This window comes from Gymnoscopelus braueri (assembly GCF_963280865.1).
Source record: "Gymnoscopelus braueri genome assembly, chromosome: 24".
Classification (NCBI taxonomy): domain Eukaryota; kingdom Metazoa; phylum Chordata; class Actinopteri; order Myctophiformes; family Myctophidae; genus Gymnoscopelus; species Gymnoscopelus braueri.
Window position 1 is genome coordinate 13,449,927 of NC_137626.1, and position 60,948 is coordinate 13,510,874.

Sequence of the window (60,948 nt, forward strand, 5' to 3'; positions counted from 1 at the left end):
ACTAAAAAGAATAAAGCTAAAATTATATTTTTTTCCTCCAGGCTTGTCCCAGATACAGCCTCACTACTAGCACAACGCTCTTTAGGCAAGCCCACAGTTTCTTGTCTGACAGTATCATGCTTTCTGCTAATGGTGCAGACATTGGTGGCAGTTGTTCTCTACTTCCACTTGTACAAACTGCTGTTTGTACACGTGAGAAGAAGAAGCTATCGTGTTTAATGTAAAAAATAAATACACAATACACTATGTTTACACTATGTGAATTGTATTATCTTTGCATGATGGTGCAGAGGCCTTCAAATAGACACCCTCTGCATTAATATGGTGCTTCAAGGTAAAAAGAAATTGCGTGCATGTGTGTATATGCATGTTGCTTGTTCCTTTCTTCTTCTCTGACAGCGTCTGAGGTGCTGCTGGAGGACTTCCTGTGTGAGGTGCGCTGTGGGGACGGAGAGTGGCCGGAGGAGGAGGTGGACGGCTGTGTGTCTGTGGGGGTCCTGGCAGCCAGCAGAGACCCCGAGTCTGGCATCGTATCGCTCAACCTTAACCTGGTCTACACTCCCCACACACCACACAGGTAGGCTATACTGTCCCAGTGGCGGAATAAGTACTCACAGTTTTTACTTGAGTAAAAGTATCAATACCGCAATGTAGAAATGCTCTGTTACAAGTGAAAGTCTGGTATTCAGAATTTGCTTGAGTAAAAAGTACAAAAGTATTGGCATCAAAATATACCTACCGGTAATGTACCAAAATTAAAATGACTCATTATGCAGAATGTCCCATTTCAAGGTTTTAAAATGTATACAAATCTTTTGAAAATAGCAGATCTACAAGCTCACAATGCGTCGCGATGCGACGCATTGTGAGCTTGTAGATCGGCTATTTTCAAATAGCCGAAATATATAGAGAGCTTAAGCGGTTAATGTATGCTTATAGCCTAGTAATACATTGTGAGTACTTTTTCCACCACTGATACATACACGTACACGTATGCGCACGCACACAAATTTTTTTGACCTCTAAATGAGGTCCCAATCATTTTAACCACTTTATCCATTTATGCGTTGGTTATTCAAAAATAGCAGATGTACAAGCTCACAGCGCCGCAAGCTTGCACACCTGCTATTTTTGAAAAATGTTTTGACACAAATCTTCTCTTCTGGGGCTCCCTGGCACAAAGCATTTTCAGATGGGGGTCCGCGGCCAAATAAATATCAATTTGGGGGTCCTTGGCACGAACAAGTTGTACAGTATGTACACCAGGGGTGGGCAACTTTGATGATGTAGAGGGCCACTATATTTCCACACTCACTCCAGAGGGCCACCTTGCATATACTGTCGAGCAGACACCTCTTAACTCCATATTTTAACTTTTTTTGTAAAGTAATGCCGTACTTCGCCATTCTAGGTCACAAAAAAGTAGCAAAAATAGCAAAAACACGTCGCAGTGCGAGCTTGTAGATCTGCAATTTTTGATATTTATTTTATTTGAATCCAGATTTGTTTGTGCTATTTTTTTTATTTGAATCCTGAAAAGTTATTTTTTTTTTTTTACTTCCAAATGCATTTAGTTATACTTATGTTAACTTTATGAACTTAAATACAAATACATTGAAGTCATTAAGCTACTAATATAGACTGAAGTAATTAAAGTGGGTCATGTTTGCATGTTTGGAATTGTGACAGCTGAAATCAATAATATATCAGCATTCTGAAATTAACCTGCGGGCCGCGTTAAGTGAAGCCAGTTGCCCATGTATGATGTACAACAAAAGACCATTACACCCACGCCGCGTTAGCAGCAGTGCGACCTGAGCTTCTCAGCGCAGACAATAAGTATAGGAAACCTTGAGCACAGACTCTAAGGCAGAGAATCAATCACACACACACACACACACACACACACACACACACACACACACACACACACACACACACACACACACACACACACACACACACACACACACACACACACACACACACACACACACACACACACACAGGGAAACTATATGGTCACAGAGACATCAAATCAAACAATAAGAGCACAGATCTCTCTCTCTCTGTCTCTCTCTCTCTCTCTCTACTGTGTTTGTACACATTGTCTCGACTGGATGGTTACAGAGTGAACACTGCACTCATTTGTCTTGATTTACCTTCTAGACCGCTGTCTTTATTCCCTCTGTCTCTGTTTGTCTCTCTCTCTCTCTTTCTGTCTGTCTGTCTGTCTGTCTGTCTGTCTGTCTGTCTGTCTGTCTGTCTACACCACTGTCGTTATTCCCTCTCTCTCTCTCTCTCTCTCTCTCTCTCTCTCTCTCTTTCTCTTTCTCTCTCTCTCTCTCTCTTTCTCTCTCTCTCTCTCTTTATATTTATATTCTCTCTATTCCAATTCCCAGTTCTCCATTTCTCTCACTTTCTCTCTCTTCCCTCTCTCTCTCTGTCTGTCTGTCTGTCTGTCTGCACCACTGTCTTTATTCCCTCCCTTTCTTTCAGTTTCTCTCTTTCTCTCTCTCTCTCTCTCTCTCTCTCTCTCTCTCTCTCTCTCTCTCTCTCTCTCTCTCTCTCTCTCTCTCTCTCTCTCGGAGTGGGCGTGGCTGGTGCATTCATTTCTCAGCAGCCTGTGTGTGAGCTGTGATGGTGTCTACATGGTTGTTCCTCAATCAGAAACATCTGCCCGTCGTTCTGGCAGTGTTTCGAAAAACAAACAAAACTAAACAAACCGAGGCAATCAGTATTCAAAACCGGGAACGCATCTGTGTAACCACTTTAACCATTATTTTATACTTTGGCTATTCAAAAATAGCAGATCTACAAGCTCATAGGGTTAGGGTTAGAGCTCTGCTATTTTAAAAAAATCGTGAAAATGTGTGCAAATCTTTGAATATATATATATATATATATATATTTTTTTTTTAAAGCGAACATTTTAACTCAAATCTTTGCTTCTGGGGGGTCCCTGGAACAACATATTTTGAGATGGGGGGACTGCGGCCAAATACATATAATTTTGGGGGTCCTTGACATGGAAAAAGTTTGCGAACCACTGACATGGCAACAATAGTTTTTCAGAAAAAAAATGAAGACATTTGCTGAGACATTTGACAGTTACAAATGTGCTTAAAAAAAAAGTTTTTGGATGGCGTCAGATCATGTTTTTTCAAAAGAACCAGGGTAGGGGCCTCATGCCGCCCCTCTACCCAGCCCAAGGCACCCCAATCCTGGGTACGGGGCTGGGTGGAGGGCACCCCCTCCGCAGGGACCTGGTGGTACTTTGTACTTAGAAAGATTTTCGGAATTTTCAAAAAGAACCAGGCGACACGCCCCTCCACCGTACCCAAGGCACCCCGATCCTGGGTACGGTGGAGGGGACCCCCCAGTCGGCCCTCCACGCACGGGGGAGACCCCCTCCGCAGGGACCTGGTGGTACTTTGTACTTAGAAAAAAAATATCAGAATTTTCAAAAAGAACCAGGCGACATACCGCCCGCCTTTACCCAGACAAAGGCACCAATTGTAAAATTGTAAAAAATGTACATTTTGAATAGCCAAAGTATAAACTAGTGGTTATAGCTCAAATCTAAAATGACACTGATGCGTTTCCGGTCTTAATGGGCTAAACATAAACAGCTTGAGATGCACAACAGGTCCAGCTCACATGCGGGTGGCTACATACTGTATTTTACATTATACAGTATGAAGCATATTTTATAATACATACTGTACTGCTGTTCTCTGCAGCCTTTAGCCAGACTTTAGACGGTCAAACTGCAGTTTTAAGTTTTAACACTAATCCTCTCCCCTAAACCAGTGGTTGACCCCCCCAACATTATCCTATTTGAACTGAGGACCCCCCACTCCCCACTCTGACAAGCACTTGGAATCAGGTGTGTGTGTGTGTGTGTGTGTGTGTGTGTGTGTGTGTGTGTGTGTGTGTGTGTGTGTGTGTGTGTGTGTGTGTGTGTGTGTGTGTGTGTGTGTGTGTGTGTGTGTGTGTGTGTGTGTGTGTGTGTGTGTGTGTGTGTGTGAATATATATATATATATATTTTTTTTTAAAGCGAACATTTTAACTCAAATCTTTGCTTCTGGGGGGTCCCTGGAACAACATATTTTGAGATGGGGGGACTGCGGCCAAATACATATAATTTTGGGGGTCCTTGACATGGAAAAAGTTTGAGAACCACTGACATGGCAACAATAGTTTTTCAGAAAAAAAATGAAGACATTTGCTGAGACATTTGACAGTTACAAATGTGCTTAAAAAAAAAGTTTTTGGATGGCGTCAGATCATGTTTTTTCAAAAGAACCAGGGTAGGGGCCTCACGCCGCCCCTCTACCCAGCCCAAGGCACCCCAATCCTGGGTACGGGGCTGGGTGGAGGGCACCCCCTCCGCAGGGACCTGGTGGTACTTTGTACTTAGAAAGATTTTCGGAATTTTCAAAAAGAACCAGGCGACACGCCCCTCCACCGTACCCAAGGCACCCCGATCCTGGGTACGGTGGAGGGGACCCCCCAGTCGGCCCTCCACGCACGGGGGGGACCCCCTCCGCAGGGACCTGGTGGTACTTTGTACTTAGAAAAAAAAAATCAGAATTTTCAAAAAGAACCAGGCGACATACCGCCCGCCTTTACCCAGACAAAGGCACCAATTGTAAAATTGTAAAAAATGTACATTTTGAATAGCCAAAGTATAAACTAGTGGTTATAGCTCAAATCTAAAATGACACTGATGCGTTTCCGGTCTTAATGGGCTAAACATAAACAGCTTGAGATGCACAACAGGTCCAGCTCACATGCGGGTGGCTACATACTGTATTTTACATTATACAGTATGAAGCATATTTTGTGTGTGTGTGTGTGTGTGTGTGTGTGCGTGCTTTTGTTGCTCATTCTATAGCTCTAAAAACACACAGCAGTATAATCATTGTCATTACTAATCAGATTAGCGTATTATCCAGTTCCCCGCACTATCCGTCACAATGCGGTTGGTCCTGAGTAAACAGCGCTGTCTCATTCACCGGGCAGCCGGCTTCATCTTGAGGGAGGCCATTAATGAGGCGTGCCCCCGGCACAATCGATACCACAGAGAAACCATGACTCCACCGTGAGGAAATGAAGAGGGGCGGGGAAGTTAATGGCTTCCTCCATTATCTGGACCCCCTCCTACCACGCACGCACGCCCGCACATACACACACACACACACACACACACACACATGCATGCACGCGCACGTGCGCACACAGACAGGGAGATTACAGTTTGGCATCATGTTTTCAAGATGAACTGGAACCTAGTTCCGAACGACGTGACAAAGATAAATGAGGCCGATGGGAAACGATCGCTCCTCGGGATATATTAGAACATCTGAATGATATCAGCAAGATAGATCTGAAACGGATAAGTGGATAGCCTTGAAATTAAGAGTGCCTGTTTCTGTGCAGTTAATTTTTTTTTTTTTTTTTTTTTCCTCACCCGCCGGCCTTGTTTTTGTCACCGGTACATGTTATGAAAAGCTTGAATGGTAATGGCTCCCATAAACAAGGGATGATATCCCTGCATATTTCCCCACTTTTAGGATGTTTTTGTTTTTTTATAGATGAACTAGGATGATGTAAAGAATCAGACTGATTGATGCTTTAATCTTCCTCCGTCGGCCATGTTTTTGTTACTTGTCAACCGTCTGGCTCAATAGTTCACTCATTTTGTAAGAGATTATTCAAATCTATAAACATGAACCCAGCCGGTGTGTTGTCTATGGTTCAGTCATTGGCCGGTGGTGCAAATTAGCCTACATTTAATCAAGTACTGTACTTAAGTACAATTTTACTGTAGTTACTTTGTAGATCTGCTATTTTCAAAAGATCTTTATACATTTGAAAACTTGTGAAATGGGACATTCTGCATAATGAGTCATTTCTACATTTAGTACTTTAAGTACATTTTGATACCAATACTTTTACTCAAGTACATTTTGAATTCCGGACTTTTATTTTGTAACAGAGTATTTCTACATTGTGGTATTGATACTTGTACTTAAGTAAAAAGTGTGAGTACTTTTTTCCAGAGGTCCAGATGAACCCACACTGCATGCGTGCCAACTCGCTGTGTGTGTGTGTGTGTGTGTGTGTGTGTGTGTGTGTGTGTGTGTGTGTGTGTGTGTGTGTGTGTGTGTGTGTGTGTGTGTGTGTGTGTGTGTGTGTGTGTGTGCTTGTAGATCTGCCATTTTTGCTATTTTCTTATTGGAATCCAGAAAAGTTACATTTTATTTCATTTCAAATGCATTTAGTTATACTCATGTTAACTTTATGAACTTAAATACATTGGACATAAAAAAAGACAATCAAATTCGAATACTAGTCATTAAGCTACTAATATAGACTGAAGTAATTAAAGCGGGTCATGTTTGGAATTGTTATAGCCGAAATCAATAATATATCAGTATTCTGATATTAACCTGCGGGCCGCATTAAGTGAAGGTGAGGCCGCATGTGGCAACAGTTTTTTGAAAAAAGAAATTAAATAAAAAATAATAACAAAAAATACCTAAAAAATATTTTGTTCCAGGGACCCCCAGAAGCAAAGATTTGAGTTACAAATGTTTGCTTAAAAAAAAAGCATTCAAAGATTTGCACCAAAAATTGTTAAAATTATGATTCTTTATTAACTAATTTTGCTGGGGACCCCCTGGTACGCCCCCCCCCCCCCCAAGGACCCCTGGGGCTCCAAGATCTACAAGCTCATAGCACGGCACAGAGTGCCGCACTATGAGCTTGTAGATCTGCTATTTTAGAAAAATCGTGAAAATCTTTGAATATATATATTTGTAGTGAACATTTGTAACTCAAATCTTTGCTTCTGGGGGGGTTCCTGGAACAAAATACTTTGAGATGGGGGTCCGCGGCCAAATTCATATCATTTTGGGGGTCCTTGACATGAAAAAGTTTGAAAACCACTGATATAGAAACATGCGTTTTTCAGAAAACCATTAGGATTTAAAAGACATTTTGCAGAATCGGAACCTCAGGCCTCAATGGGTTAAAATGGGAATGTTTCGGCGTTTGCTCCAGGTCTGCAGAGAGCTTCGAGGCCACATTCCTCCCAGACAGCAGCGCTGCGTTCCGGGTGACGCCGTCCTCCGGCACGCTTCCTCCTCTGGGCTCCACCGGAGCCCTGATCACCCTGTCCTTCACCCCCACCATGTACAGCAAGAAGCACGCGGCCATACTGCTGGTTCAGGTACCACACAAACACACACACACACACCCACCAAGCATGATTAAAATACTATAATGCACAGAGTAGAGGTTCCCAACCTTTTCAGGCTGTGACCCCAAAAATATCTGTAGGCATTACATTTAGTTTGCTCAGATAAATGGGCGGCAGTGGCTCAGGGGCAGTGTTGGAAAGTAACTAAGTACATTTACTTAAGTACTGTACTTAAGTACAATTTTGAGGTATTTGTACTTTACTTGAGTATTTCCAATTTCCAATACTTTTACTTCTACTCCACTACATCTCAGAGGCAAATATTGTACTTTTACTCCACTACATTTACTTGAAAACTTTAGTTACTGGTTACTTTTCAGATATAAATTATGATATAATGAAACATACATTAACCACTTTAAACCTATTTTAAACCTAGGCTATTTGAAAATAGCAGATCTACAAGCTCACAACGCGTCGCATCGCGACGCGTTGTGAGCTTGTAGATCGGCTATTTTCAAATATTTAGTACTTTTACTTTTGGTACTTTAAGTACATTTTGATGCCAATAATTTTGTACTTTTACTCAAGTAAATTTCTAATTCTGGACTTTTACTTGTAACAGAGTATTTTTATATTGCAGTATTGGTACTTTTACTTAAGTAAAGAATTTGAGTACTTTTTCCACCACTGCTCAGGGGTAGAGTGGCCGGTAGAGCGGCCGGATGGGAACTGCGAGGTCCCCAGTTCGATCCCGGGCTCCCCCAGAGTTAGTGTCGAAGTGTCCTTGAGCAAGCAACGCTGAACCCCTAATTGCTCCCGACGAGCAGGTTGGTGCCTTGCATGGTTTCCTCCGCCATCGGTGTATGAATGTGTGTGTGTGTGTGTGTATTTGACAATTTGGCCAATGTTTGATTTTTTTTTTAATTGTATAGTTTGTTGGTTACTTTTGACATTTTAGAGGTATTAAGAAGATCTTAAAAGTCCTTAAATTGTCACTTTAGAAATGTGCAGATACCCTGTATACACTTATGCTGTATGTTGGTTTGTTTACTGTTGAGTTTCACACTCATTGACTGTTAAAACATTGTCTATAGCTGCCCTTGCCAGCGATTCCGAGCGTTTTCACTAACCTTTGAAAAATCATAGAATATTATTCTTCACAACGATCCCCCCCGCCGATCGCTTTAAAAGACGTAGGGGGGTCTCGGAGAATCATGTGTGCCCCCCCCCACGATAATCCATTCCATAGTTATGGGCAGTTGAATGTGGATAAATTTTTTTTCACCAAAAAGCAACAGAAATATACCTGAGAACCACTGGCATAGAGGACACACACACAAACAAGGGGCTGAACACAGCACCAAAGTTCTTACCTGAGGGCATTCGTAGTTAAACAGTAAAGCATTCGTTTCGGTGTTTTTTATCAATTAAATGTAATGATGCAAGAGGGAAATTAAGAATCCTCTCAAATAAAAATTATTCATCGAAGAATTTAACCCTATACTATGTCTGGGGTCCCTCAGGGGTCTGTAATTGGACCCCTACACCAAATCTCTTTGCTGGAAATAGCCGGATATACAAGCTTGATGTTGTAGATCTGCTATTTTCACCAAATATACACCTTTTAGGACATGGCCAGAATATGGGATGCAAGGTGGTATATTTAAAGCAGCATTCTGTAACTTTTCTTTTAATGAATAAAATGTAAGTTTGTCCATTCTGTATGGTAGAGCATGTTAATACAATATAACTTATACCGTTGGGGTGGTTGTGTTTGGTCTCCCTGCTCTTCTATTGAGACATTTAGATTGTGTCAAAGGTCACGTCTCACCTAGACACATGATCTGACACAAATTTGTACCTGATGGTCAAGATTACATTTATCCCCTGAGCAAGCAGGCAGGCTCTATTAGCTCAATGGTTAAAAAGTCAGCACATTGTCAGGAAACCAGGTTCAAATCCAGGGTAGAAGAGGAAAGTTACATAGTGAAATCTGTTCCAAATAAGCCTACCAAGTGCTTTTCATTCAAAGAGAAAGAAATATGTCAGATATGGAGTTAGACATCTATTATAATGAAGTTTCAGAGTCTTGTGTTGTTGATTGTCATTACAGTGTCATAAATAATAATGATAGTAATATCTCAAATTTATATAGCACTTTTCTAAGTACCCGCTTTACACGGGGGGGGAGGAGAAAATAACAAAACAAGCACAGCCTCAGTACAGTTGTTAAACAGCCCAATAGTTAAACAGTTTGCTGCTCAACTAACAATAAAGTTAAAGAGTAAATAAAGTTAATAGCTGTGCTACGATGTGCTTGTCCTTAACCCTTTAAGACCTGGAACGCATGTGTCATTTTTTTATTTGAGCGAAAAAGCATTATTTTACACTTTGGCTATTCAAAAATAGCAGATATACAAGCTCATAGCGCGGCACCGAGTGCCGCGCTACGAGCTTGTAGATCTGCTATTTTTGAAAAATCGTGAAAATGTGTGCACATCTTTGAATATATATATTCTTTTAAAGCAAACATTTTAACTCAAATCTTTGCTTCTGGGGGTCCCTGAAACAACATATTTTGAGATGGGGGTCGGCGGCCAAATACATATAATTTTGGGGTTCCTTGTCATTTAAAGGTTTGAGCACCACTGATGGGACAACTGTTGGGATTTAGAAGACATTTGTAGAATCGGCTTCAGGTCTTAATGGGTTAATTGGAAACTAGAATTTGACCTGCAGTATTTCCAGTCACACAAACAATAGAGGAACACAGGTTGTACCTGGAGTTGGATCTAAGCTGGTTATTTTCATGGTACATCTGATGGGTATGTCGCTTGAGAGCGAAACGTCTGAGGCTGCAGGACAGCACTGATCTGTTTGTACATCATTCTTTGTTCTGCACACAAAAAGGCGCGTGTAACCAAATAAATTGCACACAATCTATAGCTGTGGCTTCGTGTTTTTGGCTAGACGGCGAACATGCAGTGGACCTACGCGGTGAGAGGGATCGCCCCGCTTTTCTCCCCGCCCAGTGCCAGGTCCTTCGTCGGGAGCGCCTCCGCGCACAAGCCGCCCGTCGCCAGCTCACGACGGAGGAGGCGGGACTTTGTGGCGCGGAACCTCAGGGTTCTCGCCCTGGCCAGCTCCTCACCTCTCAAGGCCACAGATAAAAGAAACCCTACGTGTCATCCTACTTGAAGTGATGACTTGACATTTTGAGACTTAACCCGTTAAGACCGTGAACGCATCTGTGTGTGTCATTTTAAGATGTATTTGGCTATTCAAAAATAGCAGATATACAAGCTCATAGCGCGGTACTCGGTGCCGCGCTATGAGCTTGTAGATCTGCAATTTTTTGAAAAATTGTGTATCGAGTATATATATATATATTTTAAAGCAAATATGCTGTGTAACTTAAATCGTTGCTTTTGGGGGATTCTTAATGTCTTCTAAATCCTAACAGTTTTTTGAAAAGCGTATGTTTCTATTAGCCTGGTAAACCCTCCCTCCGGAAATCTAATTTCCATTTGATTTCAGGAGTGAGTCTGGCCTGATCGCCCATTCTGCAATATTGGCTGTTAGTAGGGGGTACTAAGTGAAAAATCGTTACGCGGCGGATAAAAGCATGAAATTTGATACAGATGTCCCTTGGGTCATCCTAAAACATCCTAGAAGGGGTGCCCAAAAAAATCTTAAACAGGAAGTGAGTTATGGACAAAATCCAAAATGGCCACCTAAACTGTTGACCGTTGACTCAAAAGACACCAAAATAATCTCCAAAAAGCATAAAATGTGGCACACATGTCCTTTGGGTCATCCTAAGACATCCTAGAAGGGGAGCCCAAAAAAATCTGAAACAGGAAGTGAGTTATTGACCAAATTGAAAATGGCCGCCTAGTGTTGTCGATTGACTCAAAAGACAACTAAAGAATCTCCAAAAAGTATAAAATGTGTCACACATGTCCCTTGGGTCATCCTAAGACATCCTAGAAGGGGTGCCCAAAAAAGTCTTCAACAGGAAGTGAGTTATTGACTAAATTGAAAATGGCCGCCTACAGTGTTGGCGATTGACTCAAAAAGCCTATAGAATCTCCAAAAAGTATACAATTTGGCACATATGTCCCTTGGGTCATCCTAACACATCCTAGAAGGGGTGCCAAAAATAATCTGAAACAGGAAGTGAGTTATTGACTAAATTGAAAATGGCCGCCTACAGTGTTGAAAGATGATGCAAGATACCTACAGAATCTCATAAAAGCATGAAATGTGGTACAAATGTCCCTTGGGTGATCTGAACGCATCCTACAAGGGGTGCCCAAAAAGGTTTTAAACAGGAAGTGACCGCCTAAAGGCAGTTGACACAAAAGAAAACATAAGGGGACGTCATAAAAGTGTATAATTTGGTACGTACATTGAGTGCTTCTTAATATATCCTAGAAGGGGTTATTTATCTGTTTGCTTGTTTATTAAACTTTTTAGGAAGGGACCATGTTGAAGAAATTCTAAATGGCTGTTTAAACAGTTGACCATGGCAGTCTGCATATTATGCAGACTCAATACGACAGGTTATGCAGTGCATAACTTGCCGTATTTTGTAGTCTACCTTCTGTTTTTATTTCTACATCACTTATTTATTTTACTTTCTGCATAATTTTTTTTATTGTACTCTTTGAATCTTCTTTATTTATCTAACTCTCTGCATATTCTCATTTATTTTACTCTGCATCTTATCTTACTCTGCATATTCTTATTTTACTCTCTGCATCTTATTTATTTTGCACTCTACATCTTCTTGCTTGTTTTACACTCTATCTTCTCATGTATTTTCTTCTTGATCATTACTGTTTTTTTGTGATTAGTGTTTAGTAACTACATGTATTCATGTGTGCCATTTCGCAATTACCAGCACATTGGCATAATGCTCTGCAAGGTAACCCAGCATCCCGGCATCTACACTTTCTCGAACAGAAGGGCTCAGCTTTGCAGCCACACTTGAGTTCTCTACAAACTTAAGCAGCCTCTGGCAAGAGTGTCCATAAAGGTGTCCACGAATCAGCGACTTTAATTTATTTGTCAGGAGATGGTAGAGATTGCATAGCTTTCAGGCTTCTGGACCAAATGCTAGATTGGCTGCTCGATTTGAATATTGTAGCAGTGCAGCCCGTGTGGGAGGAGTGTTTTACATTGAGAGACTATTCAAACTTGTTTTGGCACCCCTTAGGATGCATTCAGATCACCCAAGGGACATTTGTACCAAATTTCATGCTTTTATGAGATTATTTTTTTATGAGTGTCTTTTGCATCATCTGTCAAGACTGTACACAGCCATTTTCAATTTAGTCAATAACTCACTTCCTGTTTCAGATCATTTCAGGCACCCCTTCTAGGATGTCTTAGGATGACCCAAAGGGACATGTATGCCATTATGAGATTCTTTAGTTGTCTTTTGAGTCAATCGACAACACTGTAGGCGGTCATTTTCAATTTTGTCAATGACTCACTTCCTGTTTAAGATTTTTTTGGGCACCCCTTCTGGGATGTCTTGGGATGACCCAAGGGACATGTCTGCCAAATTGTATGCTTTTATGAGATTCTTTAGTTGTCTTTTGAGTCAATAGATAACACTGTAGGCGGCCATTTTCAATTTTGTCAATAACTCAGTTCCTGCTTAAGATTTCTTTGGGCACCCCTTCTAGGATGTCTTAGGATGACCAAAAAGACATGTGTGCCAAATTGTAGGGTTTTATGAGATTCTTTAGTTGTCTTTTGAGTCAATCGACAACACTAGGCGGCCATTTTCAATTTAGTCAATAACTCACTTCCTGTTTCAGATTCCTTTGGGCACCCCTTCTAGGATGTCTTAGGATGACCCAAGGGACATATGTGCCAAATTTTATGCTTTTTGGAGATTATTTTGGTGTCTTTTGAGTCAACGGTCAACAGTTTAGGTGGCCATTTTGAATTTTGTCCATAAGTCACTTCCTGTTTAAGATTTTTTTGGGCACCCCTTCTAGGATGTTTTAGGATGACCCAAGGGACATCTGTATCAAATTTCATGCTTTTATCCGCCGCGTAACGATTTGGCCATTTTTTGTGCTTAGTACCCCCTACTATGTGTACACCAAATGGACGAGCCTATCAGCGTCGTCGCACATCGTTCTGTGATTGACAGCGACAGTTGGCCAATCAGGTGGTGAGTTCGAGTGAGCCCGAATGGCACTGAGTGCAGCCTGAATGCAGCCGACAAAACACGAACGGCAGCCATCTTTTCTGTCCGCTATTTTCTCCGCTGTTTTTTTACTTCAAAAAGCTCTCAAACTTCTATTTTGAGGCACGGAATTATATATATATATAATTTAGTTGTTTAACTTCATATATGTGGTCAATTAATCATGACGGAGCCTATTTAAAAATAAAAATGTAGAGAACCGGTAGGGGCGGGCAGTGACACGCATGTATCCGAATGAGGCAACCCATTTTGGGCATGGCCGTCTCAAAAGTCCTGTTGCGTCACATTAGTCTGGTGAACTACTGATTGGCTGAAGGGGAAAAACGATCATTGGCTGAAGGGGTTGTCAGTCAACGGTATTACTCCCGCCCAACTCCAGCCCACAGCCAATATTGCAGAATGGGCGATCAGGCCAGACTCACTCCTGAAATCAAATGGAAATGAGACCCCCAAAATGATATGTATTTTGCCGCGGACCCCTATCTCAAAATATGTTGTTCTAGGGACCCCCAGAAGCAAAGATTTGAGTTACAAATGTTCGCTTTAAAAACATCTACAGTATATATTAACACATTGCATGCCAGTCGCGTAGATCTACGCGAACCTATTTAAAGCCGCAGCGTGCCAGTCGCGTAGATCTACGCGAACCGCCGATTCCCATTGAAATTGCCCCAGGTGCACTTTCCGAATTTCTTTGATCCATTTCCGTTTCCGGTTTCCGGTCGGAAACAGAATTATTCGGGTTCCGTTTTTTTCGATCGTATCCGCTTCCTGTCTGGGATCCTGTTTAAAACTCGATTTTCTCGGTTGTTGTTTTTCTCCTCGCTGATCACTGTTTAGCGTTGATCGGCTGTATCTTCAAGATGGCGGCTCGCATTTGGAAACTGTTTTCGCTGGCCGTTTCTCACAGATCCGCTGTGTGTTTAGAACCAAATGAACGCGCACTTTTAACTTATTTAGCGAGGTCTGTGGCGACATGAAAAAAACAAAAAAACAACAATAAAACGCTGGCACTGGTGAGTACATTATGAGATTAAACTCTGCATGGAATGTGTTAAAGGATTTGCACAAAATAGCAGATATACAAATGTTGTATATCTGCTATATTTTTAATAGCCAAAGAAATCTTAAAATGACGAGATGCGTTCCCGGTCTTAAAGGGTTAAGGTCCTTACACACCGGCGAATGTGGCGAATATACGCAAAATTCGGACTCGTTCCGAATAATTAAAAGACGCTTTTTCGCTTCGCTTTTCCGCTTTTTCGCGCCATGTACGCTTGCATTGACTTTATAAGGTTTTAAAAAAAAGCGTATTATTCGCACGAAAAAATCGCCCCGGTGTGTAAGGACCTTTAGTGTTAGTTGTTTTGTTTTTGAACTGTCGTTTTTTTTCCTGTTTTTTTTTCAGAGGCACTTTCCACTTTATGGAAAATAAGTGTCCTGAAGTTTCCTGAGAAATAGCATGGAATCGAAGTCGATGAATAAAATATAACATGTCATGTACAGTATGGTGATTTTGGAAGACACATTTTTTATTCCAGTCAAGTCACTTTTATTACTTTTTAGCACATCCTGGGTTTGGTGTAAGCAGTGGTGTAAAGTAACTAAGTACATTTACTCAAGTACTGTATTGTTTTTACTTTACTGGAGTATTTCCAATTGTCTATACTTTTACTTCTACGTCACTACATCTCAGAGGCAAATATTCTACTTTTACTCCACTACAGTTATTTTAAAACTTTAGTTACTTTGTAGCGTGTAGGTGTAACAGGTCTAAATGGGGCTAAACTTGGTTGCTCCCCGGTGGGGCGCTACAAAAATAGGTCATCTGCAAGCTCACAGTGCGCTGAGAGCTTGTAGATCGTCTTTTTTTGGTTTCGTTCAATTTCGACCCCTCTGTCACATGGTACTAATGTTTGTGTCCAGAATCACTGCGCCGCGGCAGCCTACTCACGCACAAAATATATGACACAAAAAATAGTACCATGTGACAGAGGGGTCGAAAATGAACGAAACCTGCTCTATATGGTAGAAATAGGTCAACAATACAAATTACGCTAGTTTTTTTAATTAATTTATTTTTAATGAGCGGCCCCCACCAAATCTACTAATCTACCGGAACTACTTACATATTTATCAGAACCGGACCATAACTCTGACCACGGGACTCGGGCAATCAATTAATACCTTTGCAACCACTACATTAATGGTAAGTATTTCCTACAGAAAATACTAAAAAAATCTGAACTAACGCTTTAACCCCCGGGTTTGAATGCCTACCAGGATGATGCTATACTTTGTGTGTGTGTGTGCGCGTGTGTGTGTGTTGTGCGGTTGTCCTGTGGCTCACCTCGGCGCTACGGAATTATTCAGGAGACAGTTATCCTGCTATTAACCGCCATCCTCAACCCACTGAGCCAAGGCACCAAGGACACAGAGAGAGAGAGAGAGAGAGAGAGAGAGAGAGAGAACGCAAGGAGAGGAGGATGAGTGGAGGTGAGGAAGGAAAGGAAAGAAGCGAGGGAAGAGGGGGAGTGTAGGTGGGGTGAGGAGGTGCAGATGGAGTGAGTGGGGAGGTGTACATCAGAGAATGAATGGAGGAGAATTCTCTTTGCATGTATTTTGCATTGAATGTTGGTGAAAGATTAATGTGTGTGTGTGTGTGTGTGTGTGTGTGTGTGTGTGTGTGTGTGTGTGTGTGTGTGTGTGTGTGTGTCGCAGTGGTGGAAAAAGTACTCAATTTTTTTTTTAGTAAAAGTATCAATACTGCAATGTAGAAATACGTGTAAAATTCCGGAATAAAAGTAAGTACAAAAGTAAAAGTAGCTCATTATGCAGAATGTGCCATTTCACAAGTTCAAAATATATACAAAATCTTTTGAAAATAGCAGATACAAGCTATTCGTGCGTGCGTGTACGTGTGTGCGGTTGTGCGCGTGTGTGTGAGAGAGCGAAAGAGAGAGGGGTAGAGAGAGCCTCACTGTATGTCGTGCATATGTATATTATGCATGTGCGACGTTGTTGATTTCCGAACACAGATTACCTGCGGAAATGAGATTCCACATCGCCTAGCCTCAGTGGGCCCCCGTCGCCCCGGTAACAGATGAGCCCACACAGCCAACGCGGTAATTGGATGAGGCTCTGTAGTGTCGCCGGCGGCAACGGGGGAGATCACAGCCAAAGTCAGGATGATGAAAATGAAATGCTGACGACGAGACGCGATGACATGATCCCCATCGTGACAAAACCCGCACCCAACATGACCAACCCATCATGTCTGAATGCACACGTCTGAAGTGATCGCCTGCAATTAACACAATCAGTGCCGGAGGTTTTTTAAATCGGCATTTCTTACCGTTGACGGCGATGTTTTTAGAGCTGTGGAAGCCTCCACGAAGACCCGGATGTAAACAAAGGGTGTCTGGGCGATGGCAGAGGGTCCCGTCTAACGCCTGGAACAATAATATTTCTGTAAAAGTATCGATACTGCAATGCACTCTGTTGCAAGTAAAAGTCCGGAATTCAAAATTTACTTGAGTAAAAGTACCAAAGTATTGGTAGCAAAATGTACTTAAGTAACCAAAAGTCAAAGTGCTAAAACTTTTGAAAATAGCCGATCTACAAGCTCACAACAGCTTGTAGATCTGCTATTTTCAAATAGCCTAAGTATAAAATAGGGCTAAAGTGGTTAATGTATGTTTTATAATATCATGATTTATATCTGCAAAGTAACTAGTAACTAAAGTTTTCAAATAACTGTAGTGGAGTAAAAGTACAATATTTGCCTCTGAAATGTAGAAGTAAAAGTAAAAATTGGAAATACTCCAGTAAAGTAAAAGAAATACCTCAACATTGTACTTAAGTACAGTACTTGAGTAAATGTACTTAGTTACTTTACACCACTGATCTTAAATAACTCCAATGAATACTAATAGTGGCAAACCTTAAACTAATCAATTAAGACTCATCAAATCACGTCTAAACCTAGTCACACTTAACAGTGCATAACCTGCACCAGCTTCTAGTTAAAAGGACATGTGATTGCACCCGACCAATTAAATGGTGTGGGTCGCAACGCAGAGGGTCTGAACATTGAATATCAACTACTTTAAAGTTAAACTATTCCTTGAGCAAAGGTCAGTTCAAGTCCACCTTCCGAGCATCTTCCAGTGGGTGTGCGTTCGACAGGCATGCTTATGGCACGTCTATATTAAGCTCTCACTGAATTGTCTCTTAATCCAGGCACAGTCGACTGACAACACATCCTAATTTAGCTCATTCTAATTTGTAAAGGGTTTGCGTTTGCTTTCAGTTCATCTGCGAACTTTCCAAGTTTAACCCTTTAAGACCGGGAACGCATCTGTGTCTTTGGCTATTCAAAAATAGCAGATATACATCTGCTTGTAGATCTGCTATTTATTTATTTTATCGTGAAAATGTGTGCAAATCTTTGAATATATTTTTCTTAAAGCCAACATTTTTTAACTCAAATCTTTGCTTCGGGGGATTCTACAAATGTCTTCTAAATCCTAACAGTTTTTTGAAAAAACTTATGTTGCTATAAAACGCAAATGATATGTATTTGGCCGCGGACCCCCATCTCAAAATATTTTGTTCCAGGGACCCCCCAGAAGCAAAGATTGAGTTAAAAATGTATATATATATATTCAAAGCTTTGCACACATTTTCACGATTTTTTCCAAAAATAGCAGATCTACAAGCTCATATGAGCTTATATATCTGCTATTTTTGAATAGCCAAAGAAATCTTAAAATGACACAGATGCGTTCCCGGTCTTAAAGGGTTAAAGACAACATTTTTGATATCTCAGATGACTCATCCGACAGTCTTGCCATATGGCGCGTGCGTTCGCTAATCCTGTTCATTTCCCAGACATTCCTAAATGGATTATCTCTGCGGCTGCTTAATACTATTTCATTTTCTTTCTGTCACATGCACGCCCCTACCCCCATACATCACTCGCACTGGGATTCAATTAGTATGGCAGTAATTAAGCAGGGGCTGTGTTTCTCCCTGAAATATATGCACAAGATTGTTTGACAGCCTGATACCACGAGGGAAATGCAGTGAGTGAGTGAGTGAGTGAGTGGAAAAATGTGCCCATTAAACAGAATCAAGAAGGTTTATTTGTCACTACTCGTACAGGTACAAGCAGCAGCGAAATGTGGTTATAATAACACAAATGCAACATAACACAACAGTGAAGATAAATATAAAGAAATATGAATAAGATAGAGATAGAAAAAAAAAAGATGAAGCCCCATGAGAAGAATGCCATCACCAAGTCATACTTTCGTGGTTGCACATCACTTCAGAATAGACCTTTTTCACGGCAGCCATATATATATTGACATGAAATAGAAGGCTTAAACACAGGTGTTACCAACTAATTATGGTTTTGTTCCATTTAGTGTAGCAGAGTCTGTCCACTGATCCAACATGCACAGCAGCAGCACCCTGACAGGACTGTCTGACCTGAATGGAATGGAACCTTAACAGCTGTACCCTTACCCTATGTTATGCCAATATGGCTGCTGTGAAAAATATCTATGATTCGAACAGCCATTCCAAACAGTCAGCTTAGTTTTTGTAAATAATTAAGTAAATAAATTGGGACACCCTGGTGTCTCAACTGCTGAGCCTATATCATAGGCTACTGTAAATAAGGCCAAAGTACTTCCCGCGACTGACCTAGGCTAGAATGTGACCGGAGGGTTTTGCTGAATGTTATCCCCCCTCTCTCTCCATGCCTTTCCTCTGTATCACAATAAAGTGGAAATGAGGAAACAAGTTAAGACTAGTAATTAAGCCGGTAAAATAACATTTTATTCCAACTTTGGAGACTATTATTTGACCGATGTCAAACTCATCACCGCGAATATTGGAGGAGGGTTCATGAGCAGTGTTGCCAGATTCTGTGAGAGAAACAAGCAACCAGGTCTAGGAAAACCGGCCCAAAAGAAGCGACTATGGGCCACATGAGCACTTTAACATGTATCTATTTGAAAATAGCAGATCTACAAGCTCACAACGCGCCGCGATGCGACACGTGAGCTTGTAGATCGGCTATTTTCAAATACAATCTTGCGGGGAAATTATAATAAGCAGTTCTGGCAACCCTGTTCATGAGATTACCGCATTTCCCCGGAAATTGCCTTTGGTTTGCTTTTCCATGTGTAATGCACGGGATTCGAACCCTGGTCTCTCCCGCGTGGGATGGGACACTGAAGCCAAACATCTTAACCACTATAGCAAAGAGGGAATTGGCCCGGGGAGATATCGGCTTTGTGTCTTCGAGCAGTGGCTCTGAGCCACTGTGCACCCCCCCGGATCTCACGCGTGGGAAGGGACAGCCACAGATTTGTACCACTACTAGCCTAAGAGGCAATCCCCCCTTGGCCAGGGCAGATATTAGGCTTTGGGTCTTTAGGGAGAGGCTCGTAGCCACTCTGCTATATATGCATGCAACAAAATCTTGTTCCGTACAAACTCTATGGAACCTTTCTGCAGGTCCAGAGCATGTTATCATCAAGCTTTCACGGTGTGGCATGCCAAGGTTAGTATACAGCAATGGAAAGCACACACTGCTGTAAACATTGACAGTCCTGGCCAAAAAGACGTTTAGTTTCTTGAAACTGTGGTTCGATACAAACACATTACCACTTAATAAAAATAAAAACAAATATATTTATATATATATATATATATATATATATATATATATATATATAATGTGTTACAGGGAAATTGGAAAACCAGTGAAATTGAAAAAGGAGCGCTCGTTTTAACCCCCCTCGCTTCCACCCCCCCCCCCCCCCGCTTCCCCCTTTGTTATCGATTCACTTTGATTGTGACTGGTGACGTTAATCTGTCTTATGTAATCAACACACCTGTTACGTAGAGCTCCCCCACACACACACACACACACAGACACACACACACACACACACACACACACACACACACACACACACACACACACACACACACACACACACACACACACACACACACACACACACACACACACACACACTATGTGCACGGGCAGAAAGCCCACCGCTAATTAGAGAGTGTCGTGGATAGTATCCCATGAAAAGATCTATTCTCCCCCTATCGGTTTACAACTTGGACGACGCTGTCTATTCTCCCCCTATTGGTTTACAACTTGGACGACGCTGATTCGACTAGCAGACCATCGGCCGGTCGGCACGGGCACTCGCGCCGCGCGCCCCCTCGGCCTCAAGGTCTGCTGAGTGGGCGCGCCTCTTGGCTAACCGCTTCATTATCCAACCTGTCATTTTATTTTCAGCGCTCCTCAGCGTTCCCCTAGCGTACCTTACGTGTCCATTTGGTTCCATTTGTACACTCTCAGAGTTATGGGGGGTCCGTCCTAAGCCAAGGCAGCGGTTCTCAAACCTTTTGGGCTCAGGGCACCCCTATAGAGAATTGGTTCATCCAAACAGCACCCCTAAATTACATGGTTACTTTTCACTCGATACCACCTTATACAGTACACGGTGGCAGGTGGAAGGTCCTGGGTTCAATTCCTGCCGTGGGTGCTGTGTTCTCCTCCAGGTCAAAAGTGCCCATACCCTAGGTGGGGTTGGCGAAAGGGCCTTTCTGTGCGGAGTTTGCATTTTCTCCCCGTGTCCCCTAGGGTAGGTAGGCTACCTTCACAAAAACACAACGTGTTCCTTCCACGTGCTACGTCCTGCCGGGGGAAACTCCCCCCTGTCAGGTGATAAGAAGCGGCCTGCTCACTCCTCATGCGTTGAAGGAAGCGTGAGCTCAGTTCGGGGCTCTCCCCAGGCTGGCAGAGGGAGAGTAGCGCCCAGGATTACAAGCTTAGGCATTGGCACTGAGTGAAAAAGGGGTTACAAAAATTGTGGGATACATTTTTAATTACTTGTTTAAACTCAACTTAAAAATAAGTTTTAAAGTCATGTTGGTCAATTCTCCAAATATTAGTATTCTGCGGCACCCCTGGACTGGCCTCACGGCATCCACTTTGACTGGACGGCCTGAAGGCATATCGAACCGGGGGTCCTGGAAATTAAAAAAGTTTGAGAACCTCTGGACTTGGTATATAGCGATATCACAGCCTCTGCGAATGATGAGCAATTTAGCAGTGTCGCGTGCCAATCACCCAGCGCAGGGGCGTCGTCGAGTGGTCGTTTTCGCTGCCGAAGGGGCGGGGGGGGGGGGGGGGGGGTCGTTCTGCTGCGCTGCCCGGGGGCGTCCAGTCCAGAACCCTTCTCGCGGAAAGGGCCATTAGACTGAACCCAGAATCCTTCACCTGCTTTAGTGTGTGTAGTCGATCGCTTCGGGGCCGGTCTCCCCATCGAAACAACTGTCGGCCTGCTTTGAAGTAAAATCTAATTAACGGTGCTGCAGTATTTCTGTGAGGAGTGCGCGCCTGTGTGTGCGTGTGTGCGCGCGCGCGCGTGTGTGCGTTAAAACTCCCTTGCTGAACATGTCAAGAGGAGACAGGCAGAAAGAACAAGCAGCTCAACTCTGCTTTCATCCTTTCTCTCCCCTGCTGATGTGTTGAAACCCTCTCTCTCTTTTTATACCTGACATGCTGGAAATCATCTCTCGTGTGGTGTGTGTGTGTGTGTGTGTGTGCGTGTGCGTGTGCGTGTGCGTGTGTGTGTGTGTGTGCATGCGCGTGTGTGCGCGCGCGCGCGCATGTGTGTGAAACTCATATTAAAACAGCAACTGATCGCTGGTCATAATATCGTGAATGTGCTTATCTGAACGTCAGACAAACCGTTGTGTGTGTGTGCGTGCGTGCGTGATTGCGTGCGTGGGTGTGTACTTGCATTGCTATACTTGCGAGGGCCAAGTGTCCCCTCATGTATAGCAGAATTTGAGAACTATAGACATTGTGAGGACCATTTTCCTGGTCCTCCTCACAAGAGAAATGGTAGATTTATGATCTGGGGAGTTACAATTGTAAGCCTAAGGAAAAGATTCGGATGGATTTTCACTAGGTTAGGATTGGATATTTAGAGGTTAGGTTTAGGGTGTAGGATCGGAGTTAAGCCTGATTTATAGCCTACTAGATCTGCTACTTTCGGGTTAAAAATGGCGATAAAAAAATGACATTCATAAAATCAACATCCTAAAATGTTGGCGTCCTCACAAGTAAACAGTTGTAATACAAACGTGTGTGTGTGTGTGTGTGTGTGTGTGTGTGTGTGTGTGTGTGTGTGTGTGTGTGTGTGTGTGTGTGTGTGTGTGTGTGTGTGTGTGTGTGTGTGTGTGTGTACGTATACCTCACTTATGAGTCTCTGCAAAGCATTTTGCACCTGTGTCTGGTCTCTGGCATCGATGGAGACAGATAGAAAGCTGGAAGTCCTCAGCAGCAGGATATGAAATATGCTAATGAACCAACATAATAACCCATTAAGACCTGGAGCTGTCCTAACAGTTTTCTGAAAAACGTATGTTGCTATAATATCAGCGGTGCTCAAACCTTTTCATGTCAAGGACCGCCAAAATTATATGCATTTGGCCGCGGACCCCCATCTCAAAATATTTTGTTCCAGGGACCCCCCAAGAAGCAAAGATTTGAGTTAAAAATGTTCACCTTGAAATACACATATTCAAAGATTTGCAGTTGCACACATTTTGACGATAAAAAAAAAATAGCAGATCTACAAGCTCATAGTGTGGCACTCTGTGCCGTGCTATGAGCTTGTAGATCTGCTATTTTTGAATAGCCAAAGTATTATGGATAAAGGGGTTAAAATGATTTGTCGCACATTTTCAAGATTTTTCAAAAATAGCAGATCTACGAAGTGACGCGCTGTGAGCTTGTTTATCTGCTATTTTTTAATATAAATATCTATCTAAAATGACAGGGATGCTTCCCCGGTTTTAATGGGATAACCCACCATCGCAAGCGCTGCAAAAAAAAAAAATGACACGGATATCTTTTATTCAGACCTATCAGGCTTTCCCTTACACACCTAAAGGCACAGTCATCCTCCGCAACAGACTGATCTCAAGAAATTGCACCTTGTTCATGATAATGAACTGCTGCATCCATTCTGAATTCAGAGAAACTGCCCTCAGTTGAATTTCTCTATGTTACACATTGTTACACCTACTACATACAACTTATTTAATTGCTTGTGTCCTAATAAAGTTGATTTGTTTTTTGTTCTCTCCTTCAGTACTTCAAAAAGCGCAATAGAAATTTGAGATATTGTTTTTTACCATTCAAACGCTCTCGCCTGTAATAATGATGAACTTTATTCATCAAGCACTTTTTTCAAAAGCAGTGTTACAAAGTGCTTCACAACAAAGGGCCCAGCGATTAAAATACACAAAACAATCATAAAACATAAATGAAACCTGGGGAGAACGAGATTGTGATAAGTGATTGTGAAAACATACTGAGCAAAGAAATGACACTCTGTAAACCAAATGTATGATTACATATCTAAAGTTCTATAATAGTTCAGAAGCTGTTTAAAACATGACACTGACTTTAATGATGCATGGGCCACTGTTGCCAGATGATCTGAATGCAAGTCTTTTAGGTGAGGATAGCCAGTGGTGGAAAAAGTACTACATTTTTTTTTACTTAAGTAAAAGTATCAATACTGCAATGCAGAAATACTCTGTTACAAGTAAAAGTCCGGGAATAAAACATTTACTTGAGTACGAGTAGAAAAGTATTGGCATCAAAATATACTTCAAGTACCAAAAGTTAAAGTACTCAAATGTTTGAAAATAGCAGATCTACAAGCTCACAACGTGTCGCGATGCGACGCGTTGTGAGCTTGTAGATTGGCTATTTTCAAATAGCCTATGTATGATGTATACAATAGAGCATCGCAGTTCCCGCCCACTTCCTGGTTTTTCGTGGTGCCGGAAGGAACAACTCAATGCATTTTTCCCATTGACATTTCCAAAAATATTTATATCAATTAATTTAAGCCTAGAATCAAGCCATCCAGGGTCCTGGTGAATCATGACCATAAAACGTTTTTTTCTGTGATTTTTTTTATTTTATATTTAATTATATGATATACTATATTTAATAAATACCCTTTGTTTTGCCGTTTTCAATTTTTTTTTTCACAGAATCAAACGTTTTATGGTCATGATTCACCAGGACCCTGGATGGCTTGATTCTAGGCTTAAATTAATTGATATAAATATTTTTGGAAATGTCAATGGGAAAAATGCATTGAGTATTTTGCGGTGGAACCCGGAAGGGGCGGGAACTGCGATGCTCTATAGGGCTGAAGTGGTTTTAAATAATTTATATCTGCAAAGTAACTAGTAACTGAAGTTTTCAAATAATTCTAGTGGAATAAAAGTAAAATATTTGCCTCTGCGATGTAGTGTAGTAGAAGTAAAAGTACTGAAAACTGGAAATACTCCAGTAAAGTAAAAAATACCTCAAAATTGTACTTAAGTACACCACTTGAGTACATGTACTTAGTTGCTTTCCACCACTGAGATAGCTTTGATGAGTTGAAACACATAATATCCTTGCTTAGCCAGAACATTTCTGGGCACGGTCCACTCACACAATCAACTATAACTATATCTATATCGTTCACCGCTGTTGTCCTTAGTCCCAAAGTTGTGGTTTCGAATCCCAAGTTACAACTATTTTTAAAACAATTGGTTATCGTGCTTGGTTTGGACGGCCTTAAAGGAATAGTTCACCCAAAAAATTCATGGAGATGTTTTAGTTTTTGTAGCATTCCTGAGCCAATAATTTGATGACCGGGTGTATTTTCGGAAGGAGACTCAAAGGGACTCCTTTGGGTCTCCTACCGGAGACTCAATGAGCATCTTTCCACCGGTAATCAAATTATTGGCTCAGGAATGCGACAAAAACTAAAAAAAATCGGTAGCACTTTATAATAACTATACACTATAAAGCATTAGTTAATAATTCCTCATGAACTCATCATTAGTAAAGCATTATTCATACATTACTAAGCATTAGTAAACACAGTTATAAATGTTGCAACTATACACTATTAAGTATTAGTTAAGCACTAGTAAAACACTTAATCTATCATTAATTCATCATTTGTATAGCATTATTCATACATTACTAAGCATTAGTAAACACAGTTATAAACCTTTCAACTAAACACAATTTACAATTAGTTAAGCATTAAGTATTTACTTCATCATGAATTCCTCATTTATATACCAAGTAAGTACTTTATTCATCATGAATTCATCATTTATATAGCATTAATAATACATTAATAAGCGTTTGTAAACACAGTTATAAGCGTATTTTTGCCCATTGATAACCTCATCTTTAATGTGCTTAATGATTGTATTCTCATACTTTGTAGATGATAGATTCAACATTTATAAATAGGTATTGTATCAATTTACAAACCAGTTATTTATGAGTTGTTAATGGTTCATACGATTATTTAGAAAGTCTAAGTAAACACCATATACAAACCACTTGGTTGTATATTTATGCGGACATTTGTACATGGTTAGTGAGTGTGTTAATAAATGTCTTATAAACACTTATTCATACTCAATGAATGATTTATTAAGGTAGTTACTAATTGTTAGTTAATTATTTTGCGTGAGCCCATCTAAAGTGAGGACTATCTATGCCTTATAAAGCATTTATAAATGAGATAGCGTGAGCCCATCTAAAGTGAGGACTATCTATGCCTTATAAAGCATTTATAAATGAGATAGAAGCAGTGATATAGAAAGTGCCAATATTTATTGCAACAATTGAGACAGAACATGGCCCGTGCAGTGTAAAAATAAAATTAACATTCTTGTGCTGTATGAAAATAAACAAACAATATGCAATGCTATAAACGTGTACACATGGCTGATAAATTAAATAAACATTTTACTTCATGAAAATTAAACAATAAACAATCTGCTATGCTATAAACATGTAAACATGGCTGATTAATTAAGTAAACATTATTGTACTTTATGAAAATAAACCATACAGAATCTGCTATGCTATAAACATGTAAACATGGCTGAAAAATGTAATAAACATTCTTGTACTGTATGAAAAAATAAATCTGGGTTCTGCCTTCACTATGAGTATAGCCACCCTTGCAGAGCTAGGCAGACAGTTAACATCAGAAGGTAAAAACAACAAAAAAAAGGCTTGTTTTGGGTTTCTTCTTTAAATTATCTTCTTTGTTTTTTCTTATTTGTAGAACAGCAATGACATGAAATACACATAGAATGGATTTGCTAAATAGTGTTTTCCACAGTAAATATTTTAACTTTTTAACAATGCTTTTAAAGAAATGAATTAACTTGCAAACATGACTTAAGCAGCTAAACATTCACACAGTTGCAATGATATGAAATTAATATGTACATAAACACATCCCTGATTTTGATGGAAATAATAATATGCAAATATCTCCCAATATGCACAAATAAATCACATGAGTGAAAATAAAAACACAACATTGCTCCCTATAATGGCATTACAGCATTAGCTCAGAGCAGAATAGCCTATAAGCTAACATGACACACAGCAGCCTGCAGCCTGCAGCCTAATGGCTGACAGGCTAACAGGCTAACAGGCTAGGCCATATGACTGGTACTGATTAGCAACAAACATGACGTTTTTACCACAGACAGAATACACATTTGGGCTGTGAAAAAGGTTCTAGCAATCATGTTTCATCATTACTGAGACAATACATCACAAGGACAGTACTTACAGACACAGCTGCACATAGCTTTGCTGTATGCTAAACAGGAAGTGAATGCATACTGCAGGTGTTGCCAGATTTAGCAAATAAAACAAGCGGCCAGGTCTTTGAAAACAAGCCCAAAAAAGCAAGCAACTAGGCTCAGTTTTACCAGCTATCGGCCATTTGAAAATAGCAGATCAACAAGCACACTATGTGTCACATCATGACACGTTGTGAGCTTGTAAATCTTATTTTCAAAAAAATATTGGGAAAAAAAGTAAATATTTTCATGAAAAAAATTGGGAACCACTGGTTTAAAAAAAGAAAACATTAGAAAGCAAGCCCAATTAAGCAACTACACTTAAAAAAAGCCCCACATTGTTTATTGTATTACATTGTCCACCCACCTGCCCACTGTGGGCGTGGCCAGGTAGGGGATATCAATGATTTTCCTGTTTACCAGTGTTGCCTTGTCTGCTTATAATAAACAATTTGGGGATTTTTTTAATGTGTAGTTGCTTCATTGGGCTTGCTTTCTAATGTATTTTAAACCAGTGGTTCCCAAAACCAGTGGTTCCCAAAAATGTTCATGGAAAGGAAAAATATTTTTTGAAAATATTTTACATTTTTTCCTAATATTTTTTTGAAAAACAGATCTACAAGCTCACAACGTGTCTTGATGTGACACATTGTGAGCTTGTTGATCTGCTATTTTCAAATTGCAGACGTAAAGTGGTAAAACTGAGCCTAGTTGCTTGCTTTTTTGGGCTTGTTTTCAAAGACCTGGCCGCTTGTTTTTTTTGCTAAATCTGGCAACACCTGCAGTATGCATTCACTTCCTATTTAGCATACAGCAAAGCTATATGCAGCTGTGTCTGTAAGTACTGTCCTTGTGATGTATTGTCTCAGTAATGATGAAACATGATTGCTAGAACCTTTTTCACAGCCCAACTGTGTATTCTGTCTGTGGTAAAAACGTCATGTTTGTTGCTAATCAGTACCAGTCATATGGCCTAGCCTGTTAGCCTGTTAGCCTGTTAGCCTGTCAGCCATTAGGTTGCAGGCTGCAGGCTGCTGTGTGTCATGTTAGCTTATAGGCTATTCTGCTCTGAGCTAATGCTGTAATGCCATTATAGGCAGCAATGTTGTGTTTTTATTTTCACTCAAGTGATTTACTTGTGCATATTAGGAGAGATTTGCATATTATTATTTCCAGCACAATCAGGGATGTGTTCATGTACATGTTAATTTCATATCATTGCAACTGTGTGAATGTTTAGCTGCTTAATTCATGTTTGCAAGTTAATTCATTTCTTTAAAAGCATTGTTAAAAAGTTAACATATTTACTGTGGAAAACATTATTCAGTAGTACACATTTTAACAAATCCATTCAATGTGTTTTCCATGTCATTGCTGTTCTACAAATAAGAAAAACCAAAGAAGATAATTTAAAGAAGAAAGACTTTGCCTCCAAACAGACTTTTTTTTTTTTTTTTTTACTTCCTGCTGTTAACTGTCTGCCTAGCTCTGCAAGGGTGGCTATATGCATAGTGAAGGCAGAACACAGAATGTTTTTTTTCATACAGTACAAGAATGTTTATTACATTTTTCAGCCATGTTTACATGTTCATAGTATAGCAGATTTTTTATTGTTTATTTTCATAAAGTTAGTACAATGTTTATTTAATTTATCAGCCATGTTTACATGTTTGTAGCATAGCAGATTGTTTATTGTTTCTTTTCATAAAGTACAATGTTTATTTAATTTATCAGCCATGTTTACATGTTTATAGCATAGCAGATTGTTTATTGTTTATTTTCATGAAGTAAAATGTTTATTTAATTTATCAGCCATGTGTACACGTTTATAGCATTGCATATTGTTTGTTTATTTTCATACAGCACAAGAATGTTAATTTTATTTTTACACTGCACTGGCCATTTTCTGTCTCAATTGTTGCAATAAATATGGGCATTTTCTATATCACTGCTTCTATCTCATTTATAAATGCTTTATAAGGCATAGATAGTCCTCTCTTTAGATGGGCTCACACTATCTCATTTATAAATGCTTTATAAGGCATACAGTAGATAGTCCTCACTTTAGATGGGCTCACGCAAAATACTTAACTAACAAGTTGTAACAACCTTAATAAATCATTCATTGAGTATGAATAAGTGTTTATAAGACATTTATTGACACACTCACTAACCATGTACAAATGTCTGCATAAATATACATCCAAGTGGTTTGTATATGGTGTGGTCTTAGACTTTCTAAATGATCGTATGAACCATTAACAACTCTTAAATAACTGGATTATAAATTGATATAATACCTATTTATAAATGTTGAATCTATCATTTACAAAGTATGAGAATACAATCATTAAGCACATTAAAGATTAGGTTATCAATGGGCAATAAAACACTTATAACTGTGTTTACAAACGCTTATTAATGTATTATTAATGCTATATAAATGATGAATTCATGATGAATTAAGTACTTACTAATGCTTAACTAATTGTAAATTGTATATAGTTTAAAGGTTTATAACTCTGTTTACTAATGCTTAGTAATGTATGAATAATTCTATACAAATGATGAATTAATGATGAATTAAGTGTTTTACTAATGCTTAACTAATACTTAATAGTGTATAGTTGCAACATTTATAACTGTGTTTACTAATGCTTAGTAATGTATGAATAATGCTTTACTAATGATGAGTTCATGATGAATTAAGCATTTACTAATGCTTAACTAATGCTTTATAGTGTATAGTTAATATAAAGTGCTACCAAAAAATCTCTCTGAATTCAATGCTTCATGGGGTGTGTAATTGATAGAATATAAGTTATTATTTGGGTGAACTACTCCTTTAAATCTTTGCTCAGACAGCAGGCAAATCAGATTTGTTTCTCAAATCAGATCTTCGCAAGGGTTTGGATTTGTGTATTCAGACATTGTGCAGCTATCCACATTCGTTGCTGTGGTAACTGAGGATGTTTGTCCGTCAGCTATTGAAATGGGCAACCGTTATGTCCGGCCCTGCTTTGTTGTTGTTGTTACCACCTTATTAAATGTTTATTTTTTTGTCCTCACTGGCACCGCAGCCATGACCTTCTGAACCCCCTGGCCTTTCTCCCATGCTGCGAGGTGCTTTGTTCCCGTACATCACAGTGGTTCTCAAAGTGGGGTCCGGGGACCCCCAGGGGTCCTTGGGGGGGGGGGGGGGGGGGGGGTTTAGGGGGTCCCCAGCTAAATGTGCTAATACAGCATCCCAATAATTTTAACCATTTCATCCACTCATATGGCTATTCAAATATAGCAGATATACAAGCTCATAGCGCGCCACTTAGTGCCGCGCTGCGAGCCGCTTCCCCAGGTGTGTGTGTGTGTGTGTGTGTGTGTGTGTGTGTGTGTGTGTGTGTGTGTGTGTGTGTGTGTGTGTGTGTGTGTGTGAGAGAATCTCAATCTACTGTATGTGTACATGTGGGTGACTGTTTAAATAGTATGCAAATGCCACGGTGGAAAAGAGCAGCTGCAGCTTCCTTCCCAAGAGGACAGCAGAAACGTATAAGTGTGTAAGGTCACTCTGCCTCGGGCATAACTCGGTAGGTATACCGAGCTTGTTCGGTCTCAAACTTGGCATGTGTGTGACACCGTAACATGTCTGACTCGCATCGCTAACGACATGCATGTCCCCGAGTAGGCCGGCACCTAATAGGCCGACGCCGTCCTAGCGTTGGTTCATTTCTAATCAAATTCACAGGCCCCCCCCCCCCCCCAAAAAAAATGAACTAGTCACGTTCATTTCTGCCTGAGCTGTTCTTTTTCAACAGAAGCTCCTCTTAACCATGCATCCCCTGGCCCCAATCATTACCACTGCTCTCCTCCCAAACTAAAGGAATTACTGTATACTACTGTGGAATCACAGACAGAGATTACTTTTAAAGGCAAGAACAACCAGAGTATATATTACCACTTAACCACTTAAGCCCACTGACAGGTGTCCCCGAGGGGTCCACTAGGCCTACTTTTTCCCCCCTCCACTTCACATCTCTGCTGAAAATAGCCAGTCTACAAGCTCACAATGTGACGGTTGTAGACCGGCTATTTTTGCTGAATGTTCACCTATTTTCAGAATGTTCACCCATTATGACATGCCCATAATATGGGCGCCATACCAGTCACCAGAACCAAGGTCGGGTGTTTTCAATGAGTCTAACATGGTTAAAATGGAGATTGAAGTTACAACGGGTTTGTGTAGGAAGGTGCGTGGCGTGTCTGATAAAATGAATGTCAAATATCTAAATACTGAATCAAGCAACTTCAAAACTGTCTGCAGGGTGCTCACAAAAGCCAGAGTAGACGTTGAAATGAACCCAAACATGTTTGAGAGTGAAATATCCCTTTAACAGGATGAAAAAGCATTCTTTTGTGAGATCTCCTGTTTTGATTGAAACAGACACAATCACATGACTTCAAGTACATGTCAAGCTGGAAAAGATGTGTTCTCTGGTCTTGAGTGCATTCCTCCCAAGGACACAAGTCTGTTCTTTGCATTCTTGGTATTGAGAAATAAATACAATCTGTATACAGTATACAAGCGTCTTTAATCGCCAACTTGCAACAGTGAGCAGAGTCATGGATTCTCACAGGAGTTAATGATGTCCCACGTGTAAGTTAATAATTTGAAAACAGATGCGTTCAGTTCACCGTTCAGCGGTCTGTCTGTCTGTCTGTCTGTCTTGTCTTGTCTTGTCTTGTCTTGTCTTGTCTGTATTTGTTGTTGACATGTATTATTGTGTGAATTTTTATGCTACGTTGATTAATTGAATACAGAGGACCACGGAAACAAGACCTTTTTGTTGTGTTCTCCTTTTAGCCTTAATGTCTTGCAGTACCACGTGCTGTTTACATTTCTGACAAATAAAGTATTCAATCAATCAAATGTGGTTCAAATCCAATTCCAATCTGTTTATGCCAAACATGGGACTTATGACTGCCAGTCTGAACATAGACATCTGGGCTGTGAATCCAAACATGATGGCATCTTCAATGGACTCTGTCTAATCCAGGACCTTTGTAATCTTACTGATGTTTGGTAACGGTATTGGGAACCAGTAGTTTACAGTGAGTCTGCAGTGCTGTAGCACGACGCTGAAATCCAGTTAAAATGGACACGTGTGCAAAGGTTCCCTATGTATTCATGCTTAAGGCCTTGGCTTGAAATTAATACGTTTCTGCTGTCCTCTTGGGAAGGAAGCGGCAGCTGCTCTTTTCCACCGTGGCATTTGCATACTATTTAAACAGTCACCCACATGTACACATACAGTAGATTGAGATTCACACACACACACACACACACACACACACACGCACACGCACACGCACACGCACACACACACACACACATAGAAAGGACATGTACAGAATATGTTTCAGTACGTGCAAATTAAGTTCTTATAATAATACAGTGGAATGTTTATATGTGGTCAGTTAACAATATTTGAGTCAGTAAAGTGTATTTGTGACACACACACACACACACACACACACACACACACACACACACACACACACACGCACACATACTCAAATCCTGAGTGCTCGTTCATTTAACTCTGAGATTAACTCGTATTTGAATGTGTCGCAATATTCATGGAATAATAGGGTGAACGGCTGCAGTGATGCATGGCTGCTTTGTTACGTGCTCTAGAATGAGACAAAAAGCCTCCACAACCAGACATGGAACAGGAAGGATTATACTGTATGGCACACAGTAGCTGCCATCGCCCACTGCGTCGAGGCTCGGATGCGGCTGTGAAGGCTAGGTGAGTAAATGCAAGCAGCCAAAGGAGATTTATATGATGATTTTTAGACTGTATCCACTGTAACCATTCTTTTTATACTTTGGCTATTCAAAAATATAGCAGATATACAAGCTCATAGCGCGCCACTTCGTGCCGCATCATGAGGTTGTAGATCTGCTTTTTTTTCTTTCTTTTTTTGTGAAAATGTGTGCAAATCTTTGAATATATACATATTTTAAAGCGAACATTTTTAACACATTGAATGCCAAAAACGGTCCGGACCGTTTTTGAGGGTCCAAACGAGAAGTGCCGAAAACGGTCCGGACCGTTTTTGACCCAATTCTATTTTTATACATGTGGGCCACGTGGGGCGCTAAAACGAAACTTTGACATCACCCAAGCAGTTTCTGAGAAGAAGAGGCTGGATCTGGCTCCATGTCAAAAATCCTTCCGGTCGGCGTTTTCAATGTTATCTCCTTGATTAAAAGCTTAATATCTCCATTTCTTTTTAATGTGGTGGAAACGAGCCGTTTTCGATCGGCGATAACGCTGCAATGGAGGGTCGCGTTGGAAATATTATTGTTCCAGGCGTTAGTCGGGACCCTCCGCCGTCTCGCACGCACGCTTTGTTTACATGCATTTCCGCGTCGGGGCTTCTCACAGCACGAAATGTATAACGCAAGTGGATGGAAGAAATGCTGGCACTCAACGTATAATATTTTAATAAACCTCTGGCACCCAATGTGTTAACTCAAATCTTTGCTTCTGGGGGTCCCTGGGAACAAAATGTTTTGAGATGGGGGTCCGCAGCCAAATACATATACTTTTGCGGGTCCTTGGTATGAAAACCGTTTGCGCACCACTGATATAGAAACATACGTTTTTCAGAAAACTGTTTAGGATTTAGAAGACTTTTGTAGAATCGGCCTCAGGTCTTAAAGGGATAATTCACCCAAAATAATTACTTTTTTTCTATCGATTAGTCACCCCATGGAGACTTGAATTCATGGATATTTCTTTGTTTTTGTCGCATTCCTAAGCCAATAATTTGATGACCGGCAGCGGTTCCGGTAGGAGACACAAAGAGTCTCCTTTGTGTCTCCTACTGGAACCGCTGCCGGTCATCAAATTTTTATTCATTTTGGGGGTGAACTATCCCTTTAATTGGCTGGCTCACTTACAAATTGTCACTGTTGGGCAGAAACCATCTTTTTGTATATGTTGTTCTTTCTACATAAATTAATGCCTTATATAGTTTTTGTCGACTAAATATCATAAGATTATAGTCGACTAAATCCTCAGTTGATTTAGTCGACTAAAATGTATTTTGGCGGGCCGCGATGGCGTCGTAATTGCTGATTTTACACTTGGTTGCATGCTGAAAATAGCCGATCCACAAGCTAACAGCGCGTCGCAGTGCGACGCGTTGTGAGCTTGTAGATCTGCTGTTTTCAGAGCCAAACATAAAATGACTTGTCTTAGTTCTACTGTATCTCTTCTCCACTAGTCCCTCACTAACATTTTAATCTAGTTTTTATTTGTTGACGAAATGTTAAATATATTTTGTCTAGTTTTAGTCATCGTAGCTTAGCTTTTATTTCCATTTTATTTAGTTATCGTCAGTGAATAAAGGTAGACGACAAACATTTTCAGTCATACTTTTAGTTGACGAAATCAACTCTGGACCATTTAACTATTATCTTATGTGAATGTCTTTGTCTATTTCTTAGCATTAGGCGGACTCCAGGAGCCAGGATGGAATGTATTTGCAGTGCTGGTAGGCTCCTGGCTCCTGGCTGGCTCGCCAAAGCCGGCTGTAGCTGCGTGACCTTTGACTGCAGTGTGGGGAGGAGCCACCAGACCCTCCTCATACTCCTTCGCCCGGAGGTCCATATCTCTGCGCTCCACCTCGCCGGCCTTCAGTTTGACCCGCTCCCTGTACCGCTCATTCCTCAGCAGCTCCTCGACGGAGGGGGGCTCCTTCCGTCTGCCTCGGATCCAGGCGTCCCACTCCGACGGCACGCTGCCTTCCACGTACTCGTATTCCGTGGGATTGGCCGCCACCACCGTCCGCTTGGCGCGAACCAACCTTCCCGTCCAGGTCCTCTGTTCGGGGATGACGTAATATTTATTTCCTAAATGATCGGTGCCGACGTGCTCGCGGACTATCCCGAACGTCCGCCGTAAAAGGCCTGCGATCCTGCTCATTATTTTGGTCGGTATAGTTCACTGTGTTTTCACCTACAGTATCTGACTGTTGCAGCAGTATCATATGGGCGCATGTAATCCCCCCAGATATATTTGTGTGTGAGTGTGTGTCGGTCTAGTCTGTCTGCGGATAATTGTGCACACTGATGATGTCAGTACTATGACATCAGTCATCTCCATATTTGGGCAGTGGTGGAAAAAGTACTCAAATGTTTGATACTTAAGTAAAAGTATCAATGCTGCATTTTGGCCGTGGACCATTTATACAGCCTAGCAGAAGTCTACACGCGGTTCTGAAGAATTAATATCATTGTAGAAAACATTCAGGGCATATTTGCCAGCACTAGCCTATATATGGAGATCCCCCTAAATGGAGACAATCGACCTAAACGTGTCATAGATACGGAGTCTGACATCAGCGAACCCTTCCCAGAAACTCCATATATAGAGATAACCGTCACGTCCAGGACTGACGTCATAGTCCCATATTGGGGCATAACTGGCATAGGCCGCTCCATATATGGAGATGTCTGACACTATCTGACATCACCGTAGTGACATTAGGGCCGCAGCCACCAGTATAAAAGAGGCTCGACATGCCTCGGTAGAGATAGTTCCAGCAGCAACTCAGAGAGAGATTAACTACTAACAGAAAGAGAAGCATCGAGGAGATTCCAGCAATAGTCGATTACCACAGCCTAAAGCAACACATATCGGTGTCCATACCTCGCATAACGGCTTTTGGATCTGGTTAAAGAATCAGTCTATTGATAGTTTCTATAATAATATTACATCTTCAAACTACATCACGAATCACGATGCCAACTGATACTAAAAGAGTACGGGGGCCAGAAGTATCACAAAGTCTTTCTCTCTTTCGCCCTAAGCCCGCGATAACGTCGTCATCCTCCACAGATCGCAAGGCAACACGCGACGGTAGACAGCGCAATCAGGTCGACGTCCGACCCGTGTTCGGTCGCTGTGGGCTGATCAGCCAGGCCAAAGGATCAGCCTATATTGAAGCTGGAAACACCAAACTGATGTGCTGTGTGTATGGCCCACGAGAGACGGAGCGCAAAGATGAGACTGATATGAAGTGTGGAAGGTTGATGACTGACATGCGGTTCGCTCCCTTCTCTTGCCCAGAGAGGGGTTCCTGGATACAGGGGAGTGAGGAAAAAGGCCTCTCACTGATGTTGCTTGAGAGTCTGCAGCCGGCTGTGTGTCTTCACAAATATCCCCGATCACAGATCGAAGTCAGCGTGATGGTTCTGGAGAACGACGGTTCAGTCCTGGCTCATGCCATTACCTGCGCATCCCTCGCCCTGGCAGATGCAGGGATTGAAATGTACGACCTGGTTCTCGGCTGCTCCATCCGGCAGGATGGTGCTTCTTATGTGACTGATCCTACTTACTTGGAAGAAAGCGGCTGCAGTTCAAGCGAAAACCAAGGCAGTCTGACCATTGCTTTCCTCCCCAGCTTGAACCAAATATCTGGGTTACAGTCAGACGGGGAAATGATGGAGAAGACCCTAACAGCGGGAGTTAAGACCTGCATTGAGGGATGCAGACTGTATACCCCTGTCATTCAACAGGCTTTGGCCAAAGCTGTACGAAGGGACGCCCCACCACCATCAGAAAGCTGAGACTGCTGGGACATTCTGATCTTGCCTCTTGTAGCAGAACTAGAAGTTCTACGCGGGCAGAACGTCTAGTGCCCCCCCCCCTACCCCCCCCCCCCCCCCAACCCCCCCAAAGAAAATAGTGTTTGGGGGTACAAAATCATGGGATGAAAAAAAAAAAAAAATACCCAGAGCGTCCGGCCACCCCCCCCCCCACCCTTAGGGGTCCCTGGAGACCCTTGGGTCTCCAGGCCGTGACCTACAGACACGGCGAAGGAAAACTGTAAAGCCACAGCCACACATGCAAGATGTTGCACATGAACTCTGCAGCCGCACTGAGGCGCTCCAACACAAACACACAAACATGACAAACAAATTACGTCCGGGCGAAAATAAGCGAGGGCTCGCTTATTTTGGGGTTAAAAAATCGTGGGATAAAAATGTCCCCCAAAAAAGTTTTTACATTTTTTTAAATAATTTTACTCCCAGGGGGTCCGCGGACCCCCACGAAACATTGCAGACCCCCGTGAAACATCGCGGACCCCATCGGCTGTTTTTTTTTTTTCATGAAGAAATGTCCCCCAAAAAAGTTTTTTAATTTTTTTAAATAATTTTTCTCTGGGACCCCCGCGAGACATCGCGGACCCCCGTGAAACATCGCGACCCCCGTGAAACATCGCGGACCCCATCGGCTGTTTTTTTTTTGCAATACAAAGCCTTGACTACAGCACAACAGATCTGTGTGTGTGTGTGTGTGTGTGTGTGTGTGTGTGTGTGTGTGTGTGTGTGTGTGTGTGTGTGTGTGTGTGTGTGTATGTGTGTGTGTGTGGTGGGGGTGGGGGTGGGGCGGGGGGGACAGCCATGACGCAGCGGGACTTTTGAGATGGCTATTGGCAAAATAGGTTGACTTATTCGGATACATGCGTGTGACTGTTCGACCCTGCCGGTTCTCTGAATTTGTATTTTTAAATAGGCTCTGTCATGATTAATTGACCACACATATGAAGTGAAACAACTGAATTATATCCAAACCATATGTTATAAGTGAATTCCTTGCCTCAAAGAAGAAGTTTGAGAGCGTTTAATAAGCGAAAAATAAGAAGTGCAGTAGTGCACCCTGACTCGCACAACCAACAATGGCTGCCGTTCGTATTTTTTCAGGCTGCGAACTCGCCACCTGATTGGCCAACATTTGCTGTCAATCACAGAACGATGAGCGACGTTGCCATGTCCAGGAGTTGTAAGCGTGAAGTGGGTGTAAGTGGGTGTAAATTGGTTAGAGAAAGTGCGTTTAATAATATATAACATGTATAAAGAATATATTGAATATATGGAAAGGTCCATAGGCATAGGTATGTTAGTATATAGTCATTCCACGAAACCGGTACGATTTGCACTTTTTTTTTTTTTTTTAATGACCCAAATGTTTCACTTTTCTGAATACCCCACAACATTAAGGACATATTTAACTTGCAGAAAAAAGTATTTTCCCATCTCAGGCATTAAATCCATATTATTATTGGTCATTATTATATGATACGGCACTATATTTTCTCAACCCCGTTATGGACACTCTGGAAGCCGTTTGAATATGATTATGAACTGTATTTGTAATTAAACAAACATTTTCCTATTCATAAAATGTCCCTCACACTAATTCAATAATTGGAAATATAAAAAGTACATAAATTCTCCCACTTCTGTTATACTAAAGCCTTAAATGTGCCATTTTTTAAAATTATTTTATGCTTTTTTATCATAAATCTACTTTAGCATCTGACTTTTAACTAAACAAGGTATTGTTATGATTGCTCTGAACATTTCTGACAGAGTTCAACAAACATTACATACATTTTCATAAAATATTAAAGAAATAATCACAGAAAATATAGGTGTGACAGGGTTGAGACTAGGATAACAGGGTTGAAGGTGGTAAACGGGGTTGAAGAGACAAATACAGCTTAACATAAATAGTTGTTTTTAATCTCAAATTCAATGTAATATTTTCTATAAACATTGTATTTCATTATGCAACCATTTAACTCTATAACTGCCAAAGACGTTTATAAACGTCTTTGAGAAATTAGCTGTTGCCTGCCAAAGACGTTTAAAAACGTCCTGGAAAAAAAAAAATAAAAAAAAAAATTCTAAAAAGATTCTCTAATTATTTAGTATTGACACCTTTTCGATATTCCAAACGAATAAGGAGATAGCAATTTCCAAAGATTTGCTGCTCCATCCACTTCAATGTTAAAATTGAAACGGACAAACAATTCACAATGTTTTTTGGTTTGAAACTACTGGTTTTGAGCTATTTTCAAACATCAAACAACACATGACAACAAGGTCAAATTGACCTCGTTGACATTTGTGAAACCACACCTGAATCTCATCTGTGATTAGAAATTTTCTGGGGATCAATCATACTTGAGAAAAATATTTTGTGGCTATGCGAAAAGGTACCAAAATCGGTCAAAACCCTGGCAGAGGCTACAGACTGTTCTGAAAAAACTCTGGCAGGGTAAGAATTAAGAAGAACAATAGACATCCATTTTAATTTAACTGAATTTTATTAACACTCTTAATCCAGGGTCTTAATGATATGTAATATAGCAGTTCTACTAGCAGTTTGCTAATGATCTAATGATCCCCTTAATCCAGACTCTTGTCTGGAGGGTTACTGTCAGGAGGGGCTATGTCCATGGGGATATTGACAGGAGGGGACATGTCTGGATGGACAGGTTCGGGAGGGGCCAAGTCTGTGTCCGGGCAGTCAAAGTCCGGGGGGACCATGTCTTCAGAGCACTGTGGTGGGCCTTCCGCACTGTCAACAGCAGAATGGACAACATCCTGTTCAGGGGCTGGAGAAAGTCAGACTGTGAGAGAGTCAGACTGGGCAACATCAGACCCTTGGTCAAGTGAGTCGTCATCCTCTTCTGAATGAACTTCATCATCACCTGCCTGCATCAGCCAGTTGACTGTACGGACATCACTGTCTTCCATCACGTCAGGCACTTCAGGGCACAGATCACTTCCATGTGCAGCAGCATCACATTCTGAGTGTGCAGATCCACTGTCCACTTCACCCTCACAGGGCAAGAAGCTAACAGAGAGTAGTAGATTCCTGTGGACGACTCTCTCTCTCTGCCTGTCAGGCAATCCTTGACTCTGTAGACATTGATCTCAGGCTTGACTGACATGACCTCATAAGGAGTCGACTCCCACTTGTCTGTAACTTTGCGTTTCCCTGGCACACCTCTGTTGGCGATCAACACTCTGTCTCCAACGACGAGGGGTGAGCCCTTGACTTTACGATTGTACAGCTTAGCATGGCGAGTCTGTTCTTTGAGACTGTTCCTCTGCACAATCTGAGCAGAGGAATCATGTAGATCTTTCTTCAGGTGGGACACAAAGTCTGAGTGGCTGACAACAGCGTCATTGGTGAGAGCATGCTGAAACATGACGTTGACGGGAAGACGAGGGATTCTCTTGAACACAAGGTAGAGCGGTGCAAACCCTGTTGTCTCATGCTCCATGCAGTTATAGCAGAAGGTGAGCAACTGCAGCATTTGCAGCCACTTTGCTTTGGATAGAGGGGGAAGGGACCTGATCATATCTCCCAGCGTTCTGTTAAATCGCTCTGTGACACCATTTCCCATGGGGTGATACGGAGTCGTATGGGATTTCTGCACCCCGGCCATCTCTAGAAGCTCCTTAATCAGCTTGCTCATAAAGTTGTCTCCCTGATTCGAATGCAGACGACGGGGAAAACCATAAATGAGAAAGAAGTCATTCCAGAGACGACAAGCGACTTGCTTGGCAGTCTGATTCTTGCATGGGAAGGCGTGTGCCATCTTGGAGAAATGATCAGTCACGCCTAACATCCACAGACTTGCTCCCTTGCTCAGCAGTCCAAAAGTCTATGCAGACTAATTCCATAGGCTCAGAGGTGACTATGTTCTTGAGTGGTGCACGGCTGTGTGGCTCAGGTGTCTTCCCTACTATGCAGCGCTGACAGGACTTAACATAGTACACAACATCACGTTCCATGCCACTCCAGAAGAACCGTTGCCTCACCAGAGACAAGGTACGGTGCTGGCCTTGGTGACCCGCTGTGTCATGGAGACCGTGGAGTTGGGCACTATGAAGTGGAATAAGCCCTGCTTATTGTGTTGTCATTCTCTTGTTGACTGACAAGCTGGCTCTGCGGGAGTGCAGTGGACTGGTCTTCCTTCTGCAGAAGATTGAAGTCAGCATCTGTTCCCATCACGTGACTCAGACCCCCAGTGGACTGAGCATTGAGGATGGCTCTGATGTGACTGAGCATCTTGTGTCTGGTGGAACTGCCTCTTGCACTGGCATGTTCGATGTCTCACCGCCTTCATCCACAACAGCCTGACAGTTGTTGGACACTCTGAACACCTCTTGCACGGTTCTGTCGTTCACGCCGTTGACCTGGTCCAACAGCGAGGTATAAGGCTCGGTCACAAGGCGATGACTGACACACGACTGGACAAACGGCTCACGGCTCAAGGCGTCGGCTACGATGTTCTTTGGGCCGGGGATGTACTTCAAGTCAAAGTCGTATGCAGTGAGCTTCGCCACCCACCGCTGTTCACACACATCAAGTCTGGGTTTGGTCAGAATGTATGTCAAGGGGTTATTGTCAGTCCATGTGGTGAAGTGTCTGCCTTTCAACCAATCGCTGAACTTGTCACATACTGCCCATTTCAAGGCCAGAAATTCAAGCCGGTGTGCGGGGTAGTTCTCTCTCTCTCTCTCTCTCTCTCTCTCTCTCTCTCTCTCGTGGTCCGGTCCGGAATTGTCCGGTCCAAGCGGGTCGAAAGCGGGTCGACCTGACCGGGTCGAATTGTCCTGGGTCGAATTCTCTGGTAACTATGTTGTTGTCTTTTGCCAACACTTTTTTCCGCCTCTCCAAACTGCCGCTCTAGCCTCTAGGTCGCCTGTATGGACGCGCCGGCCCTGCTGATGACTCTTCCTACCAATACGCGCCGCCAGTCCATCCTGGCCGTACCTTACGGTAGTCCTTATTGACTGTAGAGAATCTGATTATTTTGATATCTGGCCTTATGAAATTCCAGTGCCATTGATACTCTGGAGACAGAATCTTGGTGGGTTTGTTCAGCCATAGGAATCGGTTCAGATGACTCTCTTCCTGCCACGCTGCCTCGATGCCCCGCTGGGCGTCCAGCTCAAAGTTGTCGCTGCACGTTGACAGCATGTGACGGACGGCCTCCGGCTCCCCTCCGAACGCGCCCGCGGGATAGTAGAAGTCGCCCTCGTCGGCGGACATGAACGCAGAAGACTCCGGCCTGCGTTCGTAGGGGAACGCAGACCGTTCCTTGTCTTGTTGCATAAAGTGCAACACGGCGACCAGCTTACCTAGAGCTTCAGTTCCCCAGCGGTCATGGAACTTCGAATCGACGTCGAAACAGAAGATGTAGTCGGCGCCATCGCTCAGCTCCGTTTCGATAAAATTGGCAATGATTTTGAACCTGCCGGCTCCGATGTCCTGCCAGCGTTTTGAGTTTGGCACCGGCCTGACCAACAACTCCCGTCCTGCAGCCATCTTAACGGAGGGGACTTGCTCTGGCCTATCCGTGAAGACGTAATAATGGACTTTAAATCCCACGAAGAAGTGGATCTCTGCGGTTTCCAGGAAATCCTTGAGGAATTGCATATATTCACCAACGGCAAAAACTGTCAGCCCTATGGTGAGGTCGCAGGGTTTGTAGATGGCATCCAACAGCGCGGGTTCAAATGTGGAATTCCATACTATGGGAGCCAACCAAGGCGTCAGAGCGACAACGTCGGTGCGTCCATTCGGTGCGGTCAGGGACCTGGGTTTGTCGTAGCGCATGTGTTCCGGTGCAATCGCTCCTCTCGGACACGGCCGGGCCAACGGGGCTGCCGGAGGCGGGTCCTCATTCTTCCAATTCAAAGACAGGTGGTTTAGGATAGCCAACATTCCCACAGTGACGATTATTAGACAAAAGACCCATCTTTTGTCTGGTGGCCTGAACAACCTGGTTAGAGGGCGAGCCATGACCAGATCTGTAGTCAAAGCTTGAGGGCGAATAGTCTTTAGAAGTCCTTAGAGATAGTCGGAGAGTGAATTACTTACTAAATTAATTACTTACTTGAATAATTCTGCTTCTCGGTCGCGGTTCATTCATAGTGTGTTCACCATTTATATAGTGCTTGGCTGGATGCTCGTGACATCTCACTGATGTCACGATAAGCTATCTCCATATATGGAGTTTACAATACTTTGGATAGGTCGGAGAACTCCACATAGGGAGCACCAGTATTCACCATGTCAATCTATCAAATACCCATATTACGTGAAGGGAGTGAAAGTCTTTGTTACAGCCACCCCGCCTTGACCTTCAGTCACAGGCCTGTTTGGGCTGTAATCTGTTTTACTTGTTAAGTGTCTTCACGGCTACGCTGATTGTTTGTGTCTTGAATAAATGTGTTATTACTTCGATACTTTGATATGTGAAATCGTGACGTCACAAAAAGCTTGCCGTTGCCCGGTACAACTAAATCCTATTTGAGGTTGAGTGATATTAATTCAATCACTAGAATTGTCTGGTGGAACTGCCTCTTGCACTGGCATGTTCGATGTCTCACCGCCTTCATCCACAACAGCCTGACAGTTGTTGGACACTCTGAACACCTCTTGCACGGTTCTGTCGTTCACGCCGTTGACCTGGTCCAACAGCGAGGTATAAGGCTCGGTCACAAGGCGATGACTGACACACGACTGGACAAACGGCTCACGGCTCAAGGCGTCGGCTACGATGTTCTTTGGGCCGGGGATGTACTTCAAGTCAAAGTCGTATGCAGTGAGCTTCGCCACCCACCGCTGTTCACACACATCAAGTCTGGGTTTGGTCAGAATGTATGTCAAGGGGTTATTGTCAGTCCATGTGGTGAAGTGTCTGCCTTTCAACCAATCGCTGAACTTGTCACATACTGCCCATTTCAAGGCCAGAAATTCAAGCCGGTGTGCGGGGTAGTTCAGTTGGGAATGAGAGAGGGTTCTACTCGCAAAGGCGACTGGTCTGGCTAGTTTTTCACCACCTTTTTCATCTCCAGGATAAACGCTGGTGCCGCTGTCATTGATTGCTTTTTTCCCCTTAGCCTCTACATTGTTTTTCCATCTTTGTCGTTCTCTCTGCAGGTATTGCTCTCTCCTTGCAGGATCAGCATTTAGGCGGGCACGGTACTGCCTCTGCCTTTCTGCCGCTGTTGTTAGTGCCATCTTGGACTCATAGATGTCTGTAGATAATTACATTGATATAATTAAATCAAATACTTCCAGAGCTATTCTATAGGCAGAAACTTTTAGAAGAATAGAAAACTTTTCCAATGATGTGATTCTGATAAGCTATTACTGTATGACTGTAAAAAAAAAAAAACAGCAAACCCAGCTTTAGCATAGACATTATGAAGTATATAATATGCCTATAGTATAAGAATGTTAATGTAATATAATAATTCATTTAAATAATATTCAACTTCACAACTAAAGTGTTAAAAACACAACCCCGTCACAATCTCTCAACCCTGTTATGATGAAATTAATAACGGGGTTGAGTGTGACGGGGTTGTGATTTTTTACTCAAGATGGCCACTACTCTACCTGTGTTGATTAAGAGGAGACCACATGGCATGCATGATAGTAAGAAATCCAATATATTGTTGAAATAACAAAGATAATTTTCCAAAACAATTGTTTTCTATATTTATTACATGTAACGGAGTTGAGCTGCTTTACGACCACACTATGCAAGTTTAAATGACTATAAAACATTGTAAAAGAAGGTGGGAAGTTACCTTTCTCTGCAGCATGTTGTTCAGAAGACTTGTAGAATGTCACTTCCTGTTGGTGATGTCACTAAAGGACCAGTTCATTATTTTTATGGAGGGTGGAATGACTTGTGTAACGGGGTTGAGTGCGACAAGGGGACGGATCTATATAATGCAATTTTAATGATTAATCATCTATTTATTAAAAAACAAAACATGACCAGCAATAAAGCACGGATACAATTGTATGTCAATGGCAAAATGTATAATTTTTTTTACATTTTTAATAGTCATATCTCAACTCCACTTTCATCGAAGGCCATGGGGGACATGAAAAAATGGACAAAATTGGTGGTGGCTACTGAAAAAAGCAAGATAATTTATGATATAAAAATAAAATGTATGTAAATTGTTTACACAATATTCAAGGTAACATTTCAATTGATTCTAAAAAGCTTTTAAAATTAGATTTTGGTGACCCGATGGATACAATACACTCAAAAAGGTCAGAGGGACCGCAAATCGTACCGGTTTCGTGGAATGACATTATATAGATCCAGCGTGTCTGTCCCCATCTGTGGTGTTTTTGGCATCAACCTGGTGGCTTGTTGCTGGCCTTTTGTCTTCCGGAGGAAAAATCACGGAGCGGATTGCGTATTACTGTCGCGAAACCTGGCAACGTCTTTGAGGCTCCTAAAAGGTCTCACCTTCCGGTGTGTCGGTAATGTGTGGGGAATTTTGTGTTGTACGGATTTAATTATGGTGTGAGGGGGCAAATGTGTGTTGAGCAATGAAAAGTGGACGAATAACTGCGTGAATGAATTGCGCACGTTGTGACTGGTGTTGTAGTGACATGTGAGATGTTATTGTGGTTATTTCGCCGAAACAAATGATTAAAAATGAAGTGCCTTCAGTCGCACCACAGGAAGGGCTGACTTTCCTCAAATGTATATAGGATGTCTTTTATGTCTGCTTTGTGAAATGTTACATGGATACTGATGCAATTCTTTTTGACCGAAATGTAAATAATTCATACAAATGATTTGCCTGACTCATGTCGGTGATGTGGCCAATGTTTGCTGGTCTATGGAAACAGTTTAATAAAAAACTATCTGATTTAAAAGTATCAATGCTGCAATGTAGAAATACTCTGTTACAAGTAAATGCCCTGTATTCAAAATGTACTTAAGTAAAAGTACAAAAGTATTGGTATCAAAATATACTTAAAGTACCAGACGTAAAAGTACTCATCACCCACAATATCTCATTTCACAAGTTTTCAAAATGTATGAAAATCTTTTGAAAATAGCCTATCTACAAGCTCACAACGCGTTGCGACGTGTTGTGAGATCAGCTATTTTCAAATAGCCTATGTATAAAATAGGGCTAAAGTGCTTAATGTATGTTTTATGATATAATAACTTATACCTGCAAAGTAGCTAGTAACTAAAGTTTTCAAAGAATTGTAGTGGAGTAAAAGTACAATATTTGCCTCTGAGATGTAGCGGAGTAGAAGTAAAAGTATTGAAAATTGGAAATTCTCCAGTAAAGTAAAAATCACACCCAGTGTGAAGTGGGCGGTGTGGTCATCACAGTGATGGATGCTCACTTTTAAAAAAAATGTTTTTTTAAAGTGCATAGTCCTATTTATAGGTTATTAATGTCATCATGTGTCCCGCTAGCCAATCACAGTGCTGATTAGAGTCAGCCAATAGAGTCAGCCAATCACAGTACAGCTAGGGGTGTACTAATGAGCCAATCACAGTACAGCAAATGTGTACTAATGAGGTGTCCCAACCCCACTTATAGGGGCGGCTACACCGCCCAAAAATACCTCAAAATTGTTCTTAAGTACAGTACTCGAGTAAATGTACTTAGGCTAGTTACTTTACACCACTGTATTTGGCCTTATCGAGAGACACAGATACATTCCTGGAATTCATAGGTACTAGGGCTGATGCCCGTTGGGAACGCAATGCCCCACCCCGGTTATACTGTAGGTACAACACCCGTTGTGCCCGCCTGTCTGATTGTGTCCCTTTTTATGCCCATATATGGAGATCCATGTATCTTTCTGTCTGTCTTTGTGCCTTTTTTTATGCCCATATATGGAGATCTCTGTATCTGCCTGTCTGTGTCCCTTTTATGCCCATATATGGAGTTCCCTGATGTCATCAATATGATGTCATCGGTCAGACAGTTCACACAGAGATTCTGTGCGTTCTCGAGAAACGCACAGGACGCATGCAAAGATTTAATACACTTTAATACTAATACATTTTATTTGTAACACACTTTATATTTGAACCAAATCTAAATAATAATAATAATAATAATAATAATAATAAAACAGTGAAATGAATAAAATTCAGATCAAAGGTCAGCTATACACAGCTAAGAAAAAAAGTTAAACAAAACACACATGGCATCATTGAGTCCATCTAGGCAAATGCCTTGTTAAAAAGAAAGTTTTTTTTTTACAGTATCTGTCTTTATTTGCGTAATTTGCGTAATTAGTCATTAGAAGACTGGTTTAGATTGACTCAATAGCTTAGGAACTACACCTTATATAGAACAGATTTAAATGTAAAACCTGCAAACCGAATTTTACATGGAAAGGGAAAACACATGCACTCATTCTTTCTATTCTTTTATAAATACTCTGGTCTAAAAGTGATATCAAACTTTTGAATTTCAGGGACCCACAGTTTGATATGCATTAGGCCACTAGACCTCCATTTGATACCTTTTTTTCTTTTAATCTCTGGACTCACTCAACGTTCTTCTGTCTGTGTGCGAGCCTTTATCAATAGCAGTAGCATTGTCGCCTGGGAAAGATTTGACAGTATACTGGGACAGCAGGCTATAACTTGGCCATCGTTGAAGGAACATTATCACACACCCCCCCTTCTCTCTCTCTCTTTCAGGTGTGCTGCCGTCTCCCGCATCCCAGGAAGTCAGACCTACACGTTCCTGTGTGGAGAGATGGTGGGGCGTTTTGTGAATGTGTATCTCAAACTACAATAGTCGAATCCTGAGTCTTTGTGCGGTGGAAGTGTTAGCAGGTAGAATGTGGGAGAATTGCTTGCTCAGGGTGGGACAATATCGGCTCTCTGCTCTATATTATGTAAAGTGCCTTGAGGCAACTTGCTCTTTTTTGGCACTATAATGGAACTGAATTGAATTGAATGGAGTTACACTGCACAGTAAAATCCTCTGTGTAAAAACGGACCGGTTAAAGGTACCCTGACGATTTTGATATGTGTCAAGCGCCTTGTGTGACATTCTGCAAATGAAAGATACACGGAAAACAATGCCCCTCGAAAAAAAGAAATAAATCGTATTATTGTAGGCACCTGATGGGAGACAAGTGGTCCTGGATGACTGGAGATCAGTGATGGAAAAAGTACTCAAATGTTTTACTTAAGTAAAAGTATCAATACTGCAGTGTAGGAATATTCTGTTACAAGTACAAGTAAGGTATTAAAAATGTACTTGAGTAAAAGTACAAAAGTATTGGTATCAAAATGTACCAACAGAAAAAGTACTCATTGTGCAGAATATCCCATTTCACAAGTTCAAAATGTATAAAAATCTTTTGAAAATAGCAGATCTACAAGCTCACAATGCATTGTGAGCTTGTAGATCGGCTATTTTCAAATGGCCCAAAAATATATAGGGCTGAAGTGGTTAATGTATGTTTTGTGATAATAATCTAAATCTGCAAAGTAATAGTAGTAGCTAAAGCTGTCAAATAATTGTAGTGGAGGAAAAGTACAATATTGGCCTCTGAGATGTAATGGAGTAGAAGTAAAAGTACAGAAAATTGGAAATAATCCAGTAAAGTAAAAAAGACCTCAAATGTTTACTTAAGTACAGTACTTGAGTAAATGTACTTAGTTACTTTCCACCACTGCTGGAGATGAGATGACACACAGCCAATGGGAGAAAGGCTCCACGCCTTGTAGGATGTCCAGCACTTGTGGTGCCTTTAGGCCAGTAGGGGGAGAGCTTCCTGTGGCAGGATCATTGTTGTGATGACCACCTCTACTTCATCTGCTTCACAGGTTGGCATTGTTTTTAGTCGAGTATTTTAGGTTCAAAGGGACTGGAGTTCGTCCAAAAAATGTCTAAACTGCAAGAAACATGATTAGGGCACGGTCACACCTAGCCCTAGAATGTCTGTGATCTTACATACATTTCAAGTATTCCAAATACACAGTCATAGATCTCTCTCGGTCCCCCACTGTGTAGTGCCCATCTGCGCGGCCATAAAAGTGCTCTAAACTCCGTCTGTACTCACCCAATAATTAATTCCTAAGACGTGGAGTCATATTTTGTCCTCTAGTTTCATATCCATGTGAAAGTTCTGCCAGAAAACGTGTGTTTAGTCAAATATCTCCACTTATTCACGAGCTGCACACGGACGAGTTCTGTGCGACGCGAGGGGCCAGGAATGATTGCAGCACTGAATATACGTAACTTCCTTAAGGAAGCACAAATGTTTGGGACACACAATTGACTGGTGCTTGTGATTGGTGCGGGGTAATGAATCATCACCTGTCAATTGTGTGTCCCAAACATTTGTGCGTCCTTAAGGAAGTTACGTATATTCAGTGCTGCAATCATTCCTGGCCCCTCGCGTCGCACAGAACTCGTCCGTGTGCAGCTCGTGAATAAGTGGAGATATTTGACTAAACACACGTTTTCTGGCAGAACTTTCACATGGATATGAAACTAGAGGACAAAATATGACTCCACGTCTTAGGAATTAATTATTGGGTGAGTACAGACGGAGTTTAGAGCACTTTTATGGCCGCGCAGATGGGCACTACACAGTGGGGGACCGAGAGAGATCTATGACTGTGTATTTGGAATACTTGAAATGTATGTAAGATCACAGACATTCTAGGGCTAGGTCACACCACACTTTTTTATTGCTATTTTTATTTGACCTCTGGGGTGGAATCTGCCAATGCTTTGTCAATGCAAATGCATGGATTCATGGTCAAAACATTGCAAGAACATCGCACGAATCCACGCATTGCAACTGTAACTGTTTTACTATGACATTCTAAGTACCTCATAGAAATGTGTTTTAAGTGTTCTAATATAGTAGTTGTCTTTTTCAACTGGCAAATACTTGTAACTGTCGACTGGATCTGTCTCCTTGTGTTTAATTTCGCAGAGGTATTGAATTGTTTTCTGTGGTGTACTTTTAGGTTTTACTTTACTGCTGTGTTTCATTTTGAAGTAACGCTCCTAGTGTTTACCGTGTTCCTTTGTTCCTGTTACCTGTCTTGTCTTTATTTCACTTGTGATTAGTTTAGTTCTCCACCTGTGTCCTGTTAGTCCCTGTGTCTATTTAAACCCTGTGTTGGAGTGTGTTCCTGGCTTGCTAGATTGTAATCTCTGTATTCCTGTGTTACTCTGTGTTGTTCTTCTTCGAGTTTTATTCTGCCTCAACTCGGGTTGTCTTTCTTTGACTTGCAGTTTTGGGGTTTTGAGTACCAGGATCAGGGTTGACTAACTCTTGAGAGCTTCTAGATCGTCTACTTTCAAAATGTTTGCCTCTTATATTATTTGACAATTTGGCCAATGTTTGACCAGTATAGTTTGTTGATTACTTTTCATGCGGCAATGCTCTTTTTCTGTAACTTCATTGTCATCTGGGGTCCCGGCCCACAGGCTGAGAACCACTGGACTAGCTGACATACTGTGATCTGGATGTTGTCCATTAAAACACTGTTTCTATGCATGTTCTGAGCCAATCTGCATTTGGGTCCAAATCCACTTCCTCCTGACAACAACACAGAATTCCAGTTTCACTGGCTTCCATGCCGTCCCCTTAATCTATTTTGTTTACCCATCTTCATTTAGTGATTGATAATTAGAACAGGCTTGTTCATAGAAAATTATCTAAGTAGTCAAGGCTGCTTGACTTTTAATCATTATTTCTGCTTGGTAATAGAAAGAGCTCCGTGTGTTTTAAGGTTTGCAGTTTAGAGGGTTATCACTCTCTTATCTCCTGTTCACCGCCATTCACTGTTCTACTATTGGGGGTGTCATTATTTTTTATGCCATAGATGTATTTGTGGTGAGCCTTCACCAATAAAAATAACCTCTCCCCCACCTAGCCTGGGACCAATACCATTTTCGGGTTTCTGATCCGGTCTGGAATTAAGGGAAATAACTTTACGTCATCAGGTGGCCGGAACCCATGACCGGAACCTCCGGCGCTGTGCACCACCAAAATGATTCCCCTAGTTTAATATTGGGCTTGTTTTTCTGTAAAGTTGCTTGCAAATGTTGGTAGTTGCGGGTTGCGTTTTTTGGGGCTTGTTTCTAAAGTGTAGTTGCTTATTTTGGGCTTGTTGCTAAATGTTGTTTAAACCAGTGGTTCTTATTTTCATGGCAAGGATCCCCATATTCATAGCTTATGTGTTTGCCCCATCTGAAAATATTTTGTGCCAGGGGTAAAAATGTTTCAAAAATATTCCAGTTTTTTCTACATCTGTCTGCCTCCCTGTCTCTCATACACATTCATTGTCTACCTTCCTTCATCTTTCTCTCAGATTTGTCATTAAAACGTCGCTATAAATGCACCATTTACCATTACCATTTTCACTTCCAGCTAACCAATTACAAAAAACTGAAATAAAAACGGGGTCAGTTCTAATGTATGACCCTGTAGTCGTTATTTATATTTTGGACAGGAAGTCAACCATCTATTCTAGGCGACAAAACACTTCCTCTTTTCCTTGTCCGTCTCCTCGGGTGCATCCACACATAAGATGCAAGAACGGTCTTTCCGTTTTTTCCTATAACATGGGAGTGGATGGGACTTCCGATGACTGGCATCTTATGTGTGGATGCACCCCTCCTGATTAGCAGTACATGCTGTATTTAGAACAGGACTTGCTTGAAGTACCTTCCTGTTCCTCCACCCTTTGTAATAGGCCCCACTAGCCAGGAAACCAGACGAATCTGTCAGTGCAACAAAAAACGGGGGGAAAATCCCTGGGCAGATTAGTCTGCAATCAGTTTGTGATTGAATTTCACTGCCCCCGAAGTTGTGGGTCACCAATCAGGAACCAATCTGCAAATATGGGGCGCAGAGGTATTTTTTTTAATCAGCCCCTTGGAAATGCAGGTTCCAGAGATTCCAGACTATAATATCTACGCAGTGATATTAGTCTGGCTAAGTCCTCGCCTCCTGTTCCGGTGTCTCTGTCCAGTGGTCTTCAATGCCACTAACCCACCTCCTGGCTACTTCTGGAGGTCTGTTATTTGAGAAGCATCCACACAGGTGGCTGAACTTTTAAGTCTCTCTTTTGCCTTCCTCCCTCCTGTTTGTAAAGAGTCTTCATCAGGCTTGGCTGGTACATCTGACCTGGTCTTGGTGTGTGCCAGCGGTATACCTGGTCTACAGGAGTTTCTGTACAACTCCCTCTGCCTCTGGGATATCAGTCTCTACTAGGCTGTCAGCCGGTAGGAGAGGTGAAGCTGTCTTGTCCTCCATGTGCCTGTGGGAAGGTCTGCAGGTCATTGACCTGCAGTGGTTTTGTAAATGTTTGTAAGGGGGGAGAAGGGAGATGTGGAAAAAAAAAAGTTTATAATAGTTGTTGACAAATGTATTTTGGAAATACATCGTCATTGTCTTATATTGAATAAAAAAGTACCTGTGTGTATTGACTTAATATGCTCTTGCAATTGTTTTAATGAATGCAAATTAATTACATTTAAAGTTTCTCTCAGTATTGCATCTGTTATGGGAATGCTTAAAGAGTGTGTGCGTGTGTGTGCGTGTGTGTACGTGTGCGTGCGCACATGATCCTGTAGAGTGAATTATCATTTCAGTAGCAGTGTCAAGTGTTCCTCCAGGACACGGGATGCTACCGTACCTCCTCTATCAGACACACAGACGCTGAGGAGTCAAAATTGAACCCAAACACAGGGTACAGGGGCTCAATGAATCGGGACACCTTCCAGGTGTACAGGTGCGTCCGTGTGTCAGCGACTCTGTAGAAGGACAGAATGCCAGAAGGCCAGTCCAGATACACTCCTACTTTGTTGGAGTCAGAGGGACCGATGGAGAGGACAGTTGATTTCCCGCCGTGACGGACGGTGTACCTGTTACCATGGAAACCGTCCTCGCACAGCATACGCCAGGGCTTGTCACCGGCTGTCATCAGACTGTCATCAACCTTTCCTTTCCTGTTGACTCCTCTGTAGGTCAGCGCTATGGAAACCGCTCCACTCCACATGACCTCCCAGTAACAGCATCCACTTAGACCCTCTGTACACAGAGCCTGTTTCCTCATATCGAATGTATCCGTCATTTTCTCTCTCACCTCTATGACCTTTATGTTGTTCTCGGACAGAACGAGTCTGCTGTCTCCTGTGTTTGTGTCCAGAGTGAGTTCACGGAACTGACTTGTCCAGTTGGTCACCAATTGAACGTTCTCCATCTTCTCTTCCATTGTCTTCCTCTTGCTGGCGTCGTCATTATTCTGTTGGGTAGAGATCACTTGGAGTCTCTCCTCCCATGTCTTTCTCTCGTCCCTCCTCTCTTCCTCCGCAGCGTTTAACTTCCCTTGCATTTCCAGGACATTTTCCTGTGCTGTCTTCGTCCCGTCCGTCAGGTCCTCAATCGTCCTCTGTGCAGAGAGGAGCTTGTCCTCCGCTGACGTCACCTCGTTCTTCATGTGTTCAATCAGCTGCTCCACAGAGAGGAGCTTATTCTCGGTTGTTTCCGTCTCGCTCGTCGTGTCTTCTTCAGTCGTCTGCTGCGCAGGGAGGCTCTTCTCCTCCGTGGACTTGACGTCGCTCTTCATGCTCTCAATCTTCCGCTCTGCAGAGAGGAACTTGTTCTCTGTTGACTTAATCTGGTTTTTCATCTCTTCAATCTTGCCCTCTTTTGACCTCATCTCGTTTTTCATGACTTCAAGCTTGTTCTCTGCAAAGAGGAACTTCTTCTCTGCCGACTGCACCTCATTCTTCATGTGTTCAATCTGCTGCTCTGCAGACAGGAGCTTGTTCTCTGTTGACTCCACCTCGTTCTTCATGCCTTCAATTTTGTCCTCTGCAGAGAGGAGCTTGTTCTCTGCCGTCTTAATCTCATTCTTCATGTCTTCAATCTGCTGCTCCGCACAGAGGAACTTGTTCTCCGCCGTTTTAATCTCATTTTCCATGTCTTCAATCTGCTGCTCCGCAGACAGGAACAGAAACTCTGCCGACTCCATCTCGTTCTTCATGTTATGAACCGTGTTCTCTGCCGAGTTCATCTGATTCTTCATGTCTTCAATCTTGTTCTCTGTGGTCTTCATCTCCTGTGTTATCTCTTCAACCTTCTGGTCTGCGGCGAGTAACTTGCCCTCCGTCGCCTTCATCTCGTTCCTCATGTCTGCGACCTTCTGCTCTGCGGAGAGCAACTTGTCTTCTGCTGCCTTCATCTCATTCGTCATGTCTTCAATTTTTTGCTCCGCACAGAGGAACTTCTCCTCTGCCGTCCTCATCCCATTTTCCACATCTCCTATCTTCTGCTCCGCGGAGAGGAACTTGTTGTCTGCCGACTTGATCTCGTTCTTCACGTCCCGAATCTTGTTCTCTGTTGACTTCACCTCACTTTGCATGTCTTCAATCTTGTTCTCTGTCGTCGTCATCTCGTTCTTAATGTCCGTGACCTTCCGTTCTGCTGTGAGTAGCTTGTTCTCTGCCATCTTGACCGCAGTCCTCATGTCCTCGATCTGCTGCTCTGCGGACATAAACCTGTTCTCCGCTGTCTTCATCTCGTGCTTCATGTCTTCAACCTGCTGCTGTCTGGAGAGGTACTTGTTCTCTGCAGATTTGATGTCGTTCCTCATGCTCGCGATCTTGCGCTCTGCAGAGAGGAGCCGGTTATCTGTTGACTTCACCTTGCTCTTTGTCTCTTCGATCTGGTCCTCTTTTGACTTCATCGCGTTTTTCATGACTTCAATCTTGTTCTCTGCAAAGACGAACTTGTTCTCTGTCGTCTTCAGCTGGTTCTTCAAGCCTTGGATCTTCTGCTGTGCGGAGAGGAGCTTGTTCTCTGCTCTCTTTGCCTCGCTCTTCATGTCTTCAATTGTGTCCTCTGCAGAGAGGAGCTTGTTCTCTGCCGTCTTAATCTCACTCTTCATGTCCTCGACCATACGCTCCGCCAAGAGGAACTTGTTCTCTGTTGACTTCATCTCGTTCGTAATGTCTTGGACCGTCTGCTCTTCAGAGAGGAGCTGGTCCTCCACTATCTTTATCTCATATGTCATGACTTCAATCTTCTGCTCTGCACAGAGGAACTTGTCCTCTGTTGTCTTCACCTGGTTCCTCATGTCTTCGATTTTCTGTTCTGCAGACTCAAACTTGTTCTCTGCAGACTTGATGTCGTTCGCCATGCTCTCAATCTTCCGCTCTGCAGAGAGGGACTTGTTCTCTGCTGACTTCGTCTTGTTCTTCATCACTTCAACCTGTTCCTCTTTTGACCTCATCTCGTTCTTCATCACTTCGTTATTCTGTGCCGCCAAGAGGAACTTGCTCTCTGTCGTCCTCAATTCGTTTTTCGCGTCTACGATCTTCTGTTCCGCGGAGAGGAGCTTGTCCTTTGTTGTCTTTACTTCGTTTTTCATGTCTTCAATCTGCTGCTCTGCCAAGAGGAACTTGTTCTCGGCCGACTTTGCCTCGTCCTTCATGTTTTGAATCTTGTTCTCTGCCGAGTCCATCTCGCTCTTCATGCCTTCAATCCGATGCTCTGCGGAGAGAAACTTGTTATCGGCTGTCTTCATCTCGGTCTTCATGCCTTCAATCTTCCGCTCTGCAGAGAGGAACTTGTTCTCTGCTGACTTCGTCTTGTTCTTCATCTGTTCAACCTGGTCCTCTTTTGACCTCATCTCGTTTTTCATTACTTCAATCTTGTTCTCTGCAAAGAGGAACTTGTTTTCTGCTGACTTCACATGGTTCTTCATTTCTTCAATCTGCTGCTCTGCGGATAGGAGCTTGTTCTCTGCTGTCTTCATCTCATTCTTCATGTGTTCAATTTGCTGCCCTGCAAAGAGGAACTTTTCCTCTGCTGTCTTAATTTCATTCTTCATGTCTTCAATTTGCCGCTCTGCAAAGAGGGACTTTTTCTCTGCCGTCTTAATCTCATTCTTCATGTCTTCAATTTGCTGCTCTGCAAAGAGGAACTTGTTCTCTGCTGACTTCATCTCGTCCTCTTTTGACCTAATTTCGTCTTTCATTACTTCAATCTTGTTCTCTGCAAAGAGGAGCTTGTTCTCTGCTGACTTCAATTCATTCATCATATCTTCAATCTTCTGTTCCGCAGAGTGAAACTTGTTCTCTGTTCTCTTCATCCTGTTCTTCGTGTCCTCAATCTCCTGCTCTGCAGAGAGGCACTTGTGTTTTGTTGTCTTCATCTCGTTCTTCATCTCTTCGATTTTCTGCATTGCAAAGAGGAACTTTTGTGACAAAGCCTCTTTTTCTCTAATGAGTTGAAGTCGCTTCCCCTCCCATGTGTTCCTTTCCTCCCTGTTCTCTTCACCGAGGGTTCCAATCACTTGGTAGTTCCTTTTTTCCTCTTCTACCACCTTCTCCAACCTCTGTTCCATTTTTAGGATCTTGGTATCTCTGGTCCTTTGAATCTCCTCCATGTCTTTAATCCTCTCTCCTTGAAAAAGGAGTCTTTCAATCAGTTTGTCTTTCATCTCCTCCCAGTCTGTCTTCTCCTTGATGAAAATGTGGTTAATGTCCTCCATTACAGTCTGGAGGGTGTTCTCTTGTCTCTTTTCTCTTGTCTGCATGTAAGAGTAACCAACCATAAGCGCAGATGCCGCTGACACAAGGCCAACGCTGAACGCCTTCACATTAGACATTTTTGTTTTGAGTTTCTGTGGTTCAGATACTGCTAGGGGTGCAAAGCTACTAATAGTTCAGTCCAACGCTGACACATTTATGTATATCCACAAACTCTCCCGAGTTGGTGTGCCACAGCTGTGTGCTAATTGGATGTATTTTTTTCATCACGGATGACTCACAGTGGTTTTGCAAGAGAGAATGAATTTACGAAAAAATCACACCCAGTGTGAAGTGGGCGGTGTGGTCATCACAGTGGTCATCATAGTGATGGAAGCTCACTTCAAAAAAGAAATACATTTATTGAAAAGAATCTTTATTAAAGTCATAAAAATGACTTTAATAAAGTGATGGAAGCTCACTTCCAAAAGTTTTTTGGAAGTCCATAATCTTATTTATAGGTTATTAATGTCATCATGTGTCTCGCTAGCCAATCACAGTGCTGAATAGAGTCAGCCAATAGAGTCAGCCAATCACAGTACAGCTAGGGGTCTACTAATGAGCCAATCACAATGCAGGAAACTAATACTAATGAGGTGTCCCAACCCCACTTATAGGGGCGGCTACACCGCCCAAAAATGTTCTCCTGGGGATCCCCCAAAATAATTTGGGGACCCAACCCCAGTTTGGGAGCCACTGATCTAGAGTTGAACCGACAATTTGGAATTTGAACAATACAGATACAACTAGAAAAAGCGCTCCTCGGAGCACAGGTCTCCGCCAGGTCAGGTACGTTATTCTGGCCTCCTGGTGGCGCTATAATAGGCCAATGTGAAAAGGGTGCCATTTATTCTTAGGTCTTTCAGGGCAATCAGACACTGCATTCATGATTTGAGGCATTTTGTTCCAAAAATGTGTTTTTCTAAATTAGACCTGCTGGTCTGCTATAACAGGTCAATGCTATAACAGGCCAATGTGAAAAGGGTGGCATTTCTTCCTCGGCCTAGTGGGAATGTGCGTGTGAAATTTCACGGAAATCGCAAGCTGCGTGCATAGTTTGAGTCTTTTTGTTCAAAACGGACCAATCCTGCAAACTTTGGAAGCCAACCATAGGCAATGAGGATGGAATATGGGAAATCGGACAGATCCGTGTTGATCACATGACTATAGAGATACTGTGTACCGATTTGCATGACGTTTGGATAAAATCTGTAGGAGTAATGTAAAAAAAATGGGTTGTGCACAAATCAGCCTCCTGGTGGCGCTATAACAGGCCCATGTGAAAAAATTGGGGCAGAGGTTCTGAATTGTCATCCAGGGAGTGTGTGTGCACAGTTTCGGAGCGACCGGGCCAACGGTGCCGGAGATTAGCTGCTAACACACAGACAGGACGGACACACACACACGGACGGACGGAGGGAGGGTAAAACATACTCTCTCGCCATGCCTTCGGCCTGGCGGAGACAATAAAATGATTGAATAATATAAATAATTTATATTTTCAATCTATCAATGAAATGCTAAATTAAAGTGAGAAATACACAATACAACGCATTATATAAGTAGGCAGAAGTATCTAGAGAGCTTGAATGTAGTATGGAAATTGTCCAACAGCCATCAATACATAACACCACAATAGTACTCTGTGTCATGTAAACCGGGGTCAAGAACATGAAAACACAAACAGAGTACATATGAGGATTATTACTGGTGTTCATTTAAGGGCAAGACCACTTTGGTAGAGGTTTGGGTTGTGTAGTTACCTTGCCATGGTGTAACTCCAAAGGTGGACAATTGATTGATTAGATTGATAATTCAAAATATGCTCCTCATTAACTTACATTGTACGGTAAAACAGCTATTTTTTTTAGCACATAAACGAACGCAAACAAAGCTGATTTAGACAATATAGAACATCACCAAATCATTTTTAATACAAATATTAACTTCCTGTTGATTTTGATCTGGATCCGGCTCTTCAAATAGTAAAATAAGCAGGAAGTTGACATTTTTATAAAAAAAAACAGTACTGGGTTTGGTGATGTTCTATATTGTCTGAATCCAGAGATGGTGCGCTGCCATCAAGGGGGTGTATCTGGAGGGCACACTGCCAGTGAGCAATGATGGAAAAAAGTACAATACCACAATCTAGAAATACTCAGTTACTAAAGTAAAAGGTCTGGTATTCAAAATTTACTTGAGCAAAAGTACAAAAGTATTGGCATAAAAATATACTTAAAGTACCGAAAGTACTGTAAAAGGACTGATTATGCAGAATGTCCCATTTAACAAGTTCAATATGTATACAAATATTTTGAAAATAGCAGATCTACAATAATAATAGCAATATAATTATAGTCAAAATCTAAAAAGTAACAAGTAACTAAAGTTTTCAAATAATTGTAGTGAAGTAAAAGTACAATATTTGCCTCTGAGATGTAGTGGAGTAGAAGTAAAAATATAGAAAATTGGATATACTCCAGTAATGTAAAAATACCTCAACATTTTACTTAAGTACAGTACAGCTCTCGAAGTCACTATTTTAGCACATAAACAAACGCAAACAAAGCTGATTTAGACAATATAGAACATCACCAAATTTTTAATACAAATATTAACTTCCTGTTGATTTTGATCTGGATCCGGCTCTTCAAATAGTAAAATCAGCAGGAAGTTGACATTTTTATTTAAAAAACAAAACAGTACTGGGTTTGGTGATGTTTTATATTGTCTGAATCAGCATTGTTTGTGTTTATTTATGTGCTAAAAGTGTGACTTTGAGAGCTGTTTTACCGTACAACGTAACAATGAGGAGCATATTTTGAATTATCAATTTCTAATCAAAGGAGCAATCATTTTGGATTTCTTGTCCGCCTTTGGAGTTCCATCATGGCAAGGGTAAAATACACAACCCAAACCTCTACCAAAGTGGTCTTTCCCTTTAAGCAATATTGCTTGAGAGGGTGTGGTTTACCGTCACTATGGCACGCCAGTGATGTGGCCAGGAACGAGGCACTTGTGCAGAGTACCGCGAGCATCACTGAAGTGATAGAGAGAGAGACAGGGGGAGTTAGAGGGTGAGTGAAGGAGTGAGAGAGGGAGAGACAGAGGAAAGCATGACAACGGAGCCTATTTAGTATTTCACCCATGCATGCAATAACCTGGCCAATGCTGGATACTGAAACCTGAACACGGTGATTGACGCTTATTTTCATAACCAATGAAAAGTATTTGAAGAAGAGCCTGTGACTGTAATAATAACTACATTGGATCACAGGCTAATTTGTCAAAATCCTGAAACGTAACAGTTTTGGACATACAGTACGAGGTTTCCGTCTGACAGCGATATTATGTATCATACATACACTGAAGTTTGTCACATAATGTATATCTCTGTGTTGTTATTCATGTCCTCACTGTTTCGCCTGATTCACGGCCTTTTTGCTATTATTTTAATGTTATGCTTTTGCTTTTCTTTTTTGCTTTGCTTTGCTTTGTACTTTTTCTGAAATTGTTTCATGTCATGAAAGGTGCTATGCAAATAAAGTTTATTATTATTATTATTATTATTGTTATTATAACAGAAGGTTTCAAAATGTCAGCTTTGCCTCAGGAAAGCTTTGAAACATAGTCCTACTAAAAAAACGTTTTTTGTTGTTTTGCAATTTGTATTTCTCTACAAGCAAGCCACTGGTCAGAGAAACAGGAAGCCAGAAGCCAGACTAGAGCCAGGGAACCAGCATCCCACAAGAAGCTCCTGGTCAGAGTATAGCCAAGGGCAGATAGGGAGATGGAAACCTATAGTGCAAGTCTGCAACAGCCCAAGGTGAGAGAAAGCGAGGACACGTCCCAAACGGCCATCATGGTCCATAAAGATGCCCTCCAGTCCCAGCTGTTCCCAGAGATGGTGGCTGCCATCAAGGGGGTGTATCTGGAGGGCACACTGCCAGTGAGCAGTGGTGGAAAAAAGTACAATACCACAATCTAGAAATACTCAATTACTAAAGTAAAAGGTCTGGTATTCAAAATGTACTTGAGCAAAGGTGCAAAAGTATTGGCATCAAAATATACTTATTGTACCAAAAGTAAAAGGACTCATTATGCAGGATGCCCCATTTAACAAGTTCAATAAGTATACAAATCTTTTGAAAATAGATCTACAATAATAATAGCAATATAATAATAGTCAAAATCTAAAAAGTAGCTAAAGTTTTCAAATAATTGTAGTGAAGTAAAAGTACAATATTTGCCTCTGAGATGTAGTGGAGTAGAAGTAAAACTATTGAAAACTGGATATACTCCAGTAATGTAAAAATACCTCAAAATTTTACTTAAGTACAGTGTACTTTCCACCACTGCCAGTGAGGCAGTCAAGTCTGCAAGTTGATTTTCACATTATAGGCATAGTCTATTAGCCATGTAGGCATAGTCATACTAATGAATGGAATCATGTGGACTTCCTCCTCAAAGTCAACTATACCAGTGGTTCCCAAACA

At 41.8% G+C, this 60,948-nt stretch overlaps 3 protein-coding genes across 3 annotated transcripts in view; 2 read left to right on the forward strand and 1 right to left on the reverse strand.

Moving 5' to 3' along the window:
• The window catches only part of LOC308080483 (cilia and flagella-associated protein 47-like), a gene marked incomplete at both ends in the record, with an annotated part of 106,253 nt that extends 95,841 nt beyond the window's left edge, over positions 1 to 10,412 (forward strand). Inside the window, 3 exon segments of the mRNA XM_080422381.1 lie at positions 400 to 577; positions 7,073 to 7,241; positions 10,185 to 10,412. Of these exon segments, the coding sequence (XP_080278507.1) occupies positions 400 to 577; positions 7,073 to 7,241; positions 10,185 to 10,412 (575 nt within the window).
• Positions 10,413 to 34,697: 24,285 nt separating this feature from the next.
• LOC308080718 (NADH dehydrogenase [ubiquinone] 1 alpha subcomplex assembly factor 2-like) lies at positions 34,698 to 35,186 on the reverse strand (the record flags this gene model as incomplete). Its single annotated transcript, XM_080422671.1, has 1 exon — positions 34,698 to 35,186. One exon carries the CDS (start codon positions 35,184 to 35,186, stop codon positions 34,698 to 34,700), a length of 489 nt encoding a protein of 162 aa, XP_080278797.1.
• An 818-nt stretch (positions 35,187 to 36,004) lies between these two features.
• Positions 36,005 to 36,832, forward strand: LOC308080716 (exosome complex component MTR3-like; the record flags this gene model as incomplete). The annotated part of the gene is made up of 1 exon (XM_080422669.1): positions 36,005 to 36,832. The coding sequence occupies one exon, from the start codon at positions 36,005 to 36,007 to the stop codon at positions 36,830 to 36,832; it is 828 nt and encodes a 275-aa protein (XP_080278795.1).
• Between the last annotated feature and the right edge of the window lie 24,116 nt (positions 36,833 to 60,948).